At 40.1% G+C, this 70,685-nt stretch overlaps 5 protein-coding genes across 14 annotated transcripts; 1 reads left to right on the top strand and 4 right to left on the bottom strand.

Annotated features, from left to right (window-relative positions):
- Window positions 1–3,260: 3,260 nt before the first annotated feature.
- LOC148103607 (butyrophilin-like protein 2) lies at window positions 3,261–5,538 on the top strand. The gene is made up of 3 exons (XM_087838900.1): window positions 3,261–3,486; window positions 4,816–5,139; window positions 5,378–5,538. The coding sequence occupies exons 1-3, from the start codon at window positions 3,417–3,419 to the stop codon at window positions 5,536–5,538; spliced, it is 555 nt and encodes a 184-aa protein (XP_087695026.1). The 5' UTR covers window positions 3,261–3,416.
- Window positions 5,539–11,858: 6,320 nt separating this feature from the next.
- On the bottom strand, window positions 11,859–21,692 carry LOC148103606 (Fc receptor-like protein 5). 6 transcript variants are annotated; one of them, XM_087838766.1, is made up of 6 exons: window positions 21,644–21,692; window positions 21,524–21,559; window positions 20,956–21,216; window positions 12,334–12,579; window positions 12,095–12,262; window positions 11,859–12,009 (listed from the first exon to the last, which is right to left on the bottom strand). In XM_087838766.1, the coding sequence occupies exons 1-6, from the start codon at window positions 21,690–21,692 to the stop codon at window positions 11,909–11,911; spliced, it is 861 nt and encodes a 286-aa protein (XP_087694892.1). In that variant the 3' UTR covers window positions 11,859–11,908. The 6 variants fall into 6 exon arrangements, with proteins under 6 accessions (XP_087694892.1, XP_087694891.1, XP_087694887.1 ...); XM_087838765.1 differs by lacking the exons at window positions 20,956–21,216; window positions 21,524–21,559; window positions 21,644–21,692 and adding exons at window positions 12,659–12,919; window positions 13,027–13,062; window positions 13,147–13,195; XM_087838761.1 differs by lacking the exons at window positions 11,859–12,009; window positions 12,095–12,262; window positions 12,334–12,579 and adding exons at window positions 20,090–20,302; window positions 20,347–20,555; window positions 20,631–20,876.
- Window positions 21,693–27,765: 6,073 nt separating this feature from the next.
- Window positions 27,766–29,817, bottom strand: LOC102797031 (low affinity immunoglobulin gamma Fc region receptor II-like). Of its 2 annotated transcripts, none has more exons than XM_087838795.1 (6): window positions 29,787–29,817; window positions 29,483–29,518; window positions 28,533–28,793; window positions 28,208–28,453; window positions 27,974–28,150; window positions 27,766–27,869 (listed from the first exon to the last, which is right to left on the bottom strand). In XM_087838795.1, exons 1-6 carry the CDS (start codon window positions 29,815–29,817, stop codon window positions 27,766–27,768), a joined length of 855 nt encoding a protein of 284 aa, XP_087694921.1. The 2 variants fall into 2 exon arrangements, with proteins under 2 accessions (XP_087694921.1, XP_087694922.1); XM_087838796.1 differs by having other exon boundaries at window positions 27,974–28,132.
- Window positions 29,818–32,979: 3,162 nt separating this feature from the next.
- LOC148103605 (Fc receptor-like B) lies at window positions 32,980–38,440 on the bottom strand. Its single transcript, XM_087838154.1, has 5 exons — window positions 38,437–38,440; window positions 35,259–35,522; window positions 33,391–33,636; window positions 33,167–33,307; window positions 32,980–33,083 (listed from the first exon to the last, which is right to left on the bottom strand). The coding sequence occupies exons 1-5, from the start codon at window positions 38,438–38,440 to the stop codon at window positions 32,980–32,982; spliced, it is 759 nt and encodes a 252-aa protein (XP_087694280.1).
- A 5,124-nt stretch (window positions 38,441–43,564) lies between these two features.
- Window positions 43,565–64,365, bottom strand: LOC102777914 (Fc receptor-like protein 5). 4 transcript variants are annotated; one of them, XM_087838781.1, is made up of 6 exons: window positions 64,323–64,353; window positions 64,203–64,238; window positions 62,380–62,643; window positions 62,055–62,300; window positions 43,794–43,970; window positions 43,565–43,685 (listed from the first exon to the last, which is right to left on the bottom strand). In XM_087838781.1, the coding sequence occupies exons 1-6, from the start codon at window positions 64,351–64,353 to the stop codon at window positions 43,582–43,584; spliced, it is 858 nt and encodes a 285-aa protein (XP_087694907.1). In that variant the 3' UTR covers window positions 43,565–43,581. The 4 variants fall into 4 exon arrangements, with proteins under 4 accessions (XP_087694907.1, XP_087694906.1, XP_087694905.1 ...); XM_087838780.1 differs by lacking the exons at window positions 62,055–62,300; window positions 62,380–62,643; window positions 64,203–64,238; window positions 64,323–64,353 and adding exons at window positions 44,046–44,291; window positions 44,371–44,634; window positions 44,977–45,012; window positions 45,097–45,201 and having other exon boundaries at window positions 43,794–43,988; XM_087838779.1 differs by lacking the exons at window positions 62,055–62,300; window positions 62,380–62,643; window positions 64,203–64,238; window positions 64,323–64,353 and adding exons at window positions 44,046–44,291; window positions 44,371–44,634; window positions 44,977–45,012; window positions 45,097–45,201.
- Window positions 64,366–70,685: the final 6,320 nt, after the last annotated feature.

Raw genomic sequence — 70,685 nt, 5'->3', positions numbered from 1 at the left:
CATAACACTGTACTTGTTTCCACCAGCCTTGGGAAGCTGAGGGAAAACAGGTTGAGGGTTGAATAAAAGTATAGTTTTTGGTGTAGAAGGTTCTACATCAAAAGAGTTCACAGGATATAGAAGTGCTGGGCAATTTATTAAGGATTGCTTCAGCTTCACTGAACAGGATTTGGAGACCTTTGTCACCTACTGTTTGCTGTGTAAAAGAGGAATTAGTGACCCTTAGCTTACTCCCCTCAAACATGGTATTTTACTGATGTCAACTCTTTCCCCCTAGTCTCTTTCTTAGTACCAACAAGATTAGTTCCATTATCAGACAAGACAGGCCAGATACATTTTAAAGTATTTGCTCGGATATGAACTTAAGTGGCATCTCATTCTTAATCCATATGGTTTAATATAATGTTGTCCCACTATTTTCAGGAATGGGAGCTTCTGCACTTCTGTGTAGGATTTCCACAAGGTTTAGGAGTGCTAATGGGAATATTCGATCATTCTCCAGAAGTGCATTTGTCGCATCAGACACTGATGTTGGATGAGAAGGCCTGACTTATAGTCTGCACTCTAATGGATCCCAAAGATGTTCTGTTGGGTTGAGGTCAGGTCTCTGTGCTGGCCAGTCAAGTTCTTTCACTCCAAACTCATTAATCCACAATCATCCATGTCTTTATGGAACTTGCTTTTGTGCACTGTTAGAACAGGAAGAGGCCGTCCCCAAGCTGTTGCAGAAAAGTTGAGAGTTTGAAATATTAAATTATACCTCAAAGTGGCAGCATTGCTTGAAAGAAGAGTCTGAGTCCACATTTCTTCTTCTTTTTTTCATATTTCCACAATTTGGTCCACAAAGAGACTTCACCCTGTTTAAATCCTTACTAACTCTTTCATCTGTCGCCCAAGTTGACCTTTGACACCAGAGGGAGGAAACATTAGCACATTTCTGACATTTACAAAGAATTTTCTAAGAATGGTCCAAATGGTCCTGTGTGTAAAGATAGCAGGGACTTTTGAATTACATGACTTCTGTAAAAGACTTCAGTTGAAGTCATGTGACTTAAGAGGAACTGGTGGTCTTTACACTTTATCTGTGGACCTGCCTCATTCACTCTGCTGCTGCTCTCTGGATAAACACCTGGCCACACAATCATAACAAATGTTATAAACAAATTACAGTGAAGTTATCAAGAAACCGTTTAATATGATCATTTCAGAATCAGAATAAGAGAAACTTTATGGATCCCAAACTGTCAGCAGCAGAATACATACATACAGCAGACAGCACAGCAATCATATAAAAAGAATTGTAGAAACAGAGATATAAATATAAAAGGAAAGTCATATTAACAGTAATGTTAGTGGGAAATTAACAGGTATTATAGCTGCACAGGTATGCAAATGTACGTTGTGGTGTACAAAAAGTAACGCTTTGCAGTGAGGTGTGTTTACTGTGGTTCAGTATGTGTGGGTGGTGAATTAAAGAGTCTGACAGCAGCAGGAAGGAACGGCCTCCTGTTGAAACTGCTCCAAGGAGGTTGGAGTCATCGCCAGGTTTCTGTCACCAAGAATAAATGAAAAAAAGTTCATGTAAGGTTAAAAGTTTAATTAACCCTTTAAGACCTACCATAGAACCAAGTCTGCCAGAGCTTATATTATATTTTTACATGTTGTGGAGCCATTTTTGGGAGCATTTCAAGTTGCTATACATCAATACAACCATTATAGCCCAAATCTTAATAATATGTCTACATTAAGTGCATAGTAATTACATAAATTGCAAAAAAGTGCAATAAACTACAAAAACATTTAAAATCGTTTTTGTTTTTTTAACATATATTTCTAGTTAGAGAAATTTAAGAGGCTTATCCCTCAAAACTGTAAATACAAAAAAGTTGCACAAAATAGTTTCCCACCACAGGAAATTTATTTTGAGTGTCTTCATAGTTTTATTTTTGAAATACACCAATTTTTATACACTGCAGGAAAAACAAAAATAAATATTATAGTGCAAATTTGCAAAAAAGCAGCATATGCATCAAAATAAACTATTTCCAGCAGTGCAATATGAGTCCTAAGCATCCCAGAAACGACACAGAAAGTCATAAAGTCAAACATAACTTTTAAAACACCAGTATAAGCTCATGAGGCCCTGATTGTAAAAAACTACATTTCCGCGAAAATTATGTCACTTCCGGTTTCGGGCAGGTAATGGCGGACATGCGATAGTTCGCGCTGACGTCTATTCCAATGTAGGAAGTGTTATGAACAGCTGATCGGATCGGCAAAGCGTGTTTCTGGAATATTATGTTTTTGTTGCTGCAAGTGCTTTTTATGCAGTTTTTGCAAAGCTATATGCGGAAGGAAACTGTGACCAAGGACAAGCTGATGGCATAAGATGTAAGTACAACTCCTCTGGTTTCATATGCAAAAAAAAAAACATTGCGCTAGCTTACGTGGTTGCAGAGCTACCGGGATTTAAAAGTAGTTGTTCAAAACAGAGCATGCCGGCTCTGACCGGTTTTAAAGGGTTAAGACTAAAAGTTTTGATTGCAGCATTCTGAGGGTCTTGTGGGGATGTTACTGAGGTTGTGGGGATGTTCCTTGATAACCGGGTAACAGTTAAAATATCTGAAACAAAACTTTTTTTCACGTTTCTGCTACACTGATTTTTTTACCTTTTTCTTAACGTGACAGAGTTGGTTAAATTTAGTGACGGGATGAGAACTGAACAGTAAGTATGAAAGTTTCCTGAAAGAACAAAACTTTTACTTATTCTGATGCACAAAATCAATTGATTTTAGTGAGAGGCAGCAGTTCTGTCGGCTTTTTGCACTTTGGTTGCTGAAAGTCGGGGTTTTGTTAGCAGTCGACTCTCCTCAGTTTGTTTTCTCGCTCGTTTGTTTATTTTGGTTCTTTCAGTTTACTTTCTTGTTTAAAGACATGACTCACTGTGTGCACTAGCATTCATATTGATAGGCTGCTGCTGCGCGCCCCACAGCAGGGTGGACTAAACCATTTTTTTATCTGTAAGGGGTGAAATGGCATCACACCTAGTGTTATCACGGCTAGTTAGGAATCAAAGTTTAGTCACCTGACTGATTTATTCATGAAATTTAAATATGACACTAATTACTAAGAAACAAAAAAAAATGCAAACTAAAAAAAAAATGTTTCAGGTTTGGATAGACCCCTCCCACCTCAGGGGCCCTGTGTAGTCCTACTCTTCCTCCACCGCTTCCACGCCCCTGCTTGCGTTGACACGATCACGGAAGACGCGGAAGACGCACGGATATTTAAACAACATTAAATGTTAATGTTTTTAATAAAGTACAACTCAGATAATCTCACGCCCAGGATCTATTGATACGGAAGTTTAAAGTTTTTTTTTTTAAAGCTGAAGAAGGAAAAGTCCGAACACGGAAATGAGAGCTGGCAGGTCTGCGTGTCTCTGCTGGAGTTTACTGTCTGTCTGCGTCCAGCTGGTCTCCGCAGGTGAGACTCAAGCCGTTTTAAAGCAACATGAAGTATGAAAGTTCACTTTATATTACTCTGAAAAGTCCGTAATACTGAGCCTATAATATCTGTGTCATTAGTGTCTGTTTAACCTGTGCTGTGGAGATGAGACACGAAAACTCAGCACGCAACCCGATTTATTTGCAGTTATTCTGAAATACGCACGGCGGGGTGCTGGGCTCAGTTCCCAACAATTTCTTTTCATTAACACGACAAGGTCCGGAGAAAAGATGATGTTGCTCTGCGCTGTCACTGAGGGAGGAGTTTAAGGTGTGCAGGAGGAGGTGGAGACTATATCGACTGCATGTTTACAAGTGATTGATGTATTTTAAAAAAACAGCTTTTACTATAACCTGCATAAAACTAGACCAGTTTTGGATAATTAATTGCAAAAGTTGTGCATTTTTACTACCACCAAAAGTTTACTTTGTTCCCCCCTTTTTTTTGGAACATTATGTTATAGCCTACAACAGGATTTTACCAAAGAGTAATGCTGTGCAATACTACATATTCTTGTATTCATCCAATATCAAGTAAATATAGGGTCAGTATAGCAGATACTAGTACCTATACTTTTAAGTCATAAAGGCAGATTATGTTGGGGTGAGCAGTGTGTTGTGATTTATGGGCTCAGTCGTTCTCAAATTAAAAATTCTGAACACATTTTCAATCTGATACCAATATCATCACTGTACTGATATTTGGATGGATCTGCCAACCTCTATAGGAAGGGTTCAGAGGCCGATGTGCTCCTAATACCTGTCCCAAGACCAGATAGCTCAATGCAGGTGAGCTGAGTTCTATCAGGGATGGTACAGGGACATTTCCCGGTGGCCTTGGGATCATTTTTGCAAGCCATGGACTTCAGCTGTGCAGGAAAGCATTGACAGAGCTCTGACAATCCACACATGTGGTGTGGCTGTGCTCACAGAAAGACTGTTTGCTGTTACCAATGCATTTGTAGTTTTAGGGGACTGTAACACTGTCATGAGAACTCCCTCTGTTCCCAATCCATCTGTCCACAGAATTCCCACAGAGACGGAGACCTGCTGATCTTTGAAGGATTATGAAAAATCTCCAAACAGTTTAATAGTAAAACATCACCGAAAACAAGAAAATAAACAATTTAGATTCAAAGATAAATCATAAAAGGACTTAAGGGGCTCATAAGATCATAAGATTATAAAGTTACCTCAGCTGCTGTGTGAAACACATGAAAATCCCACGCTGAGTGGTATCTTAGCTCCTGATTGGCTGCTATACTTTGATCCCATTAAACTCTCTGCTCTGAATTATTTCTTCTTTCAGACCGGAAAATCATCACAGCGGATACTGGACAGACTGCCACTCTGCCGTGTCGAGGTCCAAACAGCGACATCATAGGTGTGGAGTGGAGCAGAGCTGACCTGAAGACACAATATGTCCTTTTGTACCGGGACGAGCAGCTCGATCCAGCAAACCAGCATCCGAATTTTAAGGACCGGGTGGATCTGCAGGACAGACAGATGACGGATGGAGACGTGTCTTTGATTCTGAAGGATGTGAAGACTGAGGACACAGGAACATATGAGTGTCGTTTGTTAGATGGGAAGTCCATCAGCAGCATCTACCTGAGAGTTGTTGCTCCTCCAGGTGAGTGAGTAGAGTTGAGTGTGTGTGTGATCAGAGGTGAAGCTGCTTCCTGGTTGTTGATGTTTGTTTCTAAAGATGTTGTTGATGAGACTTTGTAGAAAGCAGCTGGTCTGAGTGATGTGATCAGAGTGCAGTAGATAATGTCTGACAGCAGTTTGAAGAGGAAATGGATTCTGTTCTGTTCTTCACTCATCACCTACCTGACAGCTGACACCTCACACCTGTTTCTCACCTGCAGGTCAGCCAGGAGGACACACAGAGGATGGAGGGAAGGAGGATGGATTTGTTGGACTGAGAGCTGGTCTGCCTCTTCCTGTGATGTTCATCATTGCTGGTGTGTTTTTAATTTACCGAAAACATAAGAAACGCAGGCGTCACGGTTTGTACTATCATGTGTGAACTGAAACTACATGAAGTAGGAAAATGGTGGAGCGGTTTACAGTGGAGATGTGGCCATTACTTTTATTTATTTTTTGCACAGAAGGACAACAGAGCAATGCTAAACTGCAGTATACTGCTAACAGAACTTTGGCTCTTTGCAACCATTTGCACAGACAGCATGCTAACGCTAAGTTAGCCAATAACACAGAGTGTTGCTGAAACTGGGTGTATGTTGACCCCAGCCCAGCAGCCAGAGTCTGAACTTTAACAGGTAACAAAGGCAGAGATGATCAGTCAGACTTGAAATTGGCGTTTCTACTTGTCCATGTTTCTATAGTAGAGCAGCTGTGGTGATCACTTTGAAGTCATCTTTGCTTTGTGTTGAAACCTGAATAATAAAAGAAAGATCATATGTGTGTCCTAGGACAGGGATTTTTGTTGATGTGTGGGACAGGCTGTAATGACACCAAAGCTGGTTATAAGACACAACAGCTCAACCTGAGCTGTTAGAGTTCATGACAGAAGCTGAGTAATTTGTCATGTGATCACATGAAGTCAGATTATATCAAGTAATTAATAGACATGGAACTATTTTTTTCTTCTCTCCATTAAGTGTTTTCTCTTAAAGGTGAAGTTAGTTTTCCTCTCTATGAATTATAATGTAAAATGTCCTGTTTTTACAGTTTTGTAAACAAATCTTTATATTTTATAAGCTAATGCTAAGAAAAACTGTTTCATCTGTGAATGTGAAGATATCCTGTAAGTTGTCAGATTAATGTAGCTATTACAGTAAAATGACTCTTTGCACAGATAAAGCTTTACCTCCATGTTTGCGTGATCGAAGCAGATGCTGTATAAAGATATTTGTATTCACTTAAAGTCACAAGAACGTCTTGTGTGATGTGCACATTTAAAAACGGTCTAAACGGTAAAGATGATTTGGTAGACAGAGGATGGAGGGTGGGTGGATGGATTGATGGATATTTTTTTGTGCATCCAAATAAGAAAAAATGATTATAATTAAGGATTAAACTATATCACTGTACATTCATGCTACTGGAAGGATTCATTAAATAGGATAACATCAAGTGAACATGAAACGCTACATGTATAAAGGCTAATCTACACCACAAAGCCACGCTCTAAAAAGCTTTCACAGATGTAACACTGTCTGTGAAGCTGGAAATAAAGTTTCTATTTTTAGAGTATGTTTGGCACCATCTTGTGCAAGTACAGCAGGTGATGTTACTGGGTTGGTTGGCTAATAGACTTCTATTCATTTATGTTAGCTAACTAGTGACAGATCAGATTACTTAGTGTAAAGCGAGAAGCAGTAAAAGGGAGTCACTTTTGTGAACCAACAGTGTACCTGACTCAAACAGGCTCTCCTCCTCACTCTTAAAACAGGTGGATTTTCATGTTTCAGTTCAGCTAGCCGATGTTGAAGAATCACTTGCTGCTAAAGAGACAGAAAGTGGGCAGTATATTCTTGGTTTCTTAGTATTAAATAACTCATTGTTGCAGACAGCGACAGTACAAAATCATCCCCTTAGACTGATTTTTAGTTTTAGTTTCCATGTTTTCTGCTGAGTTATTGGTTCTGTCATTATTTAGCTAACATAAACTCTGGTATGTCTTATTAGTTGCAAGCAATCAGCCAACCCAGTGATGTCATGCTCTGTACTGACACAAGATGTTTTAAATCCAGCTCCACAGACAGTGTTACATCTCTGACCGTCCTTGAGAGCAGGGCTCCATGGTGTAAATTAACCTTTACACATGTAATGTTTCATGTCCACTTTAAATACAATGCAGGTATTTAATGTAACACATGGCAAACGTCCAAGTGAACACATTTACGTTAATTACTTAAATAAAAGTTTTTTTCTATCAGGCTGTAAAGATGTTGTTATGTAAACTTTAACAGATTGACAGGTGACAGGATATGATGTATGCTGCTGTATTGAAACTGGAATGGGGTTTAAAACTTGTGATTTTAACACAGATAATTTATGCACTTTTTAATTTTATGATGTTTAAGACTTTGAAAAAGTATTTTTATGAAGTCAGATCTCCTATCTTGAGAGCACTGGGTTAGCTTAATGTGATCAGAGGCTGAGGAGAGGGAGAAGCTCCACTTTATCTTTGTGGTAAAACATTTCATTGTGTTTAAAGACATGAATAAAAACTGTGTTAAATCAATGTTTGTGTGCTGACTGTGTTGTTTTCTGGTAGAAGGAAGTTTCAGGAGGAAAAGGTTTTAAAACTCAGAGAAGCTGCACTGAGCTGTATGTTCCTTCCAGGCAGACGCAGATCAGGGTGTGATCAGTTAAGTAAAGACGGCTAATGCCCAGGAGTGCAGGGTGCTGTCCTCAGACATGCAGTTTTACTAACGCACAGACCTGAAAAACGGAGCGAGTAAGGAGTGATCTTCCAACAAAAGGTCAAAGGTCAGTAAATGCAACATAAAATCCAAAGCAAAGAATCACTCGTACATAGAAATGTTGATTAGTGATCTGAATCTGAATCTGAGACATGTGACTGTGAAAGGGTTTTAAAAAACTGCTGATTAATAACCAGATAATACAGACCGAAGAGAATTGAGGGAAACATTTACAGGCTGGATTAGAAAAAAATAAAACAATAATTAAACATCTTATTTGGTCTCTTATGACAGAAAAAACGCTGAGCTCAGGCATTTAAAGAAGACATTAAGATTAGAGACATGTTGTCTCACACACTGAACACGCATTGGTCTTTTTTAAAGCTCTTTTTGTAGAAAGTATTTGTTATTAGTATCATGTAGTCCATCCCAAGCTTCTCATTGACTCTTGAAACAAAAGGCAGTAAACTCTTACTGTGTCCTCTATACTAGACTACAGGTGGACAGAGCTGTAGTCTAAAGGGGAAAAGTCTTTCAGGTCACATCAGGGAAAGAGGCTATCCTAGATCATATAATATTAAACAGATTCAAAGTCTAATCAGAATTCCTGATGGGTGTAAAGGAGTAGCTTCTTAAAGCAGCCAGCAGGTGGCAGCAGATCACCTCTTCAGTATCCTTAGAGAGCAATTTAGGATGTAAAATGGGATTCAGAATCCAGCATTTCTCCACGAGTCAGTGAAATAGAGACAAAGATGGTTAAAAACTACAACACAGAGCAGAGAAGTGAGTGCAGAAACAAAGAAAATAGAAGATTGTTTAACACAGACAGGCGACTAAGACAGAAACAGATGTGTAACTGCCCATATGGAAAAGAAATAGTAAAAACTTGCATAAGATGTGGCCTACTTCATACAGTGAATCATATAAGGCTTATATGATTTACTCATGAAAGTGGCCACTTTCTCATTACTTTCATATATTGTTTTAGTAAGTATCCAAAACATACAAGTTTCATTTATATGTTTTTTCAAGGGATCTTATATCTGTTTTCACTCTTGTATGTTTTTCATACAAGTTTCACACAAGACAGACACAAACTTTATAATCAATCAATCACCAAGGCTTTATTCGCCACGTGCAGGTTGCCCTGCAGTGAAATAGGACCCCACCCCCACCCCCCGACCTTACACACACAACACAGACATCACATGAGGATACAGGGCGGAGATTGGTAGCGTTACAGAAAGAAAAACACTGAAATGTACACTACAATGGGAAAGTACAAGAGGAAAAAAAGAGACCTCTACTCATGCTGGGCTCCTGGGAGGACAGCATGAGAACAGGAAACAAAAAAACTCCTCTGCACAAAAAAGCACATAAATGTCCACAGCACAACATTATGGAACACGTGACAAGCCACAGGGTCGGGTGGGGGGTGAGGAGTCATCCGACGCAAACACAGCAGCCATCCTGCCCAGCGCTACCATTCCAGCGCGGACTCAGACCCGCCGTGTTCCCAGGAGGGAACAAGCATCGAAGGCGTTTGGAAAGGGAGGGGGATGAGTGTGTGCATATCAGTGTATATGTATGTGTGTGTGTGTCCATAGTTCAGCTGAGACAGTGTCCTTCGCCCTGCTAGGCTAAGTAAACCAGCCAGCCAACCCCGGTGGCCTTGAGTGGGAAAAACAGACTCAACACAGTCGTTATCAGGGTGTTTTTGTTCGGCTCCAGCCTTGAGCCCACAGCTGGCGCCGAAGGGATAACTGCAATAAAATGGTGATTTTTCTTTTGTGCGAACAACTCATGAGAATTTCAAAGCTGCTCTTTAACACACACTGGTCTCTCAATCTCCCGTTGGAGAGCTGCGAGCTTCTCCATGATGTTATCAAACTTGTGCTCCGTGGTCTTGTCATTCTTGTGCTCAGAGAGCCGATTCTCAGAACTCACGACTGCAGTGAGCTGCTCCATGATGTAATCTAACTGTCGCTCAGAGATGTTATTCTGAGTGGACTTCTCCTTGATGTAGTCCAATGTACGCTCAGAGGTCTTATTCTGAGTATTCACGGCAGCCGTAAGCTTCTCCAAGCTCTTAACCATGCTGCACTCAGTGAGCCCATCCTGAGAAGTCGCGCCTCGTCCCATCGTTCCAATCCCAGCAGGCAGCCTTGTGGGGGTTTGAACAGCCGGTTCTGCTGTCTTAATTCTCGATAAGTCAGGGCCAAGCCAGCTCCGATCAGCAAGAACCCTGTTATCATGGTTTCGAATAGGTAGATATCTTCAGCGTCCTCGATCGACAGTCCCGCCAGGCACACGATCCTCCATTTCTGCCACCCGTCCATCGTGTATCTGGCAGGGAAAGTCCCTCCAGGGCACTCGGGCTCTCCCGAGCCCAGACTTCTCGTTGAGAAAAGGGTGTCAATAGCATTCAGAGACCAGTTGATCAAATCCATAATTCTCTTTAGCTTTTAGAAACAGACTGTGAGAGACTGTTCCAGGGAAAGTAATACACACAAGACAAGACAAGGACACAAGAGGCTAAGCAGGGAAGATAAGGGGAAGGAGAGGAGAAAAGTGTGACTGCCTTCGCCGAGAGCCAAACGAGAAATATAAGATTTATATATACCTTTTCCAGTGGGTTTTGGTCAGTGGTTGTTGATCAATGATCATGAGAATTTGCATAATTAAGATTAAGGAACTGACCTCACAGCCCATTGTTCCTTCGGTGGGCTGGTTTCAGTCATTATGCAAATGTACTGTTTATAAGATTTGGGGAAACTTGCAGTCAGCTGAGACTGAAGAAGTCACTTGGATGAATGACGAAACATTTCTCCCACAAAACGCTACGTCCAGATGAACAGAATTAACCTTTTGGAGATTTACTTACCTGGATGACTGAGCATGCATCAAGTTATTTATTTTACATTTATCATTTAATTATTCATATAAATAAATATGGAAACCAGCAAAACTGATTATTGACATGGTTCACTATTTACTTAATTCTCTGGAGTACAGGTGTGCAGAACATTTCTTATGTATCTTCTTTGGATGTCATCACAGGAGAATTCAGCTCAGGCCTGTGCATGGAGGCAGCAGTACATTTCTGCCTGCCGGTGGTCTTTATGCTTTACGTGCTCACTGTCCCACTGGATTAACACCTGGCTCACTGTTTGCTGAGAAAGGCCGGACAGTAAATAATCAGGAGATGCAATGGTGGGTCAACTTTGAATGAAGATAATTATCTGAGTCTGCTAGAAAATGTTTTCTCTACAACTTTATTAGAACTACTTTATCTTTTAGCAACTTTTCTTACTGCAAGTTTTTATGTTATTCCCAAAAAAACAGGATGAGCTCTGGAAAGATTCCTGTGAAACCTTTTTCAGGTTTCAGGTTTCCATAGTGTGGTTTAAGGTGGTTTGAGAATGAGTAGAATAACCTGACATGCATGTGTCTGGTCTGTCGGAGTACCTGACAGAATCCATGATCCACACTGATCGTCCAACAATCCTGCTACCAGGGAACATTTCCACAACAAGTTCTAGTGATGCTCTCAAAGAAGGAAGTTCAAACTAATGTTTCTGTAAAATGTTATTTCATAAAATGTCCCCACAGTGGACACGACAACAGTGAAAAGAAATCTCCATTATGGGACATTATATCAATCGGTGAATCAATCAGTCAGGCCTTTATTTGTCACATGCATGTTACACATACCTGCGTTGAAAATTTGACCCCCTTCCAACCATACATACATTGCACAAACATCACATTGGGAAGACAGGTCGGAAACAGAAATAAATGTAATGGTTTGTACAATAATAGGTGACAGAGCTTCAGTGGTGCACACAGTACATGACGGATCTTTTCCTTTGAGAATGAATATTTACTGGTTATCTACAGAAAAAAATTTGAGAGATGAACATCTGAGTCCATTTATTCAAATAATCTCCACATCAGAGATGGACAAAGTTACTGAGACTCACAGAGACACAACAGAGCTCTGATTCAGAAGTGATACTCTGTAGTGACATCGTTGATGACATCATAATGATCATCCAGTCCCTGATCAGGCTGAGTGGGCAGGATTGAGACACGAATGTTATTTCCTGCAAAAATGTAAGAAGTGTTTCAGCCGTTAATTTATAGAGAATTCTGCATATTGATTAATCAGAGAACGATTCAAAGTGTTACCTTTAGTTCTCTGTCGACATAAAGACACGACAAGGAGAGTGGAGATAAAGTATGGACAGAACACCACCAGGTGGATAACTACAAGCTCAGGTGAGAATAAGTCAGGACGCGGAGTTGATGGAGTGGGAGGTGGTGTAGAGGTGGGTGGTGGTGTGGTAGTAGGTTTTTCTGTAGAGAGAATCCCACCTGTTCAGGTGAATATGTGAAATAAGAGGTGAAATCAGAGTGAAGCTCCTCACCTGTGACAGTGATCCAGCTGGATGGAGACTCTCCATGACCGCTGATGTCACACTTGTAGAGGCCTTCATCAGACCTGGAAACATGCTGGATGGTCATGTGACCTGTAGGCTGCTTCCTGATGAGGGAGCCATCTTTATAGAAAGCAGCTGGGAGGTTGGAGGGAGTGGTCTTTGTTTTACAGAGCAGAGTGACGTCATCACCCTCCATCACAGGGAGGACAGGACTCTGCAGGATCACTGATCCACCTCAACACAGAGACAAACTACAGCATTTCATCCATTTACACACAGCTTCATCAACACTAACTCCACACACTCAGCTTACCAGTGACTGTCAGGTTAACCATGTTACTGATGGGACCCTCTCTGGACTCACACCAGTAAACCCCACTGTCCAGTGGGAAAACAGTGATGTTACATGAAGAACCGGCTGGTTTTCCCCATCCATCTCCACACTGAGTCCTCTGTTGTTTGCTTGTGTTTCTCCTCAGAGTCCATCCAGCAGAGCTGTCGTCCTCCTCACAGCTCAGAGACACAAAGTCATATTCAAAGAACTGAGAGCTGCTGGAACTCACAGTCAGACGAGCTGTGAGGAGGAGGAGAGGATACATAAACGTATTATGTAAAGTTGTGTCGCACAGTCTCCTGGAGGAGTGAGTCAGGTTTACAGAGTGACAGAAGAAGGTTACTGACCTTGGTTTGTGGTGCAGCTGAGCAGTGAGATCAGAACTAAAGAGAAATTAAACTCAGGTTAGTTCAGAGTTTAACATTCAACAAGACAGCAGAGGCATGAAAAACACAGAGTGAACTTACAGAGCAGACACAGCAGAGACGTTTCCTCCATCCTGCTGCTCAATGACATCAGACCAACACTGAGATCAGTTCATGGTTACACTGAGCAAAACCCTCCTCTTCCTCTTTGTCTGTCTCTGGGTCTTAGACTTGTGGTTAGAAAAAACCTTGTGTGAAAACACTTTGTGTGTTTATTTCTCTGCTTCCTTGAAACCAAAGTTTTACACGTTTTAACTAAATATTGAATTAGAATGAAAAGCAACAATATCTACGACTGACAGTTGACCTTGAATGCAACACCAGTACCTGTATGATGCCTTCACTGACTCTCCGACCTCTTTTAATGGATGTTTTCTCAGCTCTTTGAAATAATTATATTGACTGCATTAATGTAATTATTGATTTAATTAATAATATCGCAGATTGAGCCAAACAAACTGTGTCTTCCTGTAGTTGAGTGCACGTTAACTGTGCAAACTTTAGTTGCTTTGTGCTTCTCTCTGTTCCAACCACTGAGTTGTGGTACGAAAGACTAAATAACTGCACAACATCAGACTACACGTCACGCCCTGGTTAATGTTTGTGAAGGTCTGAAGCAGACATGTGCTGCATACAGTGAGCTGTGTTCATGTACCTGCAGTGACAACACAAGATCACAAATCTTGTGTTTCTCCTCAGAATCTGCCAGTTAAGTTAATACATTATTATTCCTACATTCAATCATCACTCTATATTTATTCATGAAAACATTTATGTTACTTGGGATACAATATAGTTTTTCAGTTATCAGCACAAAGGTCAGATAAACATTAAGTTTGCTTTGCTGCAGCGCTCACGTGATCTCAGCTCATCAAGAAGGAAACACAAAATCACAGAACAGAGCATCAGGATTATGATTCTAATTTGTGTTCATATGAAGGATTTTTCAGTGTGTAATTTGATGACAGTTACAACACAACACATCTCTGTGTGTAGTTAGTTACTTTCTACAGTAAATAAGTAAAATAATACAATATACTAACACTGTTACTCATACAGTCTTTGTTGAAGGTTCATCATAAAGTTAGTGATCTGTCAAGCTTTGGTTGGTCTTTTAAAGCTGTACAGACAAACAAATAAGTGCAGAATTAACTAAAAGACGATGATCCTTATACTGATATTTCATAACTGTCAGATTAGAGATGCATGAAGTATCTGAGCAATAAATTTGAACACATTCTGGTCCTGCTTCCTCATTGGCTGCCGTAGTAATGACTTCAGACTGTCACATGATGACGTTACTGACTTTGGTTTGTGTTGAGGCTCAGCAGTGAGATCAGAACTAAAGAGAAATGAGTCTCAGATTAGTTTAGAGTTTGTGGTGTTTAATGAAGTGATCAGAGAGCAGAGCCAGGAACATCTCTGTGTGCTGACTGTTACTTTAACATCTTTGTCACTTCCTTACACTCTTAGGCTACGTCTACACAAATCCAGATAAATTAGAAAACGGTTTTCGTCTAAAAACGCTCTGCATCGACGCTATCGTTTTCAGTCATTTACATCCACACTTAAAACCCGATGTTCCAGTACTGCGCATGCGTGAAACGTAAGAGGAGTTGACCTGCCTCATTTCCGTCTGCCATTTATTTACTTTCCGGCTCTTTGAAACGTCACGGCAAAATGTTGAGGAAAAGCACCGAGTTTTATCTGGAGGATGTACAAACTTACATTATTCTTTAATAGGGCTGTGTCCCAATCCAGGGTCTGCAGCCTTAAAGTACGCAGCCTCAACGATCCTCAAGGGCCGCGTACTTAAAGACCGCTAAGGCCGGAAGTGCGAGGCTTGTGAAATGGGACGGTCTAGCCTCCGTTGCGCTGCCCAGGTTGCCTAGCAACCATGATACTAACAGCTGGAAACGTTTCATACAGCTTTGTTTGACAGAAATGAAGGAGAAAATCTTTTGTTCATTTGTTTGTTTGTTTCTACATGAGCTTTGATCATTCTCTGATTAAGCTCAGCTATTGAACTGCGTATATTTTAAAGTAAAGGCTTTAAAACCAAGTTAGTACACACGTCACTAATGTCACATAACTTTGCCGACATGTGGCCAACAGAAATGTTTTAATGATCTTCGTTATTAAACATTTGCACATAAATAAGTGACATAATATTCAGTACTTATTACTCTTATTACTCTTTGGGTGCCCCTCATCCGCCTTTTCTTTTTCGGCAAAATTTCCACACCCACCGCCACGCTATGCATTCTGGGATATGTTGGGCCACGAAGTCTACACCGCCACGTCCTTAAAATTCAGGGAAATTAAGGACGCATTTGAGGGCCGCATTTCGAGCAGCCTTTGAATTGGGACAGCCTTCGTTGCGTCGCTGTGACGTAATCGGCCTTAAAATGCGGCCTTTAAGGCTGCAGACCCTGAATTGGGATACAGCCTATTGCTGTACAATGCCATCTGCCATCTTAGTTGAATTGGTCACGTGACTGCATCATATGACTAAAATGTGTCATCATTTTCAAAAGCCTCGGATTTTCCAGTCCGCACTGCGACGTGAAAACGGTGTTTTCAAATTTATCTGCGTTTTCAAAAAGCATTTCCTTGACCAAAAACACCGTCTCAGTGTGGACGGACGAAGGCCAAAATGGAGAGAAAAAGATGCAACATGTGATAAGAGTCTTTCTTCCTCTTTCTGCACTGTTACATGTCAGAGCATCAGTGTGCTTTTCTCTGCAGATACAAGTATTAAACCCACAAACGTGACCCAACTAAACACTGGGTGAAAAGCTGACACAAACACTGAAATAATAACACTTTAATGTGTGAAGTCCTTCACCTGAATCTCAAAACATTGGAAATGGCTTTGTAACCATAATAAATGTGTCTCACAGTCTCCTAGAACTAAAGATCATGTTTCCTCCGACCCGCAGCTTCCTGATAATCAGACCACTGAGATAAGTTCACAGTCACATCTAGTAAAACCTTCCTCCTCCACCCTGTGACTGACTGTGTGTTGTGGCTTTCTCTCCCTCAAGCATTATGAGAAACTTTCATACTTTGACTGAAAAAAATTGGAAAAATAAAGTGTTAAAGATTCAAACTGAAACAGTAACGATTAACAACAACTGATATCAGGACCTGAAGGCAACATGAGCATCTGTGTGATGCTTTCATTGACCCTCCGACCTCCTGTAAGGAGTGTTTGAAGCTCTTTTTACACAAAGAAAATAAAATTCAACTATTTAATATATTATTAATAATACATTCAATGATTTTTTCAGAACTTTTGCAGATTGTTAGAAACCAGCTGTGTCTTCCTGTAGCTGAATGTAGGTCAACTGTGAGGTCTGAGTTGGGCTTTAGCTTCTCTCTGTTTCAACCACTGACTTGTGGAAACACTAAAGATGTGAATCAGAATACTTTATTGATCCCTGTAGGGGAAATGTTGTGGGTTACAGAGCTTCAGTACAAACAGTAACAAAAACAGACAATACAAGAAGTAAAATAGTAAAAATATATACAATATATATATGCATATAAGTCACTTACTAATAAATATCTGAATAAGAAAGAAGAGCATGTGCAAAAAGGGTGTAACTATTGCAGTGTTTACAGCGTGTTAGATGGAGGAGTTGTACAGGGAGATGGCCACAGGCAGGAAAGATTTCCTGTGACGATCAGTGGTGCTTTTTGGTCAACTCAGTCTCTCACTGAACGTGCTCCTGTGACTGGTCAGTACATCATGGAGTGGGTGGGAGGTGTTATACAACATTATCTTTATCTTGGACAACATTCGCCTCTCCGACACCACCTTAAGAGAGTCCAGCTCCATCCCCACAACATTACTGGCCTTGTGGATGAGTTTATTGAGTCTCAATCAGCATGCAACAGCATAGAGGATCGCACTGACCACAACAGACTCGTAGAAAATCCTGAGCATTTTCTGGCAGATGTTGAAGGACCTCAGCCGCCTCAAAAAATAGAGACGACTCTGGCTCTTTCTGTATTTATAGTCCTCCACAATGTCAACATTGACCCCTGGATTGAAACAGGGGTCAAGTGTTTCCTGGTCTTCCTGAAGTCCACTATCAGTTCCTTGGTCTTTGCCACGTTGAGCTGCAGATGATTCTGTTCACACCACGTGACAAAGGAGTCGACCACAGCCCGGTACTCTGTCTCATCATCCCTGCTGATGCATCCAACCACCGCAGAGTCATCAGAAAACTTCTGAAGATGGCAGGTCTCTGTGCAGTGGCTGTAGTCTGTGGAGGGTGAAGAGGAAGGGGGACAGTTCTTTGTGGTGCTCCTGTGTTGCTGTCCTGTGGAAGACGCACATCTTCAGAATCAGAATCAGACTTTATTTATCCCCAAGGGGCAATTAACAAACAACAGAGCAGTATAATGTTGAAGGACAAATAATAAATACACAGAACATACAGTATATACACTTTTAAAATGACACAGTTTTAAAAGTAAAGTGACTGAAAGGTGAATAAATAACTGTAAGTGACTAAAAGTGAATAAAGTGTCGGTAGTATAAGAAGAGTGTAGTTTGTATTGTGGTCTTCCTGTCAGGTAATCAACAATCCAGGACACCAGAGAAGCAGCCACCTGCATCGCTGTTAGCATATCACCCAGGAGGGTCGGCCTGATGGTGTTTAAAGCACTGGAAGTCAAAAAAAATATGACCCTCACAGTGCTCGCCGGCTGGTGGGTGTAGACATGATTGAGCAGATAGATGATGGTGTCCTCTGTTCTGAGACGCAGAGAAGCTGAGCTGAGCTGCTATCAGATCACTTCTGCTCTCACACTAACAGAGTTTTTGTAAATCCTCTAAGTCAGGGGTGTCGAACTCCAGGCCTCGAGGGCCGGTGTCCTGCAGGTTTTAGATATCACCCTAGGTCAACACACCTCAATCAAGTGATCAGTTCATTACCAGGCCTCTGGAGAACTTCAAGACATATTGGCTGTATCCCAATCCAGGGTCTGCAGCCTTAAAGTACGCAGCCTCAATGATCCTCAAGGGCCGCGTACTTAAAGACCGCTAAGGCCGGAAGTGCGAGGCTTGTGAAATGGGACGGTCTAGCCTCCGTTGCGCTGCCCAGGTTGCCTAGCAACCATGATACTAACAGCTGGAAACGTTTCATACAGCTTTGTTTGACAGAAATGAAGGAGAAAATCTTTTGTTCATTTGTTTGTTTGTTTCTACATGAGCTTTGATCATTCTCTGTAAGATTAAGCTCAGCTATTGAACGGCGTGTATTTTAAAGTAAAGGCTTTAAAACCAAGTTAGTGCAAACGTCACTAATGTCACAAAGCTTTGCCGACATGTGGCCAACAGTAATGTTTTAATGTTATTAAACATTTGAACATAAATAAGTGACATAATATTCAGTACTTACTTAAAGTTTACTCTTCGGGAGCCCCTCATTGTTTTTTTTTTTCAAAATTATCCACACCCACCGCTGCACTATGCATTCTGGGATATGTTGGGCCACGAAGTCTACACCGCCACGTCCTTAAAATTCAGGGAAATGAAGGACGCATTTGAGGGCCGCATTTTGAGCAGCCTTCGAATTGGGACAGCCTTCGTCGTGCCGCTGTGACGTAATCGGCCTTAAAATGCGGCCTTTAAGGCTGCAGACCCTGGATTGGGATACAGCCGTTGAGGAGGTAATTTAGCCATTTAAATCAGCTGTGTTGGATCAAGGACACATCTAAAACCTGCAGGACACCGGCCCTCGAGGCCTGGAGTTTGACACCTGTGCTCTAAGTGTTTACTCTCCATGTCGTCAGAACTCTAATCTCACTGAAATCCAACTGAATGTGTTGCAGAGAAACCACACCACACAAACTGAGCTGTGTTAATGTAACTGCAGTGAAAACACAGGCAGAGTCAGTATTTATCTCCACATAATGTTTAAAAGAAACAGTGTGAAATGGGTCTCTAAATATCTGAAATAAAATGTTCATTAATCAGAGATTTGATAACAAATTATTTGTTATCAAATCAAATGTGATTTACATATGGTGGTCCTGGAACATTGACCCTGACCTACTCAGAAATGTCTGACAGTCATGAACAGTAAAAATTAGGATTTCAGTCCTGCTTTGATTTGATTTGTACTTTCACTCATATTTCTATGGATGTAGCATGTTGCAGCTAATGCGTGCTCCACCCTGTTGCACACATTTGATCACTTATGACAACAACAACAAGAAACACTGTTGTGAAATAACTGAAGCTACAAACTAAATGATCCAAAATCAGTCGATCTTTCATACTGTCTGTGGGTCTTATGAGCCAGGCTGTGACAATGTGGGGGCTCACCTGGGATTCAGACCCAGGACCTCTCATTTCATATGAGGCTATGACAAAAAGAGTTGGGACAAAGAGGGCAGGGGGCCATCACAGCACAAACCACATGAGCTGTAGGTACAGGTACTAAAGAGTGACACAGACAACTGGAGCAGTTTAAAATGTTTCACAGGATGTGGCTTTAATAACAAAAAAGCACCAACAAGAAAGAGTCGATTTCAAGGCTCACTGAAAAATTCACAGTTTGTGTCGATCCAGGAAGAGGTGAAAAGACAAAAACTGCATTAGTCCAGTCTGAGTCATGTGATCATGTGTTTACAGTCAGGCACCAAAACGCTATGACAGCATCTGTGTGTGACAGGTAGATTTATTTCCGGTCAGAACCATCAGGACACCAGCTACTCCAGTGAGGTGAACAGGTAGGATGTGGAAACATAAAATACATAAATTAAACAGAAAGTAGCATGACTTTGTCTTTTTCTCTGATATTTGACCTGAAAATGTCTTTCATGTAAAATAAGCTGAAAACTTCTTTCAGTGACAGAGCTGCAGTGATGCACACACACAGTACATGATGATCTCCTCCTCTAAGCAGGAATATTTACTGCTTATCTAAATAAAAAAAACCAAAGATGATCATCAGACTCCATTTATTCAAATAATCTCTCCCTCAGAGATGGAGAGGACAAAGATTATGAGACTCACAGAGACACAACAGAGCTCTGATTCAGAAGTGATACTCTGTGGTGAGATCAGTGATGACATCGTCATGCTCATTATCCAATCCCTGGTCAGGAAGAGTGGGCTTGGTTGAATCACTGATGCCATTTCCTGAAAAAACAAAAACAAAAAACAAATGTAGAATATCTATCGGCTGTTTATTCATGAAGAGACAGGATTTAATCATCAGCATATTCATTTGTCAGTGAATGATTCAGAGTGTTACCTCTGGCTCTGCATTGATATAAAGACATCATGATGAGAGTGGAGATGATATATGGAGAGAAAACCACCAGGTGGAGGACTATTCTGAATGCAAGCTGTAGTGAGGAGTCAGCGGTCAGATCTGGAGCGGTGGGAATAGTTGTAGTGGTAGGTGGAGGTGTGGTAGTAGGTTTATCTGCAGAGAGAATCCCACCTGTTCAGGTGAATATGTGGATGAAATAAGAGGTAACATAAGAGTGAAGCTCCTCACCTGTGACAGTGATCCAGCTGGATGGAGACTCTCCATGACCGCTGATGTCACACTTGTAGAGGCCTTCATCAGACCTGGAAACATGCTGGATGGTCATGTTAACTGAAGACCCATTGCTGATGAGGGAGCCATCTTTATAGAAAGCAGCTGGGAGGTTGGAGGGAGTGGTCTTTGTTTTACAGAGCAGAGTGACGTCATCTCCCTCCATCACAGGGAGGACAGGACTCTGCAGGATCACTGATCCACCTCAACACAGAGACAAACTACAGCATTTCATCCATTTACACACAGCTTCATCAACACTAACTCCACACACTCAGCTTACCAGTGACTGTCAGGTTAACCATGATACTGATGGGACCCTCACTGGACTCACACCAGTAAACTCCACTGTCCAATGGAAAAACAGTGATGTTACAGGAAGAACCAGCACCTTCTCCCCACACATCTCCACACTGAGTCCTCTGTTGTTTGTTTGTGTTTCTCCTCAGAGTCCATCCAGCAGAGCTGTCGTCCTCCTCACAGCTCAGAGACACAAAGTCTCCTTTAAAGAACTGAGAGCTGCTGGGACTCACAGTCAGACGAGCTGTGAGGAAGAAGAGGGGACACATACATTACATTGTTATCAGACATATTTTACACTGAGTGAATTCACATTGTGAGTTGTTTTATGCTGACTTTCAGTGATGGGAAATTATCACTTTCGTTCTTGCACCTCACATTTATATGACATCTAATCGTTTAGACTGATATGATAACATGATTAGATACACCGACAATGACTGAGGAGGAGTCTGTTTGCAGTTAGCTGCACCATGTTCTTAATAAACATGTCCCACAGTCTCCTGGAGGAGTGAGTCAGGTTTACAGAGTGACAGAAGAAGGTTACTGACCTTGGTTTGTGGTGCAGCTCAGCAGTGAGATCAGAACTAAAGAGAAATTAAACTCAGGTTAGTTCAGAGTTTAACATTCAACAAGACAGCAGAGGCATGAAAAACACAGAGTGAACTTACAGAGCAGACACAGCAGAGACGTTTCCTCCATCCTGCTGCTCAATGACATCAGACCAGCTCTGAGATCAGTTCTCGCTAAGTAAAACCCTCCTCTTCCTCTTTCTGTTCTTCCTCTTTCTCTGTGTCTGTGTCTCAGACTTGTGGTTATAAAAAACCTTGTGTGAAAAGACTTTGTGTTTATTTGTCTGCTACTCTGAAGCCATACTTTTAAAACACAAAGTAAAGATCAAAAGCAACAAAATCTACAACTGACATTTGACCCTGAATGCAAAATCAGTACCTGTGTGATGTCTTCACTGAGTATCTCACCTCCTAGGAGGGAAAGTTGCGCAGCTCTTTCTTGACAATAAAATTTTAAATGTATTGTCTATGTTAATTTAATTATTGATTTAATTAATAACATCGCAGATTAAGCCAAACAAACTGTGTCTTCCTGTAGCTGACTGCACATTAACTCTGAGGTAGAAAGCTTTAGTTGGTTTTGTGCATCTCTCTGTTCCAACCACTGACTTGTGGTTAGAAAGAGTAAATAACCTGAGTGGCTGCACAACATCAGACTACACATCATACTCTAGTTAACATTTAGAAAGGTGTAAAGCTGACATGTGCTGGATACCGAGAGCTGTGTTCATGTACCTACAGTGAAAACACAGAGTCAAACATTATCTACCAATAATGTTTATAGGAGACACTGACATGAATGAAAAGGGCTAAAAATTCACTGATTTGTTGACATTCAAAGGACAATGCCTAAAAAACACAGAGGTAACACTGCCTTACATAAACTTACACATTTGTGGATTCCTCCACAGATATCAGATGTAAACCAGAGATGAAGAAGAGTTCATCATCAGCATATTATATGGATGAATAATTCAGAGTGTTACCTTTAGCTCTCTGGCAATATAAAGACTCTGATTCTGACTCAGGACATGAGTGGAGATGAAATATGGACAGGACACCACCGCTCTGAACGCAAGCTGGAGGGAGCTGCAGTCAAGAGGTAGTGCTGACATTGTGGGCATCACTGTGGCTGTACGTTTTCTGATGGGAAAACAGTGATGTAACATGAAGAACCAGCTGGTTTTCTCACCCATCTCCACACTGAGTCCCCTGTTGTTTGCTTGTGTTTCTCCAGCAGAGCTGTCGTCCTCCTCACAGCTCAGAGACACAAAGTCTCCTTTAAAGAACTGAGAGCTGCTGGGACTCACAGTCAGACGAGCTGTGAGGAAGAGGAGAGGATATATAAAAACTGGGCGTGTGTATAACTAGTTGACTATACAACTAATCATTGCTTTTGTCACTAGCTTTCTCTGAAGTGCTGATTGGCTCTCTGTTAGTGATAGGGTGAAGGGTTTTGTCCTTTGGGATGGGCTCAGAGTGGAGCCACCCCTCCTCCAAAATGAAAGGATCCAGCTGAGGCTTTATCCTCTTGGGAAAGGTGTTCTGGGCGAGCATGTCATACTAGGAGGAGGTCCCAGGATAGAACCAGGACGAACAGCACTGATTATATCTCTCGGCTGGCCTGGGAATGCCTCAATGTTAGATATGCTGGAGGAGGTGACGAGAGGGAGGTCTGGGCTTTCTTGCTTAGGATGCTGCTCAAGCGGAAGAAAAGTGGTTGTCATGAATTTTTGAAGAGCGTGTATCATCCATAATGCAGGACACAATGCAACACACTTTTTAGTTAGAGTTGATTCATTTTTGGGATGTTTTCATATCATATTTATAATTTATATCAGTGCTTTTCTTCTCTGTTGCCCATTTGGTGTATAGCGTGCAATGTTCATAATTCAACATGCGAAGTGCCACACAGTCAAACAGCATTGATTCATTACTGAAGAATGGGATTAAAACTTTCAAATGCCTTTGTTATTTGTTTTCAACAGCGATTCTTAGATTTACCTTAATATCAGAGTATTTCTTAGTTTTAGAATTGTTGATTTCTGACCTTTTTTTCCTCGTTTAGTTTAGACTAAGAACTTAGTCGCCAGTAATAGAATAATAGAAACAGAAACCTCTGAGTTCATTACATTAGCTACCTTTGCAACTACTGAATTTTTGATAGAAGTAGATATTATTTCTTAAACTACACAGGAATTTTTAAATGTTTGAATTAAATATAACAAGAAATTATTACACTTAAATAATAACAAGATTAAATAACACTGATGTGACTAAAGAGGAGTCTGTCTGCAGTTAGCTGCACCATGTTCTTAAAAATTGTGTCCCACAGTCTCCTTAGAGAGTGAGTCAGGTTTAAACTGTGACAGTAAGTAAGTAAATTATGTAAGTAAAATTGTATTTATATATCACCTTTCTAGATAAAAGATCACAAAGTGCTTCACACAGGGATAACAAAGTATAAAACAAAAGCAGACACAAGTTAACAAAATGCAATTCTAAAAAGATGTTTTCATTGTTTTTAAAAGAGACTACTGAGTCCACAGGTCTTGAGCTCAGTGGGAGAAAATTCCACAGTCTGGGAGCCACTTGGAGCTATGTCTCCCTTAGCTCTCAGCCTCATGTGCTGAATCACAAGTAGGCCGCGATCACATGACCTCAGGGCCCTTTTAGGGGCATAGGGCTGTAAAAGTTCAGGGATGTAGGCTGGTGCTTGTCCATGAAGAGCTTTAAAGGTCATAAACAGAATCTTAAAACGGACTCTGAATTCGATGGGGAGCCAATCCAGCTGTATTAGTAACAGCGTCTGTAATGGCAGCTACTGGTTTGTGAGATGGCAGACGAACAAAATCTTCAGGGAAACTGTCTTCTTGTAGCTTCCGGAGGAGTGCTAGCTCTGCTTGCCTGTAATCCTTTGCTGAGGGTGTCGAGTCAGCAGCTGTACCATGGACGGCTCGAATGTAAGCTTCCAGCAAGTCCTGGAAGCCACTGAAAGAACCAACATCAGGTAGATGTGGATCAGATATTCTGGTGATGTTTCCACAGAAGCTCTCCTTCCGCAGCTCTGATGAATCATCAAGGGAAACGTGGTTCAGGAGCTCTGGGCAGTATGATGCAGTCTGCCAGAGAAAAGGTGGGCCCCGGCGCCATCAATGATGAGTGGTGAGCTGCGAGAGCATTAATCCCCGAGTGATGTCGTCGGCAGGATTGTCGCCTGATCTGACATATCTCCACACGAAGGGTGAGTTCCCTCTTGAGAACGGCAGCAAGCTGGGCTCCCACATGAGCAGCACAGAGCTCCAACCTCGGAATGGACTGTTGACGGACGGGAGCAACTCGAGATCGGGCGGCTAGGAAGGCTACCTGGATTCCCCCCATGTGATCTTCTGTCCGAAGGTAGGCTACAGCTCCGTATGCCTTCTCAGATGCATCGGAGAACATGTGGACGCTTTGCTTGCAAAGGGATGGGTCTGTCTCTGGCTGCACTTAACAACGTGGCAGGGAGACATCAGGGAGCTGAATCAATTCACTTTCCCATGCTTTCCACAGCTGCAGCAGGTCGATTGGCAGATTCGGATCATCCCAGTCTCTCCTTTTCCTCCAGAGATGCTGCACCTGGATTTTGGCCTGAGTGGTGTAAAGAATGAGGAGGCTAAGCGGATCATACTGCTTGGCCAGAACCCGATAGATGTTGCGCATTGTGGGCTCCACCAACTGCTCAGTGTGCCGAATCTGATATCTGAGCTCGTCAGACTGACAGTGCCATTTCAAGCCCAGAGTCCGCTCTGGTACATCAGTCCCATCGGGGGAAAACCACAGTTCACTGCTCTGTGAGACTGATCCAGGTGGCATACGACTGACAAGTTCTGGGTAGTTGGAAGCCCACTGTCGTAATTCGAAGCCACCAGTGAGCAGCAACTGCTGGATTTTGTTGACCAGTTGCTGGGCTGAGGGAAATGATGCGAAGCTGTGGAGGAGATTGTCAACGTAGAAACATCCGCTGTGTGACGGGTATCTTCGCTGGGGCTGCTGTGTGAGTAGACACTGAGCAGACACAGCAGAGATGTTTCCTCCTGCTGCTCACTGACATCAGACCAACACTGAGATCAGTTCACACTCACATCGAGTTAAACCCTCCTCTTCCTCTTTCACTGTCTCTGGGTATTACACTTATGGTTAGAAAAAACCTTCTGTGAAACACCTTTGTCTGCTTCCCTGAATCCAAGTTTTAAAAGTTTAACTGAACATGAATAAAGAATGAAAACTAGCAAAAAATTTAATCTGACAGTAGACCCTGAATGCAACATCAGTACCTGTATGACGTCTTCACTGACTCTCTGATCTCCTTGGAGGGAACGAGCTCTTCCTTGACAATTACATTTTAAGTAAATGTATTGGTATATATTAATAATATTGCAGATTGAGCCAAACAAACAGTGTCTTTCTGTAGTTAAATGTATGTTAACTGTGTGGTAGAAAGCTTTAGTCGGTTTTGTGCTTCTCTCTGTGCCAACCACTGACTTGTGGTCAGAAAGAGTAAACACATTTAGTGGCTGCAAAGCATCAGACTACATGTCACGCTCTGGGTAACATGTGATTGTGTGAAGCAGACATGTGCTGGATACAGCGAGCTGTGTTAATGTAACTGCAGTGAAAACACAGAGTCTGACATTATGTCCATAATGTTTATAGGAGACAGTGTTATATGAGTGTCTATATCTGAAATAAAGATTTTTAACAACTCAGTGATAAAAACAATAAATAGAGGTAATACAAAACACGGACATTTACTTACTTTGAGTCAAGGGTTTGTGAAATCCTCTACACATTTAGCAATCCAAGTACAGACATGGATTTTAGTGCACACACAAAATGACATTTACAGACACACATGCATTTGCTGCAACAATATCTACATAGAATCCTCTATCACATGAGTGGGACAATGAAAGGAAAGTTCAATGTGCGAATTAAGGAGAAAGCTGTAAGATGTCAGCATTACCAATCGATGGAAGCAAATCTTACATTTTAAAATTAGCTTTTTAAAATTGTATTTTAATCCTCAATGTTCTCAGAGGTTTGTGCTCAGTCACATGATGTTATTTTTTACCATCTACTGGACACTATTTAAAGTAACATGTCAGTATCTGTGAGTGAAAGTGCATGATGCATATCCTCATCTGAGCAACCAGATTGTCCATTGATTTCAATAACAAAACAGGAAATACTATAATAAAACAGTCCTCATCAATAACTATTTTATGTATTCCTCAAATATCACTGCATCAAAGATCACTCAAATATCACTGCAACACCCCCTGGCTTCTGCTCCGCAGCTGCTGGGTGACCCCTCATCTGGGACTCTCCTCAGCTCTTTCTGGGACAGTGGCAGAGCTGCCCCTCTGTTGGTCATCCTTGGTCTCTTGTGTTCTGGGGGCCTCTGGATGTCTGGAGTCTTGATCTCCTCCATACCTGCTTCATGCCCTGGAGGACGGGGCTGTGGCCCCCCACACCCTCTAGCAGATCATTACATGAAGGAACCTTTTAAAAACAAGCGCGCTCATGCTCACAGGTGCTCACACACACAAACTACACCCTTTTTGGCTCCTACCTCAAAGCACACTGTGCTGTCGATCTTACGTGCTGCACAATAATGTTTAATATTTTGTATTTACTGTTATATTCACATAGATTATCGCGATGATGTTGTTTATTATATTGCTCTCTTTTTTGCTTGTTTTCTCTTTTTTCTTTCTCAACAGGCGATCCAGGTGATTGATATATGTATTTTTTGTCTGTTTGTTTTGTTGGTTTATGTTTTTTTGCCCTCTATGACAGTTCCTCATTCCCGCTGTTTTTCTTTCCCTCTTTCTTTCTCCCTTTTCCTTTCCCAGTCAAGTCTGTCCCGTATTTAGCAAGTGAAAATAGGATAAAATAAACAATAAAAGGTGAATCAAATAGACCGATACGACAAGGCTGGGATGGTCCATTTGGTAAAGTAAATCCGTTGGGCATCTTTCTTTGCCTTTAGACAATAATTCTGATGGCAAAAGAACCAAACGGGACAGGCAAAAAAAAAAAAAGGATCAATTTATTTGTTTAGCTAGATGAAAATATCCCGAGATGAACATCAGAGCCCGTTTAATCAAATGATCTCTATGCCAGTGGTGAAGAGGACAAAGTTAGTGAGGACCACAGAGACACAACAGAAGTTTGTTTCAGAAACGATGCTCTGTGGTGACATCAGTAATTACATCCTCATGTTCATCATCGAATCCCTGCTCAGGATGAGTGGGCGGGATTGAGACGGAAAGTTTGTTCCCTGCACAAACAAAATATGAAAATGTATCAGATGTGAGACAATGAAGAGTTCAGATGAAAAGAATATAATCATCAGCATATTAAGGGATTGATTCAGAGTGTTACCTTTGGCTCTGTGTCGATGTAAAGACATCATGAGGAGAGTGGAGATGATGTATGGGCAGAACACCACCAGATGGAGGACCACTCTGAATGCAAGCTGAAGGGAGCTGCAGTCAGGGGGTAGTGCTGAGGTGGTGGATGGAGGTGTGGTTGTATGTTTTTCTGCAGAGAGAATCCCACCTGTTCAGGTGAATATGTGGATGAAATAAAAGGTGAAATCAGAGTGAAGCTCCTCACCTGTGACAGTGATCCAGCTGGATGGAGACTCTCCATGACCGCTGATGTCACACTTGTAGAGGCCTTCATCAGACCTGGAAACATGCTGGATGGTCATGTGACCTCTAGCCTCATTCCCAATGAAGATACCATCTTTGAAGAAAGCAGCTGGGAGGTTGGAGGGAGTGGTCTTTGTTTTACAGAGCAGAGTGACGTCATCTCCCTCCATCACAGGGAGGACAGGACTCTGCAGGATCACTGATCCACCTCAACACAGAGACAAACTACAGCATTTCATCCATTTACACACAGCTTCATCAACACTAACTCCACACACTCAGCTTACCAGTGACTGTCAGGTTAACCATGTTACTGATGGGACCCTCTCTGGACTCACACCAGTAAACTCCACTGTCAGATGGGAAAACAGTGATGTTACATGAAGAACCAGCTGGTTTTCCCCACCCATCTCCACACTGAGTCCTCTGTTGTTTGCTTGTGTTTCTCCTCAGAGTCCATCCAGCAGAGCTGTCGTCCTCCTCACAGCTCAGAGACACAAAGTCTCCTTTAAAGACCTGAGAGCTGCTGGGACTCACAGTCAGACGAGCTGTGAGGAATTTAGTGTATTTTAACTAAAATTAATTGACCTGCTGACTTTTACAGTTCATTAATGGGATAAGAGGAAGACATTACCATAAGCATACATTAAGGTATTTACGTTGCATTTGTATCTAATTAGTAATTTATTCTTAAGAACACTACTGCAAACAACCAACACCATATAGATAACAATCAAAGGAATATTTCAGGGTTTTTTTAAAGCATCACATTTATTTAACTTCACCTCAGCTTATCAAAAGTCACAACAAAAATCACAGCGTGATCTCCATGTCTGCATAAGTCTACACTAACATGTCATCATCTATGTTTTTACATCATGATTTTATGCTGACAGTTGCAACACAACATATCTCTGTGTGTAAAGGCAGTAAATAGGCTTTTTAAATAATGAACTGTTAGTCTCACAGCCTTCGTGAAATGTTCATTAAATTAATAATCTGTCAGGTTAGTTCGTCTTTTTTATCTGTAAAAATGGATGAATAAATACAGAAATGAGAAAAAAAATGTGACTCTCATTGTATTGATATTTCATAACTGTCAGATTACAGATGCATGAAGTAGTCGAGGACTAAATTCAAACACATTGTGGTCCTGATTCATCATTGGCTGCAGTAACAACTAACAATGTTAATGACTTTAAACTGCGTGACAGCGCCATATGATGAACTTACTGACCTTGGTTTGTGTTGAGGCTCAGCAGTGAGATCAGAACTAAAGAGAAATGAGTGTCAGGTTAGTTCAGAGTTTGTGGTGTTTAATGAAGTGATCAGAGAGCAGAGCAGACACAACATCTTTGTGTGATTGTAAGAAAATAATGAAGCAGAATCAGAGCAGGAAGGAGGAAGACTGTTGAATTCAAACATGTGAAGAAGATTCATATTACAGACAAACATCACTGAAAACAAACTACAGAGTTTTTTATGAGCTTTTTAAAGATTTCATCATCTGAATCTTCCAGAAATACAGAGAGTGAACTTACAGAGCAGCCACAACAGAGATGTTTCCTCCATTTAAATCCTCAAACTTTATGTTAGATGAAGTTGATCCTTTTCTTCAGGACGATGGAGGAGTTTTCTTTGAAGCTGTCAGAGACGAGGACGATGTTAAACACAAAGTTTGATCTTCTTGTTAGTGACAGCAGGTCAGCTGAGACGTGTTGCTGCTTTTCTATTCTGATGTCAGAGAGACATACACTGTGTGGCTGTGACTGCACCTTACATCACCAACAACACACTGACTTTAGTTCAGCTCAAGCATCATAAACTGGCTTCAGTGCAACTAAAACCTGCACGAGTCTAAAACAAGAAGCAATGAACCAATCATCACATCTGCTTTAACATGTGCAGTCTGAGTCCTAATGTAACAATAATGTTCACATGATCTCAGATCTAAAAATGGTGTCTGCTCCCTGACATCAATCCTAAGAAGTAACTGAGATCAGCAGCAGTTTGACAGCCAGTAAACGCGTCTCTCTGCTTCTTCTTCTTTCTGCAGCATTACATGTCACAGGGTCAGTCTGCTTTTCTCTGCCAGGAAGCACTTTTATATGAGAGCTAAACCCACAAACACAACCATGTGGTCCTAATAAACACTGACAGAAAACCATCTTTGTTCTTATTGACTGCTCCAGCTGGCTCAAACACTGAAGAACTAAACAGAACATGAGCTGATGTTTATACCTGAAGTGTAAATGACAAATTTCTTTTCTATAAATTCAGTTTTAACTGCAATTGGGTGTTGAATAAAAATATTCTATTGCACAGATATATCCTTATGTGTAGATGTTTAATTTAGAAAAACAGGTGACATCATGTCAGAAAATCAGGTTTGGTGATGCAACAGGGAGAGGATTTATTTTCTTTTTTAAATAAATGTGTCCCACAGTCTCCTGGAAGAGTGAGTCAGGTTTACAGTGTGACAGAAGAAGGTTACTGACCTTGGTTTGTGGTGCAGCTCAACAGTGAGATCAGAACTACAGAGAAATTAAACTCAGGTTAGTTCAGAGTTCTGAAACGTTTCCTCGTGCTGCTCGCTGATATCAGACAAAGACTGAGTTCAGTTCACTCTCATACAGAGTAAAACCCTCCTCTTCCTCCTCCCCTGTGACTGGGTGCCAGCGTTGTGGTTTTCTCTCTGAACTTCATGCAAAAGTTAAATTATTTGGAGGAAATAAAGCAGAAATACAAAATTTTAAATGAAAAAATTGAACCAGAACATGAAGTAAAGATCAACAGCAACAAAATCTACAACTGCACCTGAAGGCAACATTAGCAGTTGTGTGATGCCTTCACTGACTCTCTGACCTTTACTTGTGAAATTAATGCATCAAGCACTGTTTGAAATACATTTTCACAATTACATTAAAATAAATTCTGTCATGAAATCAATATCCTTAGTATCCTTATTTTCTTATTATATTGTTTTATGTACTTTAATAATGAAGGCTTGTAGAGCAAGGCCACTTTTAACTCACAAACTAAGTGCTCAGCCAGACTAAAAAAACAGGAAGTTTTAGTGCACAGACAAATTAATAGATAAAGACACAGAAAAGAGGAACTTTGCCATATAAGCAATGTTTGAAACGGTGTGACGTGTAAAGTACCAAAATAACACCTAAATAAAGCACAGTTTATGATTCTAATGTTAGAGCTCTTGCAACTGGCGTTTGAGCTGTGCAGAGGTCTCTCTCTGATTGAATAAAAAGAAATATAAATGTTTTAACACACTATGAGTCGGTTTTCTCTGTTCTGTCATGGGGACAAGAGAATCTGGGTTAATAATTCTTAAGTGTTTTATTGACAATAATGATTTTATCAGTCATGTTGCAGATTGTTACAAACCTGCTGTGTCTTCCTGTAGCTGACTGTAGTTTAGCTGCGAGGTTTTTGAGTTGGAGGTGGGCTTTAGCTTCTCTCTGTTTCAACCTCTGACTTGTGGTCAGAAAGATAGTAAATAAATGTTTGGCTGCTCAACATCAGACTGCACGTCACAAACTGATGGCTTTTAAAGAACATCCTACCTATCAGCACTAAAACACAGTGCTGATAGAAAACATGGACCTACTTTAACTCTGTTACTGAGTCTTAGATATGTCTGACCGTCATGAATGATAAATATGATTTCAATTCTGCTGTTTTCTAGACTCCAATTAATTTTTTATTAAATGTATTTCAGTTTGATTAATTTCTCATTTTTGTTATTATCATGACCATATAATGCCTAAGTAGTATCCTCTGTAGATGAAGAAGCTAACATAATACTTTTCACTATTTTGCAGGTATCTCTATCTGTATCTAGCGACAAATTGCATGATCCAACACCAACTAATCTTTCAAACTGACTGTGGGTCTTATGAGCCAGGCTGTGACAATGTAAGGCTTGTGTGGGATTCAGACCTGGGACCTCTCACAACCTGTCATACGAGGCTATGAGAAAAACAAATGGAGAAAAAGTGCAGGGGGGTATCACAGCTAAAACCAAATGAGCTGTAGGTACACGAACAGTTTAAAGAGTTTCACAAGATATCATTTTAATAGCAAAAGCACCAATAAGAAAGAGTCAATTTCAACACTTTTACACTCTGTCAGTATCTGTGAGTGAGCAGCAGCAACAACCTGGCTGTTGGAATTCAGTCAGAAACGTCAACAACAGGACGCCAGGTAGTTCAAACTGATGATCGCGAAGGAGGCAGAGCAAGCAGAGTTGGCAAAAGTTCAGACATTCTGTACTTAAGTACAAATACAAACAAGTAAAAAAAATACTCCAGTAAAATTTGAAGTACTGATTCAAGTTCCTTACTCAAGTAGAAAGGTGCAGGCTCTGAAATGTACTCAAAGTAAGAAAGTAGAAATTAGCTCTATTTTCAGTCACCTACATTGTAGAGGGCGACTTTGCCTGTAAACAGTAAAATGTGCACAGTCAGAGGTTAAAGTGGGTTCAGTAGGTGGAGAAACTCTAAAATTGGTTGTAGTGACTGAGTGTGGGGCATAAAATCATGAGTCAATATAATTTCTATTGAGAGCTCCAGTAGATTTTCTTGGGAACATTTGCTGCTTATCTACATAAAAATATCCAGAGATGAACATCAGAGTCCTTTTATTCAGATGAGCTTCACAACAGAGGTGGAGAGGACAATGTTAGTGAGACCTAAAGAGAAACACCAAAGCTCTGATTCAGAACTGATACTCTGTGGTGACATCAGAAATGACATCATAATGCTCATCATCCAGTCCCTGCTCAGGTTGAGTGGGCAGGATCGGGACACGGAAGATTTTTCCTGCAAAAATGTATGAAGTGTTTCAGCCATTAATTTATATTGATTTCAGCATATTGATTAATTAATGAATGATTCAGTGTTACCTTTAGCTCTCTTTCGATACAAAGACACCATGAGGAGAGTGGAGATGACGTATGGAGAGAACACCACCAGGTGGAAGAGCAGTCTAATCACAAAGTGGAGTAAGGACGAGTCAGGGGGCAGAGGTGTGGTTGTATGTTTTTCTGCAGAGAGAATGTGTGGTTATTTCAACCACACGTGAATATATAAATGAAAAAAGAGGTAACATAAGAGTGAAGCTCCTCACCTGTGACAGTGATCCAGCTGGATGGAGACTCTCCATGGCCGCTGATGTCACACTTGTAGAGGCCTTCATCAGACCTGGAAACATGCTGGATGGTCATGTGACCTGTAGGCCTATTCCCAATGAAGACGCCATCTTTATAGAAAGCAGCTGGGAGGTTGGAGGGAGTGGTCTCTGTTTTACAGAGCAGAGTGACGTCATCTCCCTCCATCACAGGGAGGACAGGACTCTGCAGGATCACTGATCCACCTCAACACAGAGACAAACTACAGCATTTCATCCATTTACACACAGCTTCATCAACACTTTAATGCTTGGCTTCTGATGGCCTTGTCTCGTCTCGTGTAACTTTAACCCTCAGATAGTCTTTCAGTCTTGTTCTCTAAAACCTAAAGAAGATGGATTTGATCATCTGGTAACTGGGTTCATTAGAGCTGGGTTGTTTAGACCCAGAGCAAACAATATTGTTTGACTGATGGCCCTTAATATAAAGACTTCGGACTTTACGTTTCCCAATTTTTGCTTCAAGTTATTTTGTTATTTACATAATAATGTAGATAACCTAATAATGATCCTTATTGCTGTTTTAGAGGAGCGGTGCTTCAAAGGATAGTTGCAGATTTCTGTCAGAATCTGCAGATTATACAGTACAAATAAAATGTTCACGTTTCTCCAACGTTGTCTTCCCAACAGTTTCACTGACATCTACACTGGATGGCCAGGAAGCGTTCGCGACGTCTTCTCCGGCGCTGATAATTGGCGTCTGTCTTGTGTCGGTGACGTAAAAGACGGATTTAATGTGACTTGACCGTTCAAACAGCAGTCGCTTTCTAAAACATCGGATATGTATCGGATTCAGTACCACATACGAAAGTGACCCAGATCGGATTTGGAAATATCGGATTTGTGCCGTTCACACTGTCACACCATGATCAGATATGGGTCGCATAGGATCAAAAAATCTGATTTGATGCGCTTTCGCCTGCAGTGTGAACGTAGCCTATGCTACACGTTCAGAAACAGGAGGAAACATGAGAACAGTTTGGACTGAATCAACACATGTATATTTATTTTACTTTCTCATCATGAATCATTTTGGAAAACACTATATAACATGATTAAGGTTGTTGTTAAAGTTAGGGATAAGGTTATGGTTGGAATAATAATGTATACTTTACTGATCCCCGTGGAGAAATTCCTCTCTGCATTTAACCCATTCACTCAATGAATCAGTGGGCAGCCATTGGGCGCAGTGTGTAGGGAAAGTACACTCGTTCAGTGGATTCGAACCCCCGAGCGTCCGGTTAGAGTGACACTACTCTACCTACTGAGATATTCCTGCCCCAAAGCATGGCTGGAACGTGTGTAACCGCTGGGAGCGTCATTCTATTGGATTCCATCTACAATCCAAAACCTCACAAGGCTCGCCACTATGATCGAAGTGATGGGAAGGGTGCAACATCATGCCGCAGGACCGTATGCTGCTGTCTATACAGGTGAACTCTCACCCCATTTACCCACCCCTTTTAACCCTTTTGCCTCCTGATGATGTGATGTGTTTTCATGTCATGGTGTGAAGATTCATGTGCTTTTTGTGCTGAGGGGTTTTTGTTTTCTGTTCACATACTGATCTTCTACCAGGAGCTCAGTCTGAGTAGAGTTCTCTTTTCTCTCCTCCACTGCCCTCTTGTGTTGTACATTTCATTTGTTTTCTTTCCACTACCTGTTCTGACCTGTCTCGCCAATGTGATTTTTGTGTAATATATGTATGGTTGGAAGAGGTCCAATCTTGCTGCAGGCAACTGCAAGTGACAAATAAAAGCTTTGTCATCATAATCATCATCAACACTAACTCCACACACTCAGCTTACCAGTGACTGTCAGGTTAACCATGTTACTGATGGGACCCTCTCTGGACTCACACCAGTAAACTCCAGTGTCCCATTCAGGAATAACTTTCATGCTACAGAAATATCCTGGTCCTTCTCCCCACACAGCTCCGCACTCAGCTCTTTTCTCTGTGCTTGTGTTTCTCCTCAGAGTCCATCCAGCAGAGCTGTCGTCGTCCTCACATCTCAGAGACACAAAGTCTCCTTCAAAAAGCTGAGAGCTGCTGGGACTCACAGTCAGACGAGCTATGAGGGACAGGAGATGATATATAATATATTATAGTCATTTCAATAATTCTGACACTATGTTGAACAGCTCATTCGAATCGATGGTTTCTGTGGAAGCACATACACTTGGATAAATAAAGAGGATAATATCTGATTCACTGTTATTTTTGCTGTGAAGAGCAATATACACTTGTAATTTATTTAAACACTGAGATGAAAAGTGTTCATAAAAATTGCTTTAATCAAACATTTACTGACATATAGGGGGAAAGAAAGAGACTCTTGGATGAGCTCCAAAGAGAGAGCTCATCAGGAAAGAGAGATCGGCTCTGTGCTGTGATTGTATTAAATTATATCAGAAAATCAGACAGATGAAAGTTAGAGCTGGAAATTGTTCTGTTTTCTTTTTTCCTTTTCCCACTGACAGAAAATATCTCAAAAACCGAGAAAGCCATGCAGATTTATTTAACCAAAACGTCAAACTCAGACTAAATGAAACATAATGCCTATGTCATCTATCCACAGCAGCATGCATATCAAATTGCTGAAAAGGTTCTGTTTCTTCCGATTAAAAAAAAAAAAAAAAAGTATTTATCAGTTTGAAATGGACTATTACAGTTTTCCAAAATTAGCCAGTGATAGCTTTTGTAAAATATGTCCTTTCTTGTCGAAGGAAAACTTTTTTTATTTTCAAAATTAAACATGAGAAAGTTGATCGGCCCATTGCTTAAGTGTTTGGATTCTGGCCCATGCACAAAGCCACAGGAGCTTCTAGCTTTGTTTGACAGTGTACAACAAACCCAATGACACTAACTACCAGAAAGTTGAAAGGCCAAACAAAAACACCCGAACTTTGACACCAAAGACTGGGCAGGCAAATGATTCAGCCCCAAAACAGCTAAAAATGTTTGTGGTTATTAAAATAAAAATGCTCATCTTTTCTAAGGCCTTGGAAAGAAAAGCGTCTGGACTTCTTTAAGTTGCTTGAAGACACTTCACCTCTTATCTGAGAAGCTTCTTCAGTTCTAAGGTCAAAAGGTGGATAGTCCCAGATTTAAGCTCTGTGGGTGTGTCCCGCAAGAGGGTCATGGACCCCCTCATCATCCTCTACCTAATCACACGAGCCAAGGTGTGAAAACAGGTGTAGGCCACAATCTGAATCTGTCATGATCTAAAAAAGCTTCTTGGATGAGAAGTGAAACATTCAGACGCTTTTCTTTCCAGGCTCCTCAGACTATACGATGACCTAGATGACTGAGAACCATCATCCAGACATGCCCATCTTTTCTCACTGTATTCATACATTTGTTTATTGTGCATTGTACTGGATTACTAAGCAACTGAAACAGCCTCACATATGTTAACACAGGGGAAAATAGTATTTGCTGAAGTACACTGTTTTTGTCAGCTTGTTTTCTTTAACAGTCTCAATGTTTTCTTTCCTTGTTGTACAGGGATTTCTAAGTTCGTACAAACATGGGTTTCAGGTTGTTTTGAAAGATCAGTATAATTTTAGATAGCGAGGCTTTGAGAAATACTGAAACCAACTATATTTTACGACCCTCAACCTCGTAAAAATGGAAGATAATTTCTGCTGACCTTTGGTTTGTTTCATCTGCAACATTTTTAGCATTTCTAGTTGATAGGTTTGTAGCTTAAACCTATTCGCTGGAACGTTGAAGACAATATAATTACACAGCAAAGCAACACACGAAGTAGGCAAAGTTCTTCATGTTCCTCGTGCACGGGAGAGAACCGGACAAACGCCGTTCCTTCTCTTGGCCCCAGTTGCTCTCGTCCGCTCCCCCGTAACACTGCTCTTTTATTGAGGTTACATGAATATGCATAGGTTCATTAACATACGACGTCTATATACAAACAAAGAGTACCTTGCCTGTGTGTGTGTGTGTGTGTGTGTGTGTGTGTGGTCAGAGTGTGACCCCATAAATGACTTCCCTAAACCATCTAAACAAAAGGCACTTAGACTAAAACAGATATAGCCACGTTTATCCTACCATAAAACAATAAAACAAGGTACGACCTCTTCCCATGCTCCCAGGATGTAGGTGTGGATTCCAGAACACTCTGGAATCCACACCAAGCCTTTGCAGCCTGCTAAAGATCACACATCCTATCACTACACAATTAATTAAACACCTCTAAGCATATATGGTAGATATTTCTAAGCATAAATGACAATCAACAATACAAAACACTAGTCTAATTCTGATAATTTTCATAATTCAAAAATTGTAGGAAAAAAAGTAGCCAGAAAAGCACAGGAGCAATCGACTGTGCTAAACTGGCCAATTACAATAGTCGTGAGCTGCATTGATCCAACTTGAAGTCACAGTTCTCTGGAGGTGTCCATCGGGCTAGTTGGAAAGTTAGGACATTGAGGTTAAAATAGACTTTCCAGTTACTTCACAGGTTGCAACACAGATTTCCCGCAGGAGTCTAAACAAGACCTTAGGAAAAAAACTAACAAAAGGACAACTGTAACCTCATACACACAATCATAACATGGACTAAACCACCACTCACAACCACTAGCACTTTATATAGCCTCTGTAGGAATTATCCACATATTTCACTGATCTAAACTGCACTGCTGTAAATGCTGTATACACAATCATTCTGTACAATACGATAATTATAATTCTACAACTGTTTATAACTTGCATAGCTCATATTTCATATTTCTGTATAGTTTTCATAATTATATCCTGTTCATACCCTGTACATAGCTTGTACACTCACTACAGCCTGTACATACATATAGTATAGCAGATCTGTACGATCTACTGTGCAATATAAAGCGACTTGAGGTGACTGTTGTTGTGATTTGGCGCTATATAAATAAAATTGAATTTAATCAAATTGAAATTGAATATTCACAACATACCTTCATATTGTGTACATTGTAACATACCCATAATAGACCCATTTCTGTAGTATATCTATATCTATATTATGGCTAATATATATATTGTAATATATCTATATCATGGCTAAAGCACTTCTGGATGGATGCAAACTGCATTTCATTGCCTTGTACCTGTGACATGTGCAATGACAACAGAGTTGAATTCTATTCCATTCTTTTCTATTCTATTCTAGAGGGTTGGAAGCCTGGAACACTCCACCTTGTTCTCCTTCATAAAAACGACATCAGCATCTGCTGGATCCAAAATGGTCAGTTACTGTCATGGGGTTGAGTGTGAGGAGTGAGGACCCGAATGCAGAGGCCTCGAGGCAGGCTAAGTTTAACTGAAAGCAAGCCGTTTATTTTGGCTGATGGTAGAAAGTACAAAAGGTAAAATATAAAGTTCAAACTTATGAAGCAAAAATTATTAACTCATAGAAACCGAAAAATTCCAATTAAAAACTGGAACCTCTGCTAAGGCTGGATATATTATAACTGGGAGTACAAACACTTTGACAAAGAGTATACGTAAAGAAAAGGAAACTTGAGAGAATGAGACAACTAAACAACTGAAGTAAAAGTAGTAGGCTTGATTACTGTAACAGCATCTTTACAGGTCACCTAAAAAATCAGTCAGACAACTACAGCTCATTCAGAACTCTGCTGCTCGAGTCCTCACTAAGACCAAAAAAGTGGACCACATCAGTCCAGCTCTGAGGTCTTTACACTGGCTGCCTGTCCATCAGAGGATAGACTTTAAAGTTCTGATGCTGGTCTATAAAACTAAAAAATGGTTTAGGACCAAAATACATCAGTGACCTCCTGACCCAGTATGAACCTTCCAGATCCCTCAGGTCATCTGGATCCGGTCTTTTATCAGTTCCCAGAGTCAGAACCAGACACGGAGAAGCTGCATTCAGCTTTTATGCTCCTTATATTTGGAACAAACTCCCAGAAAGCCTCAGATCAGCTGAAACACTCAGTTTATTTAAATCCAGGTTGAAGACTCACCTGTTCTCAGCTGCATTTGAATAAAGCACCAAATCCACACTTACATTTTAACTACTGATTTTATCTACTGTTCTGATTTTATCTGTTTTGATTTTATATACTGTTTTGTTTGTTTGTTTGTTTGTTTGTTAATTAGTTTGTTTGTTTGCTTGTTTTAATCAATTTTAAATCATGCTTTTTATTTGTTTTTGTTTCTAATGTTTCTGTAAAGCACTTTGAATCACCTTGTTGTTGAATTGTGCTATACAAATAAACTTGCCTTGCCCTGCCTTGCCTAAATCAAAGCATACAAGACAAAGGGAGGAACTGAAAGAGGAACAAAACTAATGCAAGTATGAACTCAAATCATAACTTACACACTAACAGGAAAAATGCATGTGTGTGTAACTAGTAAGTCCAAAGAAAGTCCAAAAAGCTCAAATGCCAGGTAAATTGACCCAGTGTTTGGCTTTTAACTGCTGGAAGGAGTGATCGAGGTTTAGGAAAATCATACAAACAACAAAATTCAACAAAAAAGAGGTCTGTTTGCAGTTAGCTGCACCATGTTCTTAATTAATGTGTCCCAAGAGAGTGAGTCAGGTTTACAGAGTGACAGAAGAAGGTTACTGACCTTGGTTTGTGGTGCAGCTCAGCAGTGAGATCAGAACTAAAGAGAAATTAAACTCAGGTTAGTTCAGAGTTTCATATTCAACAAGACAGCAGAGGCATGAAAAACACAGAGTGAACTTACAGAGGAGACACAGCAGAGACGTTTCCTCCATCCTGCTGCTCAATGATATCAGACCAACACTGAGATCAGCTCATAGTTCACTTCAACTACAACCCTCTTCCTCTTTCTTTGTCTGCCTGTCAGTTTTGTAACTTCATCCCCACTGTATATCATGAGATCATCTTTGTTTGACCAAAATAAACCAGAAACATAAAGTTTTAACTTTTAAACCAGGGCATAAAATAAAGACAACAGACTAACAGCAGAAACTGAAGGCAACATAACTACACATCTATCTCACTCATCTACAATAAGTGAGATAGATGTGGTTTGGACAAGGCAACGTCTCCCTGCTTCAACCACTGATTTTTGGTCAGAAAGAGAGGAAATAAACAGTGTGCCTACTTCTTTCTGCCTTCACATTTTGAAAATCCTTGTTCCTTTAGTCATGATCCTACATGTTTTTACACGTCTGAAAAGCCCATCAGACACAAGGAGCTGTGTTAATATAACAGCAGTGAAAACACAAGCAGAATCGGCCTTCATCTCCCTATGATATTCAGACAAAAAAAGTGTGTAGGTCTCTTTATATATGAAATGCAAATGATCATAAATCAGTGATTTGAAGACTTATAAAGGACATCCTGCCTAAAGATCATACAGAGCTGATAGAAAACATGGATGTTGATCTCCTTTAACTCTGTTAATGAGTTGTAGAAATGTCAGCGGGACAAGTGCTGTAGGGAGCTGTTCAGAAGGGGATTGGTCTGAAGGTGAAAACAGTTCAGAAGGTCGACCAGCAGATGACTTCTTGGAGTCGTCTGCTGGTTTGTTAGACCTCTGTGGAGGTCTAGTGACCATTGTCCTCAAAGGGAGGATGTGTTTAGGTCTGGAATCACCTTACCCTGGTAGAGGAATGTTCAGGCAGCTGCAGTGTCCAGTTTCCTTTTGAAAGAGGAGGTGAGCACAAGGAAGTAGCTGGTAAGAAACATAGCAAAGGAGGTGAAGGGACATGAAGTGTAACAACAACAAAATCCTTTAGCCAAGTAAGGATTCCATTAGTCCTGGGTTCATTTCTTGGGCAAGTGCTCTGACATACAATGTAAATCAAGAATCAAATACAGTGTCATGGGGCGGCTGTGTGGAGGCAAGAGAGGACCCAAAAGCACGGCTCAAGAGGCAGGTCTTTATTAACCCTTTAAGACCTACCATGGAACCAAGTCCGCCAGAGTTTATATTATATATTTTCATGCTGTGGAGCCATTTTTGGGAGCATTTCAAGTTGATATACATCAATACAACCATTATAGCCCAAATTTTAATAATATGTCTGCATTAAGTGCATAGTAATTACATAAATTGCAAGAAAGTGCTATAAACTACAACAAAATTGAAAATCGTTTTTGTTTTTTTAACATATATTTCTAGTTAGAGAAATTTAAGAGGCTTATCCCTCAAAACTGTAAATACAAAAAAGTTGCACAAAATAGTTTCCCACCACAGGAAATTTATTTTGAGTGTCTTCATAGTTTTGTTTTTGAAATACACCAATTTTTATACACTGCAGGAAAAACGAAAATAAATATTATAATGCAAATTTGCAGAAAAACAGCATATGCATCAAAATAAACTATTTCCAGCAGTGCAATATGAGTCGTAAGCATCCCAGAAACAACACAGAAAGTCATAAAGTCAAACATAACTTTTAAAAACACCAGTATAGGCTCATGAGGCCCTGATGGTAAAAAACTACATTTCCGCGAAATGACGCCACTTCCGGTTTCGGGCAGGACATGGCGGACATGCGATAGTTCGTGCTGATGGACGTAGGAAGTGTTATGAACAGCTGATCGGATCGGCAAAGCGTGTTTCTGGAATATTATGTTTTTGTTGCTGCAAGTGCTTTTTATGCAGTTTTTGCAAAACTATATGTGGAAGGAAACTGTGACCAAGAACAAGCTGATGGCATAAGATGTAAGTACAACTCCTTCGGTTTCATATGCAAAAAAAATTATTGCGCTAGCTCACGTGGTTGCAGAGCTACCGGGATTTAAAAATAGTTGCGCAAAACGGAGCGTGCCCGCTCCGACCGGCTTTAAAAGGGTTAATAGGAACATAAAAAGTCAAACAACACTATACTGGGAGAAACTAAAGCCAAGGCACTGGGGAGACACGAGGGAATGCACACAACCTAGAGGGACGACGCAACACGGAACAAAGGGATACTCTGACATAAATACACAGAAGGTAATGAGGGAAGTGGGAACACAGCTGAGGACAATTACTCATGACAGAGCGGGGAGGACACGAAACTGAAAATACTGACACCAAGACACGGACCATATACACAACACAGAGTACACAGAGAGAAGCACAGAGAGAGGCTGAGAGAGAGACAGAGAACATGAATGAATACACGAGGGGATGAGGAGAACACAGAACACAAAGGGTGGGAACACGGTACCAGAACAAACACCACAATATAAGCACGGACACGGGGGGAACCCAAATACCAAACCAAACAATCCTATGAACATAAGGAACAAAATACAAAACCACAGGAAAACTAAGAACACTGGGTCAAAATGACCCAGGACCATGACATACAGACTCGAAGGCAGACTAAATTAACAAAAGTTAATCTTTATTGAGGATGAAGTTGCAATGATTCAACTAACTCCAAAAGTTACATTTTCAAAAAGCAGCGAACCAAAGTCCAGGTAGTTTCAGGGGAAAAGGTTCAGATGGAGTCACCGCCTGGTAGTTATAATTCCAGTCAAACATCAGGAGTCTAATATCCTCATCAGAAAGGAGATGAAAACAAGAATTACCAAAATAAAACTGGATGTAGAATAACATCTTCCTCTAAAACCTAATCTGAAAACAGTTGTAGGTTTCATTTAGAAATGAGTTGAATGCTTCCTACAATAGAGTAGTTACAGAGTTGCAGTGGTAAACAAACAAACAAGGAAAGTTAAGGTAGAATACAAAACAGAACATGAGAAGAATTAAAAAAGAAGATACCAAACACAAAACAGAATAATATAAATGACTTAAATTTCAAGTTAAAACATGCTGGGGAAAAGACCCCGGCCCATGAACAGTCCAGCTATTTAATCATGCAGGACAGGGACATAAAACATGAACATTATCTGTGTAACAGTTTTTAGGTTTTCCTCCAATATCAGATCTGAAAACATCTGCAGGTTTCATTCAGAAATAATCTGAATACTTTGTGAAAAATACCTTAGGTACAGAGCTGCAGTAACATACACAGTACATCATGGAAATCCTCCTCTTAGGATGAATATTTGTTGTTTATCTGCATGAAAATATCCAGAGATGAACATCAGAGTCCATTTACTCCAATGACGTCAGAGGTGAAGAGGACAAAGTTAGTGAGGACCACAGAGACACAACAGAAGTTTGTTTCAGAAGTGATGCTCTGTGGTGACATCAGTAATTACATCCTCATGTTTATCCTCTAATCCCTGCTCAGGATGAGTGGGAGGGATTGAGACGGAAAGTTTGTTCCCTGCACAAACAAAAAATATGAAAAAGTATCAGATGTGAGACAATGAAGATTTCAGAACAAAAGGAGTTAATCATCAGCACATTAAGTGAGAAAATGATTCAGTTTTACCTTTAGCTCTGTGTCGATATAAAGACACCATGAAAAGAGTGGAAATGAAATATGGACAGAACACCACCAGGTGGAGGACCACTCTGATAGCAAGGTGGAGGGTGGAGGAGTGAGAGGCCAGTGTTGTGGAAGAGGGAAGAGCAGAGGTGATGGGCATCACTGTGGCTGTAGGTTTTTCTGCAGAGAGAATCCCACCTGTTCAGGTGAATATGTGGATGAAATAAGAGCTGAAATCAGAGTGAAGCTCCTCACCTGTGACAGTGATCCAGCTGGATGGAGACTCTCCATGACCGCTGATGTCACACTTGTAGAGGCCTTCATCAGACCTGGAAACATGCTGGATGGTCATGTGACCTGTAGCCTCATTCCCAATGAAGATACCATCTTTATAGAAAGCAGCTGGGAGGTTGGAGGGAGTGGTCTTTGTTTTACAGAGCAGAGTGACGTCATCTCCCTCCATCACAGGGAGGACAGGACTCTGCAGGATCACTGATCCACCTCAACACAGAGACAAACTACAGCATTTCATCCATTTACACACAGCTTCATCAACACTAACTCCACACACTCAGCTTACCAGTGACTGTCAGGTTAACCATGATACTGATGGGACCCTCTCTGGACTCACACCAGTAAACTCCACTCTCCCATTTGTACATGTAGCTGATGTTACAGAAAGAACCAGCTGATTTCCCCCAGTCAGCCCCACACTGAGTCCTCTGTCGTGTGCTTGTGTTTCTCCTCAGAGTCCATCCAGCAGAGCTGTCGTCCTCCTCACAGCTCAGAGACACAAAGTCTCCTTCAAAGAACTGAGAGCTGCTGGGACTCACAGTCAGACGAGCTGTGAGTAATAGAGTAGTAGAGGATATATAGACCAGGGCCCATATTACATTTCATATCTTAACTTCTAGTCCCATATTCCTTGTTTTCATTCACTATCAATTGTTACTGGATGATAATAAATCAGATATTATTTCTTACATAAGAGTCTTTGCTAAGGTGCAGATGTATTTGAGTGTAAGACATCTGTTTAATTGTAATTCAACCTGAAATTATGTAGACTGACAGGAGTAAGATAACATTGATTTGACTGAAGTTTGGCACCATGTTCTTAATAAATGTGTCCCACAGTCTCCTGGAAGAGTGAGTCAGGTTTACAGTGTGACAGAAGAAGGTTACTGACCTTGGTTTGTGGTGCAGCTCAGCAGTGAGATCAGAACTAAAGAGAAATTAAACTCAGGTTAGTTCAAGGTTTCACATTCAACAAGACAGCAGAGGCATGAAAAACACAGAGTGAACTTACAGAGCAGACACAGCAGAGACGTTTCCTCCATCCTGCAGTTCAATGGTATCAGACCAACACTGACATCAGCTCAAAGTGACTTCAAGCAAAACCCTCCTCTTTCTCGTTGACTGGCTTTCAGTGTTGTGGTTTCCTCCAGAAATGCACTAAAGTGAACATCAGCACCTGTGTAATGCCTTCACTGCCAGTCCGAACAAACCACAGGGATGTGTTATAGCTCTAGCTGACACATAGAGTAAAATTACTGACTATGTTACTGAAAGGATTGCTTTTATCAATTGTGTTACAGATTGAAAGAAATAAGTTTTGTCTTCCTGTAGCTGACAGCAGGAAGTGACCTGGAGGTGGTTTTGTTCCTGTTGACTTCTCTCTGTTCCAACCACTAACATGTGGTCAGAAACTGTGTGGATGCACGACATCAAACTGCATCACGCTGTGGTTAAAGTTTTTATTATTTATTATTTATTATTATTATTTATTTATTTCTAAATGTTGTTCAGTGAACTTGAAACGTACTTCAACAGGCTTTTGTTTCAGCAATGGAGTGTTGCATGGTGAGCATGCATATGGGCCATGGCGGATGAGTGCATTACTTATTGTTTTCTTTGAAAAAATCATTATGAGATGTGTGTTGTGTGAAAACTTGCTAAAAAGTTACCTTTTTATGGGCGATCAGTTGGGAAAGAATCAGCTGATATCAATTTCCACCAAGTGGCAAATTACTAATTACTGATAGATTTCAACTGGTGTCATAACTTTCCACGCCTTTTTCCACCTGCTTTTCTTCACATGCTAAAAAAGTTTTCCCTTTGTTATTTCTAATTATTACACTTCATTTATGGACAATGGACATCTATGGTTGGTTTGGAGATGTGTACATATATATATATATATATATATATATATATATAATATATATATATATATATATATATATATATATATATATATATATATATATATATATATATATATATATATATATATATATATATATATATATATATATATGTATACATCCATCCATCTATCTATATATATATATGTATGTATACGTATATATATATATATATATATATATATATATATATATATATATGTATACATCCATCCATCTATCTATATATATATATGTATGTATACGTATATATATATATATATATATATATATATATATATATATATATATATATATATATATATATATATATATATATACTGTTCGGTGTGATACTGTTCTGATTCAGAATACAGACAAGCGACATTGAATTTGACATATTGAATCATTCAGAACTTCTGAATGAGTCAATATGTCGCTTGTCTGTTTGAGATTGTCATTGTTTTAAATAAAGTGTATAGAGAAAAAAATTCTTGAGCTTTGTTTACTTCCTGTTTGAACAGGTATTTCCTGTGTGCTTTAATGTTTTTATTTATTTTTATTTTGTTAAGTAGTGATTGTAGGCTGCTAACAAGTGGAAACATGTTTAGTTTATAGTATAATAATTAAATAAAAGATACAAATCAGTTAGTCTACCTAGTTGCAGCCGCTGGTTCACCTGGAAGATTCCAGAACATTCTGGAAAGGTAAGGAGGCTACGTAAGCTCCCGTCACGGGATCACTGTGTTCATTTATGAGTAGCGTTCACAGAAAAATCAAAATCAAATTTGTGCCGGTACGTCAATACGGCGCTCTGGTAGCAGCGATTTATTAAATGATGCGTCATTGCTGCCGCCATATTGTTTGAAGGCCAAGGTAGTTAATTAGGTTAGTACATGAATAAAAATCGTCCTAACTTGGTGAATGATAACCCAAACTCGTTACAAATGGTGGTATTGTATGATACAGAACATGGTTGCAGCGGTCTCTGCCTGAAGCCCATTTATAAAATAGATTTTGCTCATTTCAACAAACAGTTCTTTCTCCTTTCTGTTAAAGTTAATTTCTATTCTCCGGTTGTTAAGTGATTACGTGTGAACCCTGCTTTGGGGAATACTCTGAGTTTATTAAGGCTGTTGTGTTTTTAACATGTTTTAATGCTGTGGTATCTTGTTCTGTTTAATCTCAACAAGCCCCTATTTAAGAGAAAAAAAAAGTTAGTGATCACTGTTGGCATCTCTCGGTTTTTATTACCACTATTCATCGGCAGCACGTGTTAAAGCGCCGTTTTTAAAACCTTACCATGTATCTACAGCCCAGCCCACGTAGCAGTAAATTAATGACTATTCTTGTATTGTGGATGGATTATCGTTTGAAGCTTCTGAATGTCCTCCGACAAAGTCAAGTCACACCCCAGTCATCCCAAACAGAGGAAGGACCTGATGCACACTGATGTACACAAAGCACAACATGTGATCATTTATATTATTTGAAACAAATGCTATACGTAGGCAGGTATTTTGTAATACATTTTCAATTCATTTTAAGTTGTTCATTCTACTTTATTTTTTTGTATTGAGAAGGTTTTTCTTTTCTTTTTTAAACAGTGATATGGAGGGTATTTTGAAGTTCAGACTGGTACAGTTACAATAGAAAGGCATCACTTTATGGCAGCAGTCGCATAGATGTCCTAACTGTCAAATACATTAGATGCTTCATCAAGTAGGTAGTGATTGGTAATTTATTAGTGTATGAGCTGTGTTCTACATATCCAATGGCCTGGGGTGAGTAAAAGAAGTTTGGGTTGGTAACGTGTTTACAGCTGACTCATTCACCTGTAAAGAAATTGACACTCACTTGTGGGCCTTTTCACATTCAATTCCTAACAAAGAGTCCTCATTAACCCCCCCTTGTGGATACTTTTAAAAGTAAAGAAAGATGGGAGGCAGAGCTCACGATGACCAGAAGGGACAGGATTAGAAATGAGTACATCATAGTGAAGGGGGACATGTAGAACAGCTAGTATGGTGCATGAAGATCATGAGGACAGGGTAAGATGGATGCAGGTTATCCACTGGTTATCTAGAATTGGCCAATGGTATGCTGCAGCAGTTTACCACTATTATCAGATGGTCAGCCCACTTGTTTAAACAAAGCAAATAGAAAGTCTGATGGTGTTATAGGTTATTTTGATGAAAAGTGTCAATGTGATTGTTTCTCTTTTTTCTCTCTCTCTCAGAACTATCGGCTGCTCTTGACTGGTCTGCTGCGGTGTCCTCCAGGTTTTAGTTGTGAATTTGATCCAACACAGTTGATTCAAATGGCTAAATCACCTCCTCAATAGGGCTGTGCGATATGACCAAAATCTCATACATTTGCTGTTACCGTTGTTGCTAACCACAACGCATAAAAACAGGCGCTTGTCCGTCCGTAGTGTGGTTATATTAAATATAAGAGAAAGAGAGAACTTTAAGAAATTAATATAGCCACTACAGTGACCATCAAAACGATGAAAAAATATTGCCGTAAACAGTTTATTTTGCGACACCACGAAACAAACGATAGCGTAAAATGAAACGATAGATGTTTTTATATCGGCATCCGATATATATCGTTATATCAAACAGCCCTACTCCTCAACATGTCTTGAAGTTTTCCAGAGGGAAGGGTAATGAACGAATCATTTGATTCAGGTGTGTTGACCCAGGGTGATATCTAAAACCTGCAGGACACTGGACCTAAAGGCCTGGAGTTCGATGCCTGTGACTTAGAGCAGGGGTGTCGAACTCCAGGTGCACAGGGCCGCTGTGCTGCTTGTTTTCCAACTAACCTGCCCTTGTAGCTTATTATTGGCAAAGCATGCCTGCTCCAGGTTATCAACAACAGATAGGGCGGGGATATCTCAAAAACAAGCAGGATGCTGGCCCTCGAGGACTGGAGATAGACACCGCTGCTCTAAGATGATACTCAAGGAAAAAATCTGAAGGGGGGAAAAAAAAAAAAATCAGACGGCTTTCAAAATTTCTTTATTGGTTTCAATTGTGCCTATTTTAACCTTTATTTTTTTAAGTTGCATTACCTGTTTGTAAATGTACTAATTTGACAGCAGTGACCTACTGTAGAAATTTCTACATCTCTCTGTGTAAAATGTCACCAAGTTTATAAATGTCCTTAAGTAGAGTGACCTGGGCAAGAGGTCAATAGACGTTGTAACAAGTAAACAAACTGACACTCAAATTGGGCTAATTTGATCTGAATGAACACAATATCAAGATGTGTGTGTGTGTGTGTGTGTGTGTGTGTGTGTGTGTGTGTGTGTGTGTGTGTGTGTGTGGAGAGATATAGATTATGGTTGACATGGGTACAATTTGACCTGATATGAAGGACTTTGGAAAACTGTAGGTATGAATACCATCCTGGAGCAGTGTGCAGTGACTGATCATCTCAAACATCCTTCGTTTCAGCCAACAGCAGCAGCTAGTTCTTGGAGCAATTTTTTTTCCCCTGAAGTCTTTTTTTTTTTTCTTTTTCCTCTTAAATCCGAATTTTATTTTTAGTTCACTATAGTAACCCTGCACTTCATCCATCCACAGACCTACTATGGCTACATGACAGGTGTCTGACCTAAGTCAACTTCAACAGGAGAAGCGAGCCTATGGAGCTAAATTGAAGTCAAAGGTTTTATTAATTTGATAGTAAAACTGAAATTCTAAGTTTTGATGTCTTGGTGCATGGTCAATAATCCAGGTATTTATGATGATTTTAAGTTTGATATTTAAAAACAAAAAATGTGTTAAAATAATTATCATAAAAAAAAAAAAAAATATATATATATATATATATATATATATATATATATTTTTTTTTTTTTTTTTTTTTCTTTTTTATATTAATTTTGAATTAATTATTTTCATGCAAATTGTTTTTGTTTTTTTTTGTTTTTTTACAGTTTTATTTCTTTTGGCTTTTCTTAAATTTGAAGTCTAATTTTTTTAGTTTCAGACTTAAGATCAGATGTTCAGATCCCGATTTTGTATTTTGGGCGTGTATCATGGGGGAAGGGCAGAGTGTGGACTAATGATTAACAGCTGCTGTGACACATTTGTTAGAAATTAAAAATAAATATTTTAGTTCAAGGTGGCCACCGCTCGTCACAGGTTGCTGCAGACACCAGCTAACAGATAGGAAACACGGTTTCTGATTGTCTGATGATGGACTGTATTCCTGGGTGAATGTTTGTAACATTAACTCAATAATTAACTTAGTCATTAGTCAAAGCCTCGCCACTCCATTGATAAAGGCCCACAACGCAATACTAAAAATAAAAAGGGTGTGATGCTGAAAAAAAAGTACAAATAAATAAATTAATAAAAAACTTTATTCAAGATAAAATAATACTTTTTTTCATATCAAAACTTAGAATTTCAGATTCAAATCACGTAAAACTTTTAAACCCTCATTTAGCTCCACAGGTCCATTTAAAAGAGGAGAAAAAATCCAAACAAATGAACTTGTTCTGCCTGCCAGGGTGACCTAGAGCTAGGGTTGGCAAATTTGCTATCAAGAGTCATTTCTAAGCAGTGTTTGACCAAATCTGTTTGAGATCATAACTCATATTTGTAATATACTTTTCACAGCCTGTTGAGCCTGTTCATATTCTGAAATGGTCATAATCACACCAAGTGACTTTGCAGCAGGCTTCTTCTGATTAGTTGGTACTTGATTGAAGAATTGACAATGATTGAAGTAAATAGAAAAAAATATTAGCGTGGATATTTATTTAGGCTTACTTTGATAGCCCATTTTGATTACTACCTGTGTTTGTGCAAAAGATTCAAAAGTAGCTGCATTATAAGTAAGGGTGAGGAGCTCAGTCAAATGTAAGGTACTCTACGGAGGTAACTAGGTAAAATGTTTTGGATGTGTCCCATTGGGTTGATGCCCCCGGCAGCCCAGGACACGCTGGAGAAGATCACATCTTTTGGCTGGTTTGGGAATACCTCAGTGTTCCCCTGAAGAGATGGAGGAGGTGATTGTGCAGAGAGAGGTCTGGGTTAATCTGCTTAGACTACCCCTGTGATCCAGATTAGAATAAGTAGCAAAAGATGGATGGGTGGGCAGTCTAAAAATATTTGCTTAATAAAGGCCAACTTAATTGTAATTTTGACTGAAGTGCAGAAGCAGATGAAGCATACAGTAAGCAGTGTTGGTGGTGAAAGCAAATAAATCTGAATACACATTGTTACACTCTAATTATTTGGATCTAGAGTCCATAGCTAGAAACACGAAACACTAGACATTTGTGTTTACATTCATGTCAACTACGAGTACTGAGGTTCAGCAACATTAAGATTAAAATTCAGGTGTTAGCCTCCTTACATGTGGAGGGTGTGAAGAATCAGTAATAGAAACTATATACAAACGTGTGTGTGTGTGTGTGTATATATATATATATATATATATATATATAACAATAACGCTTGGGTAAGGTAATGCCATCCACAGTAAGAATCTGGTTAGATACCATATTTCTAAGATTTTCAGGGCCGAAAACAACAACCTCAGTTTTATCTGAATTAAGAAGCAGAAAGTTAGAGGCCATCCAGGCCTTTATGTCTTTAAGACATTCCTGCAGTTTAACTAATGTGTGTTATCTGGCTTTGGGTGTCATCTACATGGGAGTGAAAATGTATACTGTCTTCTAATGACGCTGCCTAAGGGAACCATGTATAATGTAAACAGAACTGGTCTTAGCACTTAACCCTGTGGACCTCCATAATTAACCTTAGTGTTTGAAGAGGACTCTCCATTTACATGCACAAATTGGAGTCTGTTAGTTAGATATGATACGGTTTGTATCATATCAAGCTCCTTAGACCCCTCTATTAGCTGTAATGTTTAGATTCGTAAAGCACGTTATGAATGAGGAGAGGAGTGTAAGGAGAGCCTATTTGATTCATCAGACCAACAAGTTGGAGTCCAACAGACCAGGTTTCCTAAAGGATCGGATGTACAGAGGCACGCAATCAGTTGACAAAGCAGACATCCACAAAATGTGATCAGTGCTATTGTATGCAATAAAATATTCTGTCTTTTCCTCAGCTCAGCCAAACAGTTTACCACATCACAGGTTGCATGCGTATCACACCACAAACATAACCATGATTCTTACTGAAGCACTATTGAAAATCTCCATGGCACACATTGATCTGTTTTTCCTACTAACTGCTGATGGGGTGGTGCATGTGTAGTGGGCTGTTATGTAGAATAGAATAGAATAGGATAAACCTTTATATCCCACGGATGAGAAATTTCGGTTTTACAGAACTCTTACAGCAAGGGAAAATAAAAATATAAAAGGAAAACAAGGTGGTCCTATATACATAAGCAACCGAGTTCGTATATACAAGTATATACAGGTAACAATGTACAGAATATGTATAGAAAAATTGTACAGAGATATATATGAAATGTACAACAAGCTGGTGAGTAAGATGACCAAAAGAATGTTAAGCTGCATTATAGAGTCTGAGAGCTGCTGGTAAGAATGACCTGCTGTAGCGCTCCTTCCTACACTGTGGGTGTAAAAGTCTACTGCTGAACGAGCTGCTCATTGCTCATACAGTCTCATGCAGGGGGTGGTAGGTGTTGTCCATGATGGATGTTAGCTTAGACAACATCCTCTCTTCCCCAACCTGCTCGATGGACTTCAGCGGATAGTCCAGGACAGAGCTGGCCCTCCTGACCAGTTTGTTGAGTTTCCCCCGGTCTCTCTCTGCCATTCCACCTCTCTAGCAGACGCCACCACAGTGTCGTAAAACGTCCTTAGTGTCCTGTTCACCCCGAAGGATCTCAGCTGCCATAGCAGGTGGAGACGACTTAGACCCTTTTTGTAACGTGTATTTGTGTTAAAATAGTGCTGATAACATCAGCTGACTGCACCACACACTAGGCAAAAATCAGGGTTTCTGCAGCTTATCGGTCTGGTGAACCACCTGTCACCTGACTCAAAAAGACTCCTCCACACAATCCACATTCATTGGATTGATTCAAGTGCTTCACAAACCCGAACATTACAACTAACAGCTGGATTTTCTCGTATCAGTGCAGCTTGTCAAACAAGAAAGCGTGAAAGTATATCCTTGGTTTCTTAACTTAGTGTCACAGGCTCAGGAGGGACTCAGATGCACAGAGATCAGTTAGTTTATTTTCTCACACCGAGTGCCACTATGTACAGGTGAAGGAAAGGGGTTTGAGGTCTCCAGGGGTCACGAGGGCAGTGAAGGAAAAACACAAGCGGGTTATTCACACACGGGGCTTCTCCTCCCAGGGATTCCTCTTCGCACCACACCGACTCACCACACTCACAACAGATCAGCAGCAGCAGGTCCTCAGGTGGGGCATGCAGAATCTGGCATGAAAGAGTAGATTGGTATTAGAATGACGCTCAAAAGAAACTTGAAGAAAGCTGATGAATACAGGAAACACTGATAAGGGTTACACAGTAATCCAGCAACGAGGCATTCCCAGCAGCTGCCTTAAGTAGTGGGCTTGAGAGAGTGCTGATCACAGATGATTGTTTGCAGGGGCGGGAGTCCACAATGAACTCTGCCCCGGTAGAGCGCAGGGCGCGAGAGGGGAGCGAGAAGGGACAAAATAGACAAAAACACTTGTAGCCATACAGTATGGGCTCAAATTGTGGTCATAAATATTTTGTACTGGTAAATCAGGATTTGTATGTGTAAAAAGAATTTGTGTGTGTAAAAAAGATTTGTGTGTGGACTTAGCCAAAAAATACGTGTGAAACTCTGCACTCAAGTTTCAAGTTACAAGTATGAATTTTGACCCTATTTTTCTTCCTTTCATCTGATTGGCCAATGTCATGTCAATCACAAATTTAACTATCCAATCAGTACTGACTCAGCCGAACAGGCACTGGGACCATGACACTTAGACTTATTGTTAAAGTCAAGCGCAGCACAAAAGTGATCCCTGTTGACTGATTTTCAGGTTTAGCGTTATGTTCCTCTGAGTTATTGGTTCTGTTACTAGTTAGCTAGCATAAACAAATATAAGTCGATTGACCGCAACCAATCTACCAACTCAGTAAACTAATTTTCTGTACTGACACAAGATGGGGCTCAACATTTTTAAAAACTTGAACTTTGAGTACTTATTTTTTAAATCCAGCTTCACAGACTGGGTCACATCCATGTCAGTTTATGAGTGCAGGGCCACATGATGTAAATTAGCCTTTATATATGTATAGTTGTGGACATGAAACCCTCTTAAATCTTTACTGGCTGTTTTAAAATGTTATTTAGAAAAAAACAAAAAAATCATTTATCATCAAATATCTACTATCCTGCTGCAGAGTGTGTCACACTAATATTTCATTCACATAGTTCACTTAGCCTGACTTAGCCACCTTGTCTCCTTTACTTGTCTTTAAGTCACACACTTAAACTCAGATTACCCGATTTGAATAAAAGATAAACACAAAAACATCTTTCTAATACATTAATTAAAATGTTCATCAAGAAGCAATTTAATTTAAGATCAGCATAGTCAGTGATCTTTAAGTCAGATTAAATACGGTACTTACTATGATTAAACACTTTAATAGTGTTAAAATATCATCAAACAGCTAACTGTGGAACATTTTTCTCTGTTTCTTCTTAGTGTTTTTTTTTAAATTTCACTGAAACATGAAAAACACGTGCAAAATGATGGAATCTGTATTTTACAGGAAAAGGTCGGGTTTTTAAATGCCTTCAGCAATATGGCTGCAGCAAATACACGTCTTACTACCCCGATGCTTTGTTTCTGTGCTTAAATCTGTTGTCGTCTACTCTGCATCCTCTTTCAAGAAGTCTGCATCTGGGAATTGTTTTAGATTTGATCAACAAACAATAGATTCAGTCTTTCTGGGAGAAGCTGTAGCACATCAGCCCAGTTTAACAATAAAACTGGTAAATTTATAAACCATCAGCAGTGGTTGAAGTTCACACTTCCACACTTGAATAACTGAGCTCATCTTCATTCAGAGTGGATGGATGTCAGCTGAAACTGTTTGAAGGGCTAACCTCTATCTGTTTCTTTCCCCTCTTTTTCATTTTTATGTATTTATTTTTTCATGTGTGAAACACATGGGCCCGGCGTGGCTCAGGGCTTTATGCACTGGCAAAAACATTGAAATGTGTAGCTCATGTTAGAAACCTCAGAGCCGGATTTATTTACAAATATTATTTTTATATAATTTTTTTTTAAAACAAATAAGTGTGATAGTCATTTTGTCCTGATTGAACAGCACACACAGAGTCTTATATAATATACTCTCTCTGGTCAGCTCAACAAAGCTAACTGGTTTCTGATCCTTAGTGTAGTTTTACATTAACCTCTCTGCTCTATGCTGCTTTCTCTTTCAGGCCAGGAAATCATCACAGCTGAGTCTGGACAAGACAACATCACTCTGCCATGTCAAGCTCCAAACAACAACACCACCCATGTAGAGTGGAGAAGAACTGACCTGGAGGAACAATATGTCCTTTTGCACCGGGACGGTCACTTATATCCAGATAACCAGCATCCATCTTTTGAGAACCGGGTGGATCTGCAGGACAAACAGATGAAGGATGGAGACGTGTCTTTGATTATGAAGAATGTGACGATTAATGACACTGGAACATACGAGTGCCGTGTTGTTGAGACAGGAACATTTGGTTTGAAGCTCATCAGTGTCATCTACCTTCATGTTGATCCTCCAGGTGAGTGAGCAGAGTTGAGTGTGTGTGTGATCAGAGGTGAAGCTGCTTCCTGGTTGTTGATGTTTGTTTCTAAAGATGTTGTTGATGAGACTTTGTAGAAAGCAGCTGGTCTGAGTGATGTGATCAGAGTGCAGTAGATAATGTCTGACAGCAGTTTGAAGAGGAAATGGATTCTGTTCTGTTCTTCACTCATCACCTACCTGACAGCTGACACCTCACACCTGTTTCTCACCTGCAGGTCAGACAGGAGGACTCACGATTGTTCTGCTAACGGCCATTGCTGTGCTGCTTCTTGTTGTTGCTGTTGTTGCCATCACTGGCATATTAATCTACAGAAGATGCAAAAAACCAAAATATCAGAATCCAAACACACCAAAGGACTGTGACTCACCTGGCAAGAGGTTGTTGTCCTTATTCACTGTTTTTTGTTATCAGTAATTTTTTTCCCAAGCTGGGAATTTTATTTTACATGTCTTTTTCTGACACATGCCACACTCATTAAGCCACACCCATGTGTGATTAGCTGAGTTGTGTTTGGCATGTTGGATTCAAGGCATGTCCCCCTCTTTGAATTGCCACCTTATCGTGGTGTCGGGGTTTGTGAGCTCAGACGATCCTGGGAGCTGAGTTGTCTGGAGCGTTCAGCTCTTGGTAGGGTCTCCCATGACAAACAGGTCCCAGGTGATGAGCCAGACTAAGAGCAATTCAGTAACATTTAACATTAAATGAGGCTTTTTTTTTTTTTTAATGTTGTTTGTGTACATTTTGGTTGTATAGACAGGTTAAAATACACCCATTTCTCTCAGTCTGTTATCTTTAATGTGATTGTATTATGTCTAAGTAAGGGTCTGTGTCCACAGGAAGCTGTTTTTCCTTTTAATAGCTCGTCTCTCAAACACTTATTGATGCCAGCTGCCTGTTAGCATAAGCTTATACTCCTTCACAGTTGACAGAGTCTGGAAACCAGGATAAAAATGGCTGATTTTTTTTTTCATAGTTTGTCCAAAAACTAGAACAAAAACAGCTTCCTGTTGATAAAAACCTTTAATTTGCAACTCCACATGTTTGTAGTCCAGCAGTTTTCAAACACTAAGTCTCTGCTTGTGCAAAACAAACAAGTATCTGCTGATGCTGTGACCTGGGAATAAAATGTAATCTCCATCATTATTAATTTTTTTTAAGATTAATTGACAATGATTCAGTTCCTGAAATGAGACACAGGAGAAAATATTTGAGAACTGCTGATTTAGTGGATTGAGAAGCACAAAACATTATACTACATTATCCGTGTTTACAACGTGGAAATTAACTGTGTACAAAGCCTGAAATGTTTGCGAATGTATTAACACTAACTTGTGGTGTTTTGTATTGAAGTGATTCTGTTTGAGTTCAGATATCTGAAATTAAAGTACTGTCATGGTTTGTTTGTTTTTGTCTTTTTTTGTTTGTGTATTTTTTCAACCACTTGGAAGCAGAAAAGCAGCTGAAAATAAAAGATTAGACTCAACTTCACTGAAGCACAAGGAGCTTCCTTCTACAAACAGATGCTGTAAACACTGGTGCTGTGTCTATGATATGTTTATGAAGTACTGAGTGGTTTACAGCGCCATTACAAAGTGACATTGTAACCTGTACAAATTTATAAAGACACAGAGGAGTACTGTAATGTGTTACATGTTTTAAATGTGAACTTGCTCCAGCTTCATTCAAGATTACGCTGAGATAAACAGACATAGATTCAATCTTTCCACACACAGTTTGGTCCACAGAGATGTTAGTCATGTCTTCTGATCAGATCTCTTCTTTCTCTGTGGTTTTACTTCCTGCTGTGTTTTCAGGGCTCTGAATGTGTCCTTAAACAATTTAGAAAGGTTCACTTACTGTTAGTGATGCAGCATTTTAAAGGCTGTTACTCAGAGGTCTGAAGTAAATCTGCCAAACTGTCATGTCTGTATAAACCAATCAGATCTCATTCTGCACTCAGATCTGTGTTTGTAGCTCAGGTTGACATTTGAGTGAGGAAATATTCACCTGTGTTTCTAACATGTATTCAAGGCTCCATTAATATTTGTTAGAGCAGCAGGAACTAAACTTGGTGCAGAAATGTCTGAATGATGTGTTGAGACATCAAAGAAAAACATTCCTCAGTGCTGACCCACCCAGTGAGCCAGAGGCTCCTTAACGGGGATCCCAACACAAGGTAGACAGACAGGTTTTCAAAAATGATGATGTTCTTTAACTGATGTCATCAAACATTGTGTAACACTTTTTTTTCTTTTTTAATAATAGAACCTCTTTTAACCTTGAATGTTCTCAAACTGGTACGACACATTTAAGAATGTTGTGGGAACGTTTCTTGTTAGTTGGTGCTGCTGACGTCCAAGAAGATGAAAAACGTTTGTGAAGATCAACTGTGCTTTTATGGAGGCTGTTAAGTCAAATATTTAGTACATCACGTAAATCCTTCATCATGCATCTACAGGCTGAATTCCACATTTGCACATTTCTTCTGTGTAAGAGCAGCTCAGTGTCAGACGGTCTCCAAACCCTCAGAAGAAACACTTTAGTATTTGTCTGCGTCAAAATGTAGATTACAGATCTTAATTAATGCTGTTACAGGTACAGTAAAAACATTATGAGAACAATCACAGTCATTATTTACTGAAGTGAAGCGAGGACAGACGGATGAAGGATGGAGGCATGTCTTTGTCGGGCGATCGTGGCTCAAGAGTTGGGAGTTTGCCTTGTAATCGGAAGGTTGCCGGTCGTCTCGGTCGTTGTGTCGAGGTCTTCACCTGCCGTCTACTGGTGTTGGCCAAAAGGGCCGATGGCAGCCTCGCTTCTGTCAGTCTGCCCCAGGGCAGCTGTGGCTACAATTGTAGCTTGCCTCCACCAGTGAGTGAATGGATGGATGGCTGGGTGTGTAAAGCGCTTTGGGGTCCCTAGGGGGGACTAGTAAAAGCGCTATACAAATACAGTCCATTTACCATTTTACCATAGAAGGATGTGATTACTGCTAAAGCGGGAACATTTGAGTGTTGTGTCTTCCAGAGAGAAACAAGCTGCAGAAATACAGCCAATTTTAAAACTAAGCATATCAGCACCAGTAGCCTCAGTGTTGATCCTCCAGCACTGTAGATTAATAAATGTGCTGCATGAATGTTTGTGGGCTTTATCCAGCTTGGTCAGAAAGACTGGAACAGTGCACAAATATTATATTATATAAGATGGGGAAGAAATCCATCAAAAATGTTGGTTTAGTAAGTTAACTATCACAGCTCTGTCATTAAGACACGGAAAAATGTAATCGTTTCTAAATGGTAATCTATCTAAGTGCACATCTAAACTATCTAAACTTCAGCATTCCCTGAATGCCCCAGAACTTTTAAAACCTGTCTCCTGCTGTTGTTTCAAGTTTTCAGTGTTGTCATTTATCAAAAAAAAAAAAAAAAAAAAAAAAAAAAAAATAGACAGAAAGCTGGTGAACATCTAGCAAGAATAGGAAAAGAAAAAGATCTTTTGCAAACTCTGGAGTTTGCAGATAAAGATTTTTTCAAATGTATATATTCATGACCAATTAAAGAAAAACAAAAACTGAATATAAAAAGTCACTGTTTGTGTGTTGATGCTGTTGTTTTCCAGCACAAACCCAACTCTAAAAGCAGCTGGATGCTGATGTTGGAGGAAAAGATCTGACTTGCAATCTCTGCTCGGATTCCTCCCAAAGGTGTTCTTTCAGGTTAAGGTACTCTGTACAGGCCAGTCACATTCTTCTACACCAAACATGCTCATTCATTTCTTTATGGACCTTGCTTTGTGCAGTGGTGTGCAGTCATGTTGGAGCTGGAAGAGACTATACCCAAACTGTTGCTGATGAGGACAGATGTTCAAATTTTAGTAGATAATCATTTAATTTGTTATTGTTGTTTCCACTGAGAACAAATTCAGTTATAAGTCCTTTGTCCAAGCATATGGAAAACTACGGTGCATTTTACATTATTGGATAGTAGAGAAGAGCCATTCTATGAATGCTGTTAAGTATTTGTATAAGTATATCACACCTGTGAGGAGTGTTTCAATATTTATATCTTTTATTAGATGTACATGTGGTTTTGGTTGGAAGTACACTGAGAGAGGACTTTTTTTTATTAGTGATCTTAATAATATTTTTTTTCATATTAATGTAATTTTTAATTTAATTTAATGTTATTTCATTTTTTAAATAAATGTACTGGGCACTGTAATGATGTTAACAACATATAATTAGTGCATAAACATACATACCTAAAGGCTTTGACTTTGGCATCCTAAGTTCCAATAGTGACTATAATAAAATGTGATGTATTGCTGCTCTATGATATATTTCTAAACTATTTGTTTGTTTGTCAAAGCTGCTGGAAAGATATATTAAGTCTTTGTATTTACATTTAAAATTCATTATATGTGAAAATGTACTTTTCTTTGTTTCCGTTCTAAGGATGATCTTACTAACTGTAGTAGTGAAGACAGCTGTAAAGAAAACCCTATTTCAGTAAGGCAGCTGCACTCATCTGCTTCTCAGAGTTACACCATGACAACAGCTTCCTTCCTCAAAAAAATGTGCTCCCAAATTTCACCCCTCTTGCCTCATACAGTAAAAGGTCTTGAATTATGAGGCCCCATCATATCCCTGAATCTGAGGTTTCATCATGTGCTCAGACTGGTGCACCATCAAAAACTCAAAAACTTTATTGAACAACAAGAAAATGCAGTGAAGTAAATTACAATACCCTCAAACTGTGCATAAGCTACATCCACACTCAGTGTGTGATCGGTGTGTTTAAGTCACCCAGTCTGTAGATGGCAGCATTAGTTCTATCTTCTCCACCTTTCCTTATAACCATTCCTTTAGGTGACTTACTGCTGCTGTTACATTAACCCTGGAGTATGCATCAACAGATGCTCATACAACAAGTGGCATAAACTTATGATATAACTGTGGCTAATACTTGACCTAAATATATAGGTTAAATGTTTAAAAATTTGCACTCACATTTACATCTGTGGGCAATTTAGAATCGCCAATAAACCTAACCCCACCAACTGCATCCAGGAGAAAACGTGAAATGGACACACATGCAGAACTTGCAATACAGATAGGAGAAGAATATATTTACAATAAAAAGTAGTCAGAAGTGAGCAAATAATGCACAATTACATTTTAGGGACCTTACTTGCCAGAAACAATTAAGCTAGGCTGCTAATATGTGTTTATATTTAATGTTTTGATAATGTCTGTTTAAAGATTTGCCATTGACTATTTTCATGTTGGCTTGAAATAAAATTTCTCCCTCTGCTGGTACTGCAGCTTACTGCAACTTCTGCATGCACACAGCCATAGTCTCAATACTGACATCATTACTCTAGTCCAATCATCTTCTTTTTAACCTTTTTGTGAGCCAATCAGCTGCCATTTTGCACGGTTTAAATCTCAGTGCTCTTCTGTCATTTTCCTTTTTAGACTCTAATTCACTTAATCCACCTCCTCCACATCTCCACTTTGAGAGATACCTCAGTCAGAGCTCCATCTAAACCATAGTCTTCATCAGCCCTCTGCTATACACAAATTTAACATGAAGAATTGAGGACTAACAAAGATAATCAGTTTATTGATTTTACACAAAATATGGTTACCGTGTGAGTAAACATCAGTCACATGTGGTTGGCACACTAAAAACGTCAGAAAGAGCACGTCCTCCTTCACTTTTGGTGTCTGTGCTGGCAGATGTTCTCACACACTGTAAAAAACGTAATCATTACAAAAACACACAGTAAAAGCAACCAATTGATTCACAGCTCGAAACATCAGAACACATTTAATTTTAAGTTAAGGTAGAGAGGTTCAGATGTGGTGCTCTTTGTTGATGGCAGTGATGTTGTAATTACAGTCATCATCCAGTCCCTGCTCAGCCTGGTGGGGTGGGCCAAGAGAAGACAGAGTTTAAACAAAGAGAGGAATTAATCATCAGCATATTGATTGATCAGTGAATGATTCAGAGTGTTACCTTTGGCTCTGTGTTGATATAAAGACACCAAGAGGAGAGTGGAGATCAAGTATGGACAGATCACCACCAGGTGGAGGACTAGTCTGAAATTAGGATGGCAGAGGGAGCAGCCAGGGTTTGGAGCTGTTGTGGTGGACAGTGATGTGGATGTGAGCAAAGTTGTTGTGGTGGGTGAAGCTGTCGGTATACGTTTATCTGAAGAGAAAATTGTAGCTGTTAGTGTGAATATGTGCATTAAATTAGAGGTTTATTCAGACTGAAGCTCCTCACCTGTGACAGTGATCCAGCTGGATGGAGACTCTCCATGACCGCTGATGTCACACTTGTAGAGGCCTTCATCAGACCTGGAAACATGCTGGATGGTCATGTGACCTGTAGGCTGCTTCCTGATGAAGACGCCATCTTTATAGAAAGCAGCTGGGAGGTTGGAGGGAGTGGTCTTTGTTTTACAGAGCAGAGTGACGTCATCTCCCTCCATCACAGGGAGGACAGGACTCTGCAGGATCACTGATCCACCTCAACACAGAGACAAACTACAGCATTTCATCCATTTACACACAGCTTCATCAACACTAACTCCACACACTCAGCTTACCAGTGACTGTCAGGTTAACCATGTTACTGATGGGACCCTCTCTGGACTCACACCAGTAAACTCCACTGTCCCATGGGTAGATGTAGTTTATGACACAGGACGAACCAGCTGATGTTCCCCAGTCAGCTCCACACCGAGTCCTCTGTTGTTTGCTTGTGTTTCTCCTCAGAGTCCATCCAGCAGAGCTGTCGTCCTCCTCACAGCTCAGAGACACAAAGTCTCCGTTAAAGAACTGAGAGCTGCTGGGACTCACAGTCAGACGAGCTGTGAGGAAAGGGGGAGGATATATAATATCTGCGTGTGATTTGCTTGGTTGAATCAATACAGAACAAGAACCTGAACCTGTGGCCCATGATCGCGAAGCTGAAACACATTACAGAGCAAAGCCAAGTTCACAAATTTATTGAGATTTTAAATATCTCCTGTTCATCTCAGTAAATGAATGAGCCTCTAAACCAGGGGTGTCAAACTCAAATACACAGTGGGCCAAAATTCAAAACTGGAACAAAGTCGCGGGCTAACATTAATATTTATTGAAAAAAAATCTTCCTCCAGATATAAGAATTAATCTTTTGTTATGGACTCAAACAAGTTTTGCTGAAAAACTGAATATGGAAAAAGCAAAGCTTAATACTAAACTATATATATAAGCTGTATAATACCAGTAGGCCAGCTCTAATAGTAATTTGGTATGGCTTCACGGGCCAAATGTAATTACGCTGCGGGCCAAATTTGGCCCGCGGGCCAGAGTTTGATACCTATGCTCTAAACTTTCCTTTTTTAGGGAGATTTGAAATTTGGGCAAAAGAAGGCAATGTGGTGCAGACAAGGCAGGAAAAGTCATGTTTCTCAGGAAAATTGAATATTGAAACAAACTAAATAACTGGAATGAATGTTTAGTCATTGTTTTTTTTATGTTTGTTTTTTAAGAGTTAGCATTTACTGCTGTTACATTTTCATATCAAATACAAGTTAAGTCGATCTGTACATCCAATTTATGCTGCTTATCTGGGCTTGGGTGGCTGGGGAAGCACTCTGAGCTGAAATTTCTCAGGGACATCACATGCTCCTGAGGCAGCCTAGAGGTGCCCTGTAACATCCAGAGCCTTCAGGAACTCAGGGTGAATCTCGTCAACCCCAGTCAAGGTTAGCAGTTTGCCACCAACACTGTAAACAATGTTTGTAGAATACCGCTTCCCTCTCCTGCATCATCTGACAATTGCCAGAATCGCTTTGACGTTGACCAAAAGTCACGTTTCATTGTCCCACTGAACTCCCAAACCTAAGTTTTTACAAAGACGCACTCCGCTCATCCTGCCAGCACCTGTTATCTCCTTCTGGAGTCCCACAGACTAATAAAGCCCAGTAGGACTCCTCCTTCATGACGGCTCCCTTCAGCTCCAGTGTCCATCATCTGGTTCTGGGATTACTTCAGAGACAGGTGCCAACAACCTTGCAGGATTCTCAGCAATAGAGGTGCAGAACATTGCCCAATCTGGCTCAGTGCCCCCAGCCTCCATTATAAAGCAATCAAACCAATGCTGGAGGTGGGAGTTGAAATTTTGTGGAGTGAGGCTTCTCCCAGATGTTCCCAGTGCACCCTCAGAACAAAAGAGTATCTGGATGATGAATTCTCCAACACCCCATCAAGGATACAAGGATACAAGTTAAGTTGGTTATTTAAATAAAATATAAATAATGGAGACTGTCAGCAGGAGTGAGATAAGACTGATCCGATTTTATACATTTTCTATCACCATGTTCTTAATAGCCTCTTGAGAGAGTGAGTCAGGTTTACAGTGTGACAGAAGAAGGTTACTGACCTTGGTTTGTGGTGCAGCTCAGCAGTGAGATCAGAACTAAAGAGAAATTAAACTCAGGTTAGTTCAGAGTTTAACATTCAACAAGACAGCAGAGGCATGAAAAACACAGAATGAGCTTACAGAGCAGACACAGCAGAGACGTTTCCTCCATCCTGCTGCTCAATGATATCAAACCAACACTGACATCAGTTCAGAGTCGCATCAAGTAAAACCCTCATCTTCGTCCTTCTCCTTTTCATCTTCCTCTTTCTCTTTGACTGTCTCAGAGTTGTGGCTTCTTCTCCACTGAACACCATGAGAAAGTTTCAGTTTTTGGTTAAAACAAACCAAAAAGAAAATTTTAATGCTGAAACTGAAAGGCTTGGATTGAAGCAAAATCTACAACTGACAGCAGTTTTGTTGACAACATCTTATCAACCACCCCATTTCCCAATTAAAATAAATAAATTAATGTTTTTTAGGTTGATAGAGGCAAGTATTTAATTTTTTTCTGTATCTGTTAACTGATCTGGTCTCAGTACCAAGAGGTTCCAGCTTCTCTGTGTTTTAATCTCTGACACCTGGACAGAAACCGTGTGAATGCACGAGATCAGACCACATGTCATGCTCTGGCTGATGTGCTGCTATGAGATCTCTTCTTTCTGCTCTTAAACTACCAGATGTATTTTGCAAATCCTCAAAACATTAACTCTGCATGCTGTTACAAGGTTGATATGACAGAAATATAGCTGAATGTGTCTGAGAGAAACCACATCACACACACAGAGCATGTGTAACTGTAGAAAACACCCAGAGTCAGTGAGTATCTCCCCATAATGTTCAGATAAGACAGTGTGACATGGGTCTCTTTATAGCTGAAATAAAATGGTTATAAATCAGTTATTTGAGGACTTTTAAAGGATGTTTTCTGCTTAAAGGTCACACAGAGCTGACAGAGAACATGGACTGTATTACTGAATCTCAGCAATAACTTTGTGTTGTCTTATTTTGATTGTGTTGATTTTGTTTCATTTGAAACATTTAAGGTATTCACTTCCAAAGCTGTGAAATAAAATAAATAAATACCAAAAATAAATAAATAACTAAAAATAGCTGTGATGTCAGTAAGTACACTCCCGTTCCAATTGTAGAAGGGTTGTGCTGCGTTCTTGGGAAGTCGGGACTCCTGTGTCAACTTACGAAGTCTGGAATAGTGAAAAGGTGAGTACGGACTCTCGTACGTGAGTATTGAGAAATGGCCTAACAGTCTGCAGTCTATGAACTAACCTCAGCAAACCCAGTTAACAATGTTAGCTCGGTGGCGAGTAGCCTTCATTAATAGTAATAAAATTCACACAACAATAATACATCGAAGATACTGAAGTTTCGCCCATCCCATTCTTTTTATGAAGTGGTGTCGGAAATGGATTCCTGCCCGTGCACTGCTGGCTCTGGGTCCATTGTGTAACTGACGCCATCAACATTAACAGGACACTTACATTACAGCCTTTATTGCTTATTTTGTTTGGATTTACAGTAATCAGAATCAGAGAAACTGTATTAATCCCAGACTGAAATAGAGTTTAAAAATAATTTTCTTTCTTTTTTTTTTTTTTTGCCTGTCCCATTTGGTTCTTTAGCCGTCAGAATTGTTGTCTGAAGACCAACAAGGACACCCAATGGATTTATTTTGCCAAATGGATCATCACGGCATTGCCGTATTGGTCCATTTGATCGACCTTTGTTTTTATTATTTATTTTATTTTATTTTCAGTTGTTACAGACGGGACAGACATGAGTGAGGGATAGGAAAGGGAGAAAGAAAGAGGAAGGAGAAGAAAAACAGAAGGGGAGAGGGACAGTGAGAAAGGGGGGGAAAAAATATCTCCTGGATCACCTGTTGAGAGAAAAAGAATATAAAAGAAGCAAAAAAAAAAAAAAAGAGCAACATACTAAACACAACACCATCGCATTAATCTAGCTAAGTGTAAACAGCAGTAAATACTAAATATTGAATGTTGTTGTGCAGCACGCAGGACAGACAGCGCACAATGTGCTTTGAAGTAGCAGCCAAGAAAGGTGTGATTTAAGTCTACGAACAGTGAACACCTGTGTGCACACCTGTGTGGATCAGTGCGCTTGTATTCAAATGGTTTCCCCATGTAATGGTCTGCAAGAGGATGTAGAGAGCCATAGCCCCGTCCCCCAGGGCATGAAGCAGGCATGGAGGAGATCCAGGCCCCAGACATCCAGAGGCCCCAGAGTGCGAGAGCCCACGGAGGACCACCGGAGGGGTATCCGTGCCACCCTCATGGGAAGGGCTGATCCCCAGACGAGGGGTCACCCAGTAGCCGAGCAGAAGCTAGAGGGGGCTGCACTGGCATGCCCACCGGCTCTGCCGGCAGCCAGCTGTGCCAGAGTGAACCGAGCCGCAGGCACAGAGGCGGGAGGCCCGAGGGCCCCCCGCGCCCCGGAAGAGGCCTGACCGAGCAACAGGCGCCAGGCCCCGCCAAGTAGCCACTGGGAGTGAGCTGGTACATACCTGAGCGCCCAGCCCCGGACACCAAGAACCACCAATGCACCGACCCCTGAGGGCATCAGTCACCGGCAGGGAGTGTGGTGAGGGGAGATAGGCCTCCACACTTGGAGGGCCTGGGAGTTCCCAGAGAGGTGGAGTCTAAGACCCGACCTGACATATAGACACAGACAAACAGGCACACACAGACACAAACATGCATTCCCACCCTCATGCACACATATACAAACACTCAGCACTCACCCAACGTAGGAATAGACATAAATGGACATGTACACACAATCACACGCCCCAAACATACTCTATACCCCGGGTCCAGGTACCCTCGCCCCCAGAGGGGGAAACGGCACCCAGACTGCCGTTTGGGTGCCGTTGGGACAATATTCCCCCAAACGGGAAGGGAAAAAACAAAACAAAACAAAAAACAAAAAAACCTCCAAAAAAACAAAATTGGAGAAGGCATAGAGAGGGGATAGCCTAACATATGGAACAGGAAGTGAGTCCCGTGTATTCTATTTAGTTCAACAAAGTAACAGTATTCTGAATATCACCTATTTAAATGGTAATGGAATGGCATACAGTTACTCATATTTTGTGTTTTAAATAAATAACGCTGGTAGATGTGTTCCGTTAATCCCCAACACTGCCTATTAAAAGAGGTTAATATTGGAGGGGAGTTAAAGGGATCTGCTGGATTGATAGTGGCCTCCTTGCTGTTCGTCAAACAAAAATAAAACATAAAAAACAACAGATTTAGGATTCACAGCAGCCTCCAGTCTGCTGTTCCAGTTATTTTAGTTTTCATTCCCAGATTTCAAACATTCCTATAACTGGGAATAAAAGAAAGAATGTCCAACCCACTTATACTTACCCTCAGCAGGCAGTAGGTTGTCATCCAGAAACTTATCTTAAAGCAAAATGTGGAGCACCATTTGATAACAGTTGAGTTCCTTTTGTTTATTTTGCCCCAACAAAGAGTCACATTTAAACAAAGAATGTTCAGATTCATCCAGTAACAGGTATTCATCACATGTGGGAGAGATACAGGAAAATGTGTAAGAGTTTATATGATGTATTTTTCAGTCTGGTAATCCTTCATCAACAATAAAAACATTTTAACTCTGAATAACTAACTATAAACATATCACAACATATAGACATTAAGTTGTTTACAGTTATTTTCTTGTTGTCATTTGCTAATACCCAGTACTAGCAGTAGATGGCAGCAGACTCTGAAGGCCTTTATAAACCACAAAACTAACGTCATGTCTATGTTCTTCTTTATGTTCGTTGTCTCTATGTTTCACATTTAAAATACATGCTATCTAATGGAAGCATGATTAGCTGTGGTTCTATAATTTTTTTCTTAATTTCCATGCTCTTATTGTGAAAGATGTTGACACTTCCTGTAATCAACTGGATCATGGGAGCTGTCCAGTTTGAGCACCCCGGGGCGACTGTTGTTGACTGTGATCTTTTTATTTGCCATACAAATGAAACTGAATTGACTGAGTTGAATTATTTCAATCAAACAATTAATTCAATTAAACTGACTAAACATGATGAAATGTTTTCTTTTTCATCAAACCAAATTTCATGATTTTGAGTTTGAAAGCACAGAATGCTTTTAATTTAATAATGAAACAGTTCATTGAGTTTCTGAAAGCTGACATATAAATTGCTGCTTGTAACCCACACAATGTAGCGATGCTCATGCTGTTTATAGTCTGTGGTTGCAGTTAATTTGTTTGTTTCCTATCTGAACTGAAGACAGATGTTTTATCGGTCAATTCAAATTTTCCATCAGTCATCTTCATGAAACCCACAGGACAACACGAGAAGAGCAGCTGGACTCCACTGGCTGGACTGGTCGACTACTGGAGATTGGAGTAAATGACCTCTGGCTCCAGAAAATCTGAGCACACAAACATGCACAGCTCAACCCACAGCTCTGCACAAAACCAAACCTATATGCAGTTAAATCGCAACAAAACAACAAAAGAACTGTTGAGTGTCATCAAAATGAAAGATTATTGATCAGAGCTCAGACAGTTTAAATAATATAAATGTTATTTTTAGGGCAGGGTGTTCATCTTTCTAAAAATCATTGTCCTTATCAATGTCAAAACGCCATGAATGAAGCTCAGTACTTCTTCCAGCATTTTCACATTAAAAGCCTTTCTGTCATAAATTAACTTTTAATTTGAAAGAAAGCCAGCAGGAAATGCTTAGGTTTAGTAATTTATGGAAAAAGAAACAATGAGCCTCAGCAGAGTGCTGACTGTATTACTCACCTAGAAACCGCAGATCGGGACCTGCTCTGTGTTTATGTTACAGATACACTTCCTGGTCACTTTAAAGGATCATTTCAACCTTTTAGAAAACAAACTAATCATCTTATAGTGAAGAATAACTGTACCTGCAGGTCTGTTTGCTCTGAAGCCAATTTGTTCATAACTGGTTCTCACTTCTGAGTAGATTGTAGCTGGATCACTCTCTGCACAATGAAGCAAATTTTAAAAAAGGCTGCAGGTTTTTACAGGTCATACTGGCAGCCTTTTTGTTCGATTCTTACAATGAAAAGTGACATAACAGAGAAAAAAACTGATAACCGAATGGAAACTAAAGCTTTTTCCTAATTCATCTGACCCTTGACCTATGATCTTGAAGAATTATATATGACAACTGTGTATTTTATTATCTTTACCCATATGATTGGAGCACAACTAGCAGAAATCTACAAGCTATATAAACTTGAGGATTTTAACATGTGTTCATGCAGACTGGGATTTTTGGAAACTTTACTGCTTCACTGTGACGTTGTATTGAAGTCATGACTCATGTGACCCAGGGCCCAGTATAATGTTGTAAAGTTTGAAGAACATCAATAGAAATGTTGGGTAATAAACCATTTTTATGATATTTCTCATTTGGTGTGGCCTTAACCCGATAGTAATTGGTCTAATTCCATCCAAAACAAAGATTTGTTAAAAAAGACAAAAGTATTAGCAGTGTGGTGATTCTATATCGGCAACTGTGTATAGCTTTGCTGCTGTTAGAGAAGAAATGTGCAGATCAGGTCATTTTGGTCATGTGGTGAACATGACTCTAGCTGCTCTGATACCATTTAAAATACAGCAGCAGAATTTCTATGTTTCTAAGTTAGAAACTTAAAGAGATTCAGCTTAAAATAAACAATCTTTAGCTTAAGACCAAGAGCCTCTAAGGCTGGATTCACGATAAAGCCCCACTGTGAGCTGTGGGGGGTCTGCAGAGACAAAGCAGAGTGGTTGTACCTCACCTCTCCTCTTTGACTGTTTTTTCTTGTCTTTGATGATGATTTGTCCATAAGTGACGTCGTCCCTCCTCACTGTGGAGTAGACTGCAGCTGGATCGCTCTCTGCACGATAAATACACACAGTGGACATCACTGCAGCTAGAACAGGCGAGAGCTGAAATGAGCTTTCAAACGTTGCAGGAAGACACACAAGAATGTAGAAAATATATGATCTGAAATAATGAACTGGCTGTTTGATGGGGTTTGGTTATAATGTTCAGAGAGTCTTGGTGAGAATCTGAGTTTCTCTGGAGTTCTGGGGAGAATTTCTTTAATGTTTAAATCAAGTTTTCCCTTTCCTCTTTTCTTTAACTTCCCCTGTAACTTATTTAAAGTGACACTGGACTTCATAAAGATAGCAACATGGACCCTCAGCATATAAAACACTACCTGGGCTCTGTCTGGCTGGCTGCTGTTGATGATTTGCGGTTATGATTTCACTGTATATGACGCCATCTGTGATGTCATTTTCTCTAACTTCTTCTGCATCCTCTGAAATGAAGAAAATGAACAGCAATGTATTTTACTGGTTGGACATAAAAGTGTTGGACATGTTTGTTATTACAAGTTTCAAAATAAATCTATAAAATGTTTGAAAATTATTATTTTTAAAAAATGTAATAATCTTACC

This window comes from Neolamprologus brichardi, chromosome 3 (assembly GCF_056152115.1).
Source record: "Neolamprologus brichardi isolate AB-2024 chromosome 3, ASM5615211v1, whole genome shotgun sequence".
Classification (NCBI taxonomy): domain Eukaryota; kingdom Metazoa; phylum Chordata; class Actinopteri; order Cichliformes; family Cichlidae; genus Neolamprologus; species Neolamprologus brichardi.
The sequence above is the reverse complement of the archived record's forward strand: the minus strand, read 5'-3'. Positions and strand labels throughout refer to the sequence as shown.

Excerpts from the sequence above, each read along its gene's own strand:
- LOC148103607 (XM_087838900.1), top strand. The coding sequence starts at position 3,417 with ATGAGAGCTGGCAGGTCTGCGTGTCTCTGCTGGAGTTTACTGTCTGTC. Across the intron at positions 3,487-4,815 it reads CGTCCAGCTGGTCTCCGCAG|ACCGGAAAATCATCACAGCG; the intron begins GTGAGACTCAAG and ends TTCTTCTTTCAG. Across the intron at positions 5,140-5,377 it reads GAGAGTTGTTGCTCCTCCAG|GTCAGCCAGGAGGACACACA; the intron begins GTGAGTGAGTAG and ends TCTCACCTGCAG.
- LOC148103606 (XM_087838761.1), bottom strand. The coding sequence starts at position 21,692 with ATGTCATTGAGCAGCAGGATGGAGGAAACGTCTCTGCTGTGTCTGCTC. Across the intron at positions 20,877-20,955 it reads GGTTAACCTGACAGTCACTG|GTGGATCAGTGATCCTGCAG; the intron begins GTAAGCTGAGTG and ends CTCTGTGTTGAG. Across the intron at positions 20,303-20,346 it reads ATTCACTGACAAATGAATAT|ATATTCTACATTTGTTTTTT; the intron begins GCTGATGATTAA and ends AACAGCCGATAG.
- LOC102797031 (XM_087838795.1), bottom strand. The coding sequence starts at position 29,817 with ATGGAGGAAACATCTCTGTTGTGGCTGCTCT. Across the intron at positions 29,519-29,786 it reads ATCTCTGTTGTGGCTGCTCT|TTCTGATCTCACTGCTGAGC; the intron begins GTAAGTTCACTC and ends ATTTCTCTTTAG. Across the intron at positions 28,151-28,207 it reads CAGCTGGATCACTGTCACAG|GTGGGATTCTCTCTGCAGAA; the intron begins GTGAGGAGCTTC and ends TCACCTGAACAG.
- LOC148103605 (XM_087838154.1), bottom strand. Across the intron at positions 33,637-35,258 it reads GGTTAACCTGACAGTCACTG|GTGGATCAGTGATCCTGCAG; the intron begins GTAAGCTGAGTG and ends CTCTGTGTTGAG. Across the intron at positions 33,308-33,390 it reads CAGCTGGATCACTGTCACAG|AAAAACATACAACCACACCT; the intron begins GTGAGGAGCTTC and ends TTCTCTCTGCAG.
- LOC102777914 (XM_087838780.1), bottom strand. The coding sequence starts at position 45,127 with ATGGAGGAAACGTCTCTGCTGTGTCTGCTCT. Across the intron at positions 45,013-45,096 it reads GTCTCTGCTGTGTCTGCTCT|TTCTGATCTCACTGCTGAGC; the intron begins GTAAGTTCACTC and ends ATTTCTCTTTAG. Across the intron at positions 43,686-43,793 it reads ATATCGACACAGAGCTAAAG|GGAACAAACTTTCCGTCTCA; the intron begins GTAAAACTGAAT and ends TTGTTTGTGCAG.